The 72,089-nt window shown below is 34.9% G+C and overlaps 2 protein-coding genes across 2 annotated transcripts; both read right to left on the reverse strand.

Moving 5' to 3' along the window:
* Positions 1 to 28,137: 28,137 nt before the first annotated feature.
* LOC145675338 (E3 SUMO-protein ligase ZBED1-like) lies at positions 28,138 to 48,394 on the reverse strand. Its single transcript, XM_081745738.1, has 2 exons — positions 48,162 to 48,394; positions 28,138 to 29,509 (listed from the first exon to the last, which is right to left on the reverse strand). Exons 1-2 carry the CDS (start codon positions 48,392 to 48,394, stop codon positions 28,138 to 28,140), a joined length of 1,605 nt encoding a protein of 534 aa, XP_081601864.1.
* Positions 48,395 to 55,855: 7,461 nt separating this feature from the next.
* On the reverse strand, positions 55,856 to 69,629 carry LOC145674821 (uncharacterized). Its single transcript, XM_081745041.1, has 2 exons — positions 68,488 to 69,629; positions 55,856 to 59,755 (listed from the first exon to the last, which is right to left on the reverse strand). Exon 2 carries the CDS (start codon positions 59,614 to 59,616, stop codon positions 58,291 to 58,293), a length of 1,326 nt encoding a protein of 441 aa, XP_081601167.1. The 5' UTR covers positions 59,617 to 59,755; positions 68,488 to 69,629; the 3' UTR covers positions 55,856 to 58,290.
* Between the last annotated feature and the right edge of the window lie 2,460 nt (positions 69,630 to 72,089).

The following is a 72,089-nucleotide window of genomic DNA, read 5'->3' on the forward strand; positions in this document are numbered from 1 at the left end:
GCTTTGTTATATTCAGATATTTGAATACTCGGATGTTTCAATACTTGAACTACCAAATCTTCAGGAATAGTAATAGTAATAGCAATAAACTAATAATAATTATTATTACCTCGTACAAAATTAAATGCTAGGAGCTATACCATTGTCATACTATTACAAGCAGAAACGTGACATTTGGAAAGAATATTTCGGTTTGGTTTAATGTTGCTCACGAGAAGAGGAGTTTCTCATCTCGTTTCTAAAACAAATAAACCAACATGAGAATTAACATTTTACATTCGAGACGGGTCAAGGCTAACTCAACATTTTCGTCTCTCTTTGGAGATGAGAAACGAGACGAGACGAAAAGTATCGTAAACATTTCCCGTCTTGTCTCGATTCTCAAAATAATGTATGTTCATTCTTTAAGTAACAATTGCTCTGTAGACTGGATCTCATAGTCTATTTCGCTACATTGTATCTCAGAGCTCATTGAATTATGCTCTCTGTAGGTATCTTCTAGCATTGCTTTTATATTTACCTCTGCATATCCTAAAAATTAGTTTATTATATGCCTTACTGTTGCGTGATATTTAGTTATATTTATTACAGTTATTTTCCTTAAAACATAGAGTAGAATACTTTCTACATGAAACTTCAATGGAACGTTCTAGTTTAAAATGTTGGTAGTTGCAGAGTTGTGGTTGAATTACGAAACCCTTTCCCCGAAATCTCTACTTTTAAGTAAGTTTTACCAAATTTCAGGGCAAGCTTAAAACTTTTATTATTATTATTATTATTATTATTATTATTATTATTATTATTATTATTATTATTATTATTTTTATTATTATTATTATTATTATATCAACACCGTGTATAATCTTTAAAAGATATACGGTTTGTATCTAAATAGTAAAAGCTAATTGACTGTCGATCTCGGTCGACGAGAAGTCTTCAGGAGGGAAGGACATCGGTCACGTTCTGGTATTGAGTTTCGAAGGGGCAAGTATTCGGGCTCGAGCCAAAAATGGTTAAGAGTCATAGGCTTCAGCCAAATATGTTCAAAACAGCTGGGACCGGGTTTATGCTTCTCAACGGCTCGAGCGGCGCGGCTTACAGCTCATTCACTATCGAACCGAACCGAGAATCGAGCCGAGCCAACAGCTCAACCAACCCAGCCGATTTGAGCCATCGGCTTAGTTGAGCTGAGTCGAAACGTGCCGACGGACTAGTTTCAACTTAGCTGGCTCGAACCGGTCCACATGAGCCGAGTAGGTGACCCATCCCAACCGAGAAAGCTGAGTCGATGGCTCGTTCCAACAGAGCCGGGTCGTGTCATCGGCTCATCCCAACTGAGCCGACTCGAGTTGTTCGCTCAGTCCATACGCGCCGAGCCGGTTGATATCACTACCCGAGTGGGTCTTCTGCTTGGGCTCAAGAATTCGACCGTGCAGGTCTCAGCCTTGATTTTAAGAACTACAGTATATACTTATATTGGTGATTACGATATTTGAGGCTGTTTCGTAGTAATAAAAAAACTCTTGTCTTCTCGTTATCTTGACGAGACGAGATACACTAAAATTGCCCCTCAAGATATACTAAAATTACGAGACGAGACGCACCTCTGTCGTGACCAACACTAAAAGAATTCAACATTATTGCTTACATTTCTCATGGCTTTCGCTTTCCAGTCTATTCAGGCCATTGTTTCAAAACAAGTTAAAACGAGCCGAACTAGCGAGCGAGCCATTATCAAACTCAGCTCAACTCGAAACTCGACCTCCAAAAGAGCGACTTGGCTCGGAACTCAATTCAAGAAAATTACCTTTGATTCGACTCGAATTGAACTCGAGTCGAGTCGAATTTTGGCTCGACTCGTGCTCATCCCTATTTGTATTTGTATTTTATGTTTCCACTTCAACAATTTCTACTCTTTTTTCTCCGTTTACCTGCTGTTTCTGTATTTCTCTTTCGGTGTCGTCCTTTATTTACACCATGCACTATTCTTATTCCCAGCTTGTGACACGCTTCAATGTCTTATTCAGTTTAGGCTTTTCTCCTTACCTTGTCTACTCATGTGATTCATTTAATTCTCACTTTCCGCTCAGGACCGATGAAAAAATTGTATTATTATTATTATTATTATTATTATTATTATTATTATTATTATTATTATTATTATTATTATTATTATTATTATTATTATTATTATTATTATACTATTGAATTTGCACGGCAAAATTACTGTATAATACGATATCATTTCTGTAATTTTACTCCATTGTATGTTATTTAGTTTATTAATGGGCACTAAATTGTTTCCAGATCAACGAATAAATTAACTACGGCATGCACTTTGGTGGAAATATCATTACGGGAACATTACTGGTTCGTCCCAAACATGTTCATATAATAATACTATATGAACATGTGTATTGTACATATGAAACTGTGTGTATTGTACAGTTCGCGGCATAGAAATTGTTACAAAATTAAAATAACAAATAGTCAAAATTAACAAACTCTTGCCCCGTTTTCTTATGCATCCAAAAATACATGTCTCAATCGATTAGTTGTTTCTAGTATTCAATACAACTCCTCCCCCTCCTCCACGTCTCCTTGTCTAAAGCAGTGAGTGTTACATAGTTCACTCTTTCCTTTTAGCTTGAAAAGAAACAGGAATCAAGTTTACAACATTAAAACTTTAAAACAGTCTTTTCCATTCGTCTGTTCTGAAATATTTCAAAAAGCTTAAATTTATAAAAAGTCACAAAATGTACCCAGAGCTTCATAAAGACCTTTAGTTTCATTCTTTCCCTTCTTTAAAGACTGCAAGCTAGTAAGATGCTCCCTAAGAAATCCATGGAAATTGGCAATATCGCCAGTAGGTTTTGTGCTACCTAAAGTCGGTAATGCAGGCACAGAGCTCTAAAATATCTACTGACAGAAATGAGTGTTATTCAATGATTCATTTCATTTCATTTCAATAATTGCAAGCAATGTTCCAGGGGGGATCATTTGGGCCGGACAGGAGGGTGTAATTCCCTTGAGCTTCATAAATTCGTATTGTTTGATCAAATGTATAGTAATACACCAATATAAAAATGAAAATCTAATATCGGCGGAGAACCCCCCCCCCCCCCCGAATAAAATCTAAAAGACACTGCTTTTGGCAAAAAAAAAACTATAGGATTACGATAGAACATTGCTAGAGAGCAAGTATGGAAACAGAGAGAGAACTGGGGAAAATTATCTTTCAGCATTCGTATTATGACGAAAATTGTGATTTTGTGAAACAGAAGGGGGATAGGTTTCGAACTGTAGGAATCACATTAGGAAATTTTCGAATTAAGGTGAAGAACTCTTTTGAGAGAATCAGATGATTACGAAGGCAATTAAGAATTTAAAAAATCTAGAACTTCCGAGATTGGTTTCGAACCACAAACCTTGTAGTTACCGAACCATGATTTTATCCATTCTGCTACGGAGAACTCTATGTACTCGTTACAGAGGTTTCCTTTAGCTACTTTGAAAGCTAACTTAATGGAATATTCCAAAACTTGACTCGGTGAAGGCGCCGGTCAGATAGGACGTAAAGCTCTTGTAACTCAGTTACAATGTATCGTGTCGGATATAAATCATTGATCAGGTAATAGCGACTGCTTTGAAACAAATGGAGAGTACGAAAATTAAATCAGTCACATCTGTGTTTTTTGGGGGAAAAACAATCTTGTGAACCAAAGGTTTAAGAACAACTCAAGTTATTAATATAAACTTTGTCGAAGAGTACTCACTTATAAAAATCATGATAAAAGGAGTACGAATGATGTTCTGAAACGAAGAAATACAACTGTCTGAGCGGAGACAATGAAACCTCAAGTAACGAGACTAAAGACGAATCATTTACCGCGCAGTGATCGTGGTTCAATGGTCAAGGCGCTGTATCAGTAATCTCGAGGTTAGTGGTTCGAATCCACATCGGACATTTTTTAGTTTAGGATTTTTGATGGCGCTTGATCGATGATGATACACATTTGACTATATTCAAATATTTGAATACTCGGATGTTTCAATACTAGAACTATCAAATCTTCATGAATAATAATAGTAATAATTATAAACTAATAATTATTATTATTATCTCGTAGAAGAGTAAAAGCTAGGAGCTAATTATCGCTTAGTTGATACCATTACAAGCAGAAACGTGACTTGGCATGAATATTCTGGTTTTCTTTAATGTTGCCCACGAGAAGAGGAATTTTTCATCCTTTTGCTATAACAAACAAGAAGATGAGAATTAACATTTTACATTCGAGACGGGACAAGGCTATCTCAAATTATCGTCTCACTTTGGAGATGAGAATTGAGACGAAACTAAAAGTATGGTAAACATTTTTCGTCTTGCCTCGATTCTCGAAATACTGTATGTCCATTCTTTAAGTAACAATTACTCTGTAGACTGAATCTTATAGGTTTTTTTCTTACTTTGCATTTGAGAGCTCAGTGAATTGTGGTCTGATTATATGTTTTTCTAGCAAGTCTTTTATAAGTATCTCTGCATATCCTAAAAATTAGTTTGTTATATGCCGTATTGTAGAGCGATATTCAGTTATTTTTATTACAGTTATTTCAATTAAGACATACAGTACAATACTTTCTACATGAAACTTTAGTGGAAAACTTTTGTTGAAAATGTGGGTAGTTGCAGAAGCGTGTTTTGCAGGTGTGGAACCCCCTCTCCGAAATTTCCATTTTTAAGTAAGTTTTGCCAAATTTTAGGACAAGTTTAAAAGTTTTAATATCACTATTATTATTATTATTATTATTATTATTATTATTATTATTATTACTTAAGTGTTATTAATTTAATGGTTCACTCTGTTCCACCCAGGTCCCGCCTAGTGGGCATTGTGCTAAACTCTGTGTGTAGGTTTTCTCCTGGTTCGGCTTCCTCCCACTTTCTTTATTCCAATATTTCTTTCATTCTCATCATCGACGTCTTCTGTAAATTACTCGGCATAACCACTACTTAAAAACAAAATTTTCTTATGGCTTTTGTACGGTCTGTATCCCTAGTTTCTACATGAAATTTACCTCGAAACTTTCCGTTATAACAATTAGTTAGTTGTAGGGACGTATGGAGAGGGTGTGTCCCGATGGTCCTGACACTTCTCTCCAATCCCGGCTATTTTGTAACTTCCGCCTAACGCTACAGGCGATTTTACGCATTTTAATACAGTGTGTCCTCATACAGTATTTGTCTTCTATATTATTATTATTATTATTATTATTATTATTACTGTATATTTGAGATCTCAATATTACGTCCTATTACAATACAAATTAGCATATTCAAGTTAAGAAAAATAAAAATAAATATTTTGGATCCTCTATAAGGATAAATTGTCTTACAAGAGATACTTTGGAAAGAAAAAAAGGCGAAAAAAGATGTCAGCTACTGGACAATATGAAAATCTAACTTTCGGATGCCTTAACAGAAACTAAGTAGGAGTTGTCTTCATCACGGTACATAGTAACACCCCTTCTTTGCGTAAAATACATTGGATTATGTATGCGTCATATTGATATGTTAACAAAATATAGAAACAAATATAAAAAAGTTTGTTCAATAAATATATGGAACGTGTTGAAAATGGCGAACGAAAATATTATTATTTCTAGTTAGAGTGGAAGAACTTAATCAGAATTCCACAATGACGTTTCACACAAATTTATGACTCATACTAGGCCTGAAGGATGACCCGTTTGTATTCATGTATTGTTTTCGAAACACGTGAAGTTTCAGACAGTAGGATTCGAGATTGTAGACTGTGACTCCATATTTTTAGGTTTAATCCTTTGGAGAAAGTCTTTTCAACTCTAACTTGTAAGAACGAGGGAAATTGACTATTTTTCATGTTATTATACTTCAGAAATATCTACATTTTAAATTATAAAATTTTTCTGAATATTCTAGGTGGGACGCAAAGCGCGGACCCCTAACTCATGAAACGAATGCTCAAACCACCACCCTAAGATCGCTCTTTTAAATAAGAGTCAAGAAACACTCCTCTATTTAGCAAATTGCAAACGTTAACGATTCCAGTATTTTGTTAACGATGAAACACTGATTTCGGTCATGATGAAATACTATAGTCCAGATAATTCAAGTTTATTTTTTTTTTTAGAAAAAGACCGAAAATATCTTCGTAACTTATCTCTATTATATTCGGTTATTCTCGTTTTACATTTATTTCCAGTAACCTTGAACGACAGGGACACGAACACAGACACAGCGACGACATTTAATATTTCAAAGGCTCTCCCACCGGGAATCTAAACTGAGAACCCGCCTACTGAACTATCTGATGGGTGGAGTACCTGGTTCGTTCCCAAGGCAAGTAAGCTTGAGACGGACAACATCGTGTTCGTGGGTTTCCTCGTGACACTTACACTTTCTCATTCCACCATTTCGTCCATCATAATTCCCTATCTTCAATCATAGTCTTTCTGAACTTAACAGGCATAATCGTCGGCACTAAACGTAAAGATTTCATATTCAAGCTGTTAACCCAAACCAATTAGAATCGAAAAACAGTTGTATTTTCTATTGCTCATTAACGTGTTTTCACAAACTATATATATTAAAAACATGTGGAATCGTAATTGCATTCAAAAGTGAAACAGCAGGCTCATAATATTTTAACCTAAAACGAAAACATGAAATTTTTTGGAACTTTCCAAAATATATATAAGGATATTCTGAAATGTTTCAATATAGTGTCTGTTTTCAAAGAAAACTGAACCAAATTAGGGTTCGTTTTCTGAAATAAAACTGCTTTAAGTTTAAACCGAACCCAATCCAGTTAATCCAGAGATGGCGTGGATAAATGAAACCTTGAACTACAACTCAGTGACCCAGCACCCACCGTAACAGTCTGATCCATAACCCACCGTGACCCACTATGGTCTACCTCCCACTATGACCCACTGCGACCCACCATCCACCATGGACCACTGACTCACCAAAGCACATTGTCGTCAACTCTGACACATGATCCACGGTCTTTTTTCCAACTGAAGAGTTTACACTTGTAATACAATCAGGTTGTGAAATTCTAACTAATCCGAGTTTGAATTTCTACCGTCAACCGCTCAACCACCGCTCTTACAATAACGATGGATCTGACCTTTACGATATGAAACGGTAAAGTGTTTGTCATAGGTAAAATTATGAAGAATATCAATTAAAATATCATTGTCTAATTATTTCCTTGTTGAATTATCGATACTTTTAAGTGGGAAAATGGATGAAATTGTTAAGTCCCAATTCAATGTCAGTAAACCAACATAAAGAATCTTATATTAAAAATTTTATGTCTATTTTTCTCACAATGATAATATAATAATAATAATAATAATAATAAAAATAATAATAATAATAATAATAATAATAATAATAATAATAATAATAATAGAGGAGACAAATTCTGTATGAGGACAAATTGTAATAAAATCTGCAAAATCGCTCGTAGCGTTAGGCAGAAGTTACAAAATAGCCGGGATTGGAGAGAAGTGTCAGAACCATCAGAACATACCCTCTGCATACGTTCCTACAACTAGCTAAATGTTATAACGGAAAGTTTCGAGGTAAATTTCATGTAGAAAGTAGGGATACAGAACTCACAAGAGCCATAAGAAAATTTCTTTTTAAGTAATGGTTATGCCGGCTAAGCTACAGAAGACGTCGATGATGAGAATTAAAGAAATACTGGAATAAAGAAAGAGGGAGGAAGTCGAACCCGGAGAAAACCTACACACAGGGTGTTTGTTCAGCACAATGCCAACTACGGGGAGCTGAGTGGAAGATGGTGAACTATTAAATTGACAAGACTTTAGTAATAATAATAATAATAACAATAAATGATGGTATTAAAAGTTTTAAACTTGTCCTAAAATTTGGCAAAACTTACTTAAAAGTAGGAATTTCGGAGAGTTATTTCAGTACCTTCAAGACACAGCTCAGCAACTACCCACATTTTAAACGAAAGCTTTCCACTAGTGTTTCATGTAGAAAGTATTCTACTGTATATAACTGTAATAACTGTAATAACTAAATAACTGTAATAAAAATAACTGAATATCACTCAACAGTAAGGCATATAAGAAACTAATTTTTAGGATATGCAGAGGTAATTATAAAAGCTTTGCTATAATAATACCTACACAGACCATAATTTAATGAGCTCTGAAATGCAAAGTAACAAAAAATCTATAAGATTCAGTTTACAAAGTAATTGTTACATAAAGAATGGTCATGCACTATTTCCAAAATCGAGACAAGACGAGAAGTGTTTACGACACTTTTCGTCTCGTCTCGATTCTCATCTCCAAAGTGAGACGATAATTTGAGTTAGCCTTGTCCCGTCTCTAATATAAATTTTGAATGTTATCTTTTTGTTTGTTATAGAAAAAATGAAAAATTCCTCTTCTCGTGGGCAACATTAAACAAAACCAAAATAATCTTGCCAAATGTCTAGTTTCAGTTTGTAATGGTATGAACTAAGCGATAATTAGCTTCTAGCTTTTAATCATCTAACGTGTGTCATCATCAATCAATCACCATCAAAAATTCTAAAGTGAAAAATGCCCGACGTGTATTCGAACCAAGAACCTCGAAATTACTGATCCAGCGCTTTGACCACAGAACCACGATCACTACGCGGTAAATGATTCGGCTTTAGTCTCGTTACTTTAGGTTTCTTTGCCTTCGCGAGCAAAGTTGTATTTCTTCGTTTCAGAACGTGTTTCATATTCCTTTCATGATGATATAAATGAATAATATTCGGCAAAGTTTATATTAATAACTTGAGTTGTTCTTAATCCTTTGGTTCACAAGTTTATTTGTTCTCCACACGAAACCACAGATATGACTCATTTAATTCTCATACTCTTCCTTTGTTTCAAAGCAGTCGCCTTTACCTGATCAACGATTTATATCCACCATGATTAATTGTAACTAAGTTACAAGAGGTTTAATTTCTATCAAAACGGCGCATCCACCGAGTCAACTTTTGGAATATCTCATTAAGTTAGCTTTCAACGTAGCTAAAGGAAACGTATGTAAACGAGTATATAGTGTTCTCCGTAGCAGAATGGATAAAGTTATGGTTCGGTATCCACAAGGTTCGTGGTTCGAAACCAATCTCGGAAGTTCCGGATTTTTTAAATTTTTAATTCATCAGTTCTCAAGATCTTTCTCTGCCTTCGTAATCATCTGATGCTCTAAAAAGAGTTCTTCATATTAATTCGAAAATTGCCTAATGTGATTCTTACAGTTCGAAACCTTTCCCTCTTCTGTTTCACAAAATCACAATTTTCGTCATAATACGAATGCTGACAGATCATTTTTCCCCAGTTCTAAATCTGTGTATATAAATCATCCCTCTCTGTCTCCATACTTGAATCTCTCTCTCTCTCTCCCTCTCTCTGAATGTCGCCCAGGTACTCATAAGGCTTGAGATCAAACCTTCGACTCTTGAAACCAAATGTAAGCACTCTAGCAATGAGCTTTCGTAACTCTAAAGGCTTTTTGCTAAAAGCAGTGTCTTTTAGATTTTATTTGTGGAGGGGTTTCTCCGCCGACATAAGATTTTCACTTTTTTATTAGTGTATTAGTATACATCTGATCAAATGATACGTATTTATGAAACTCAAGGGAGGGGGATTACACCCTCCTGTCCTGCCGAAATAACCCCCCTGGAACATTTGCTTGCAATTGTTGAAATGAAATTAAATGAATCATTGAATACTACTCATTTCTGTCAGTAGATATTTTAGAACTCTGTGCGTGCATTACCGACTTTAGGTAGCACAAAACCTACTGGCGATATTGCCAATTTCCATAGATTTCTTAGGGAGCATCTTACTAGCTTGCAGTTTTTAAAGAAGGGAAAGAATGAAACTAAAGGTCTATATGAAGCTCTGGATACATTGTGTGATTTTTTAAAATTTAAGCTCTTAAAAATATTTGAGAACAGACGAATGGAAAAGACTGTTTTCAAGTTTTAACGTTGTAAACTCGATTTCTGTTTCTTTTCAAGCTGAATGGAAAGAGTGAACTATGTCACACTCACTGCTTTAGACAAGAAGACGTAGAGAGGAAAGAGTTGTATTGAATGCTAGAAACAACTAATCGATTGAAACATGTATTTCTGGATGCATAAGGAAACGGGGCAAGAGTTTGATATTTATTTGGACTTAGAATTTTGTAACAATTTCTATGCCGCGAGCTGTACATTGACTCTTAACATATTTCCTTTTTGATGCACACTTTGCTGGATATTGACTTGTAACATTCAATTTAAATACTGCTCTTTGTATTTGAATGGGGAACCATTTTCAGCGGCTATTTTGAAACAGGCTTGCCCGAGAACAAATAAGTTTTGTACTAAGCTGTTTGGTTTTCCACCATCTATCAAAGAAGATATCACTCGATCTTTATTCCCATTGGAAATGTTCAAGTTGGTCCCGGGGCCCCGTGCTAGGAGGAATGGGGATACCGCAACAATACCATTCTGAATTGACTATGGCTTTTTCCTTTTTCATTTTTTGTTTCATCTGTTCCTAGTCAGATGTTTCAGATTTATAAGTGCTGGAAATTTTATTTGACACGAGATCATTTTTCGGTTCCATCTTCAAAACGGTGACCCATACCAAAAAATGTTTCCTACAAAAATTGTTCAATTTTCCAAGATCTTTCGAACGAGGTATCACTCGAGCTATGTTCCTATTTGAACATTTCACGTACATTCTTCTCCCACAAAATGGGGGAAGCTCGTGTTTGACTCATTTCTTAAGCCCTTCTGTATTGTACATTGACTCCTAATATTTTTCTGGATGTATAGATCGCGTGCTATTGGGTTGTAACACTTATTTAAATATATAAATAAACTACAAACTATAGTTATTATATATATATATATATATACATACATACATATATATATATATATATATATATATATATATATATATATATATATATATATATATATATATATATATATAGAGTGAATCAAAGGTCTGTACACGATGGAATAACTGGAGAACTTAACTTCGGATCGAAAAACCAAAAAAAAACACGTGTTTAGTATTATTAAAAGAACTATGTGATGAAACCAAACTCGACCCTCTAGACCCACCCCATGAGGGTTGGTGTGGGTTCAACTTTGAAATTTCAAATGGAAACCCGAATTTTTGCTTGCAGATTTGGATTCTACGGCCAAAGCAATGTAAAGTTTCACCAACACTTCTCCGTCGATGCATAACATGGCGCAGTAATCGGGGAAAATAAATGGCCTTTGTATACTCCCATTTCGGTCAGGAGGTTGGTAGTATTTCCCACATCTGTTTTCGTTCAGTGTCACTGGTTCAATTCTCTGTTCCTTCTCGTCACTGGAAAAAAGCACACTACACACTAGACATAAGACACAGAGAAAGGCACATCTTCTTCATTCGGTCATCGTGAAGTATCAGTGTTGCAAACCAGAAAATTCAAAAGCAGCGAGTAGAGGGAAAAAATAAAACAATTAAAAGTAAAAGGAAAATTAAAGAAAAGTATAGCTATTGAAGTATCTGCTTATTGAACTATTGTGTTTTTTGACTTGTGTGTCTGAGATGAAAATATATTGATATAATTGTTTCCTAATCGCTAAAATATGACATTCATTAGGGTCGATTGCACCATTCTCTGATAAAGATAAATTATCGGAATGATCCAACCTTGTCGCGGTAGTAGATCTCATCTTACACAAAATAACACATGACCTTGTGACCAGTGTTACCTTATCTGACGATTAAAAGATATCAGGATAGTGTAGAATTGGCCCTATAATGTGCAAATGTTCGAATGGTGTGAAATTATCAAAAATAGTTTGTAACTGTCAAGCTAATTTATGTTTGAAATAACGGGCGAACCAAAAGTTTGACCACGGTAGAGTAACTGGAGAAATACACTTCTGATCAAATAAACGCAAAAAAAAGTATTCAATATGTTTCAAGAAGCTATCCGATTATATCAAGCGCAACACTCTACCTCCACCTTCTGGAAGGGAGTGGCGGGCATTGATTTTTCAAATGGAAACTCCAATATTTTATTGAAGATTCGGAGACTACATCGCAAATATTGTAAGGTATAATCAAAACTTTTACGTCGATGTGTGATATCGCGCTGTAATCGGCGAAATTAGATACTCCCCTCTTCGTTCATGAGCTTGATATTAGCTCCGACCATCTGTACATGGTGCAGTATTTTGAGAAATACGCGTCTGATCAACAAACTTATTCAATGGTACCAAACACGATACCGCATCCTACCGCTAAGTGTGGTTAGCTGAGACATTTGAAATGGAAGCTTTTATTTTTTATGGCAGAGTCGGATTCTGCGCACAAACCTGTAAAAGATTTAGTCGAAAAATCGTTGTCGCTGTGTGACGTGGCGCCTTAATGGCAAAGTCAGGATAAATTCCTATATGAAATTTAATTAGCTTCAATGCTGTGGACATTGTGAAATAAGTATATATGCGACCAAAAAACAAAAAAAAAATGTGTGAGTATTGGGTTTGAGTAGGGTACATATGTAGGTTCTAGGACACTTTTCCCCACCACCGCCTAACTGCCAAAAATTACAAATCCACCACTATCCATAGTACTTTAACAAAGAAGAATAGCATAAAGTAGATTGGGTAATTGCACTGCACATATGCTTTTATGACATTTAAATCATAAAAACTTACATCTAAAAACTTATAACTAACTTACATCTACTTCTTTTCTATCTTATAATGACCCCAAGTTAATGTATTTACCCCATCTCGTAATATATATCTCTTGTCATCTGAAGAATCTAATGCTAGCTTATGAACTGTTATACTATATATATCGTGTTTATAACTTCTAATGAGGTTTATGTCTTTATACGTTTTAACATTTTTAAATAAACTTTATAATCATCAAACTGCAACTCCTTGGCTACTACACATTTAGTTACTCCTTTAGCCTTTTTCCCTTCTTTATTTTCTACTCTATAAGCATACATCTTTGATCTCAATCCAATAAACTCCGTCATTATCTTACCTTTATTCTCATCTTTCATCTTACCTATTACTTTTTTTGTTTATTAGTGGCAGTCCATATATGTTATTTTCCCCGTATTCACTCGTATCAAACTGGTCAACTATTTCTGCTATATCTTTGTAAAAGTCTTCAGTCTCAATCTCATATATAAAGCTATCGGTATCCATGTAACATAAATCTATATTGTTTCCATATTTCGGCTTCATAGTGTTATAATGAAAATCATACATTAACAGTTTTGATAGTTCTAATACACTCATACCAACATATATTGGTTTATTAAATGTCAATCGCTCTTTTTTCATATGTATGGCACACAAATTCTCTGTAAATATTGTTCTGTAATCAAAATTAGATTTTGCAATTAATTTTTCTACTCTTTCAGGATCACATTCTAATTGTATGGGTTGCCTCTTTTTAATATTTTCCATTGTTTTTCCAAATACCGAGTTATTCATGAGCTTATAAAAATCTTCTTCAAACTTGTTTTTAGCTTGCGCTCTCATATTTGTATTTAAATCGATGTATTTCTTTAACCAGTCTGATTGTTTGAATTCTAATACTCTATGCACTTTCTTTAATTTCATTCCAAGCGACATATACAGTTTTAAGTTCCTATAGTGAATTACATATCTTTCCTTATTATAAAGTGTTGTTAGTAGTTTCGATTGTTTTGATTCTGGTGGACACATGTTTTCTGGAGCTAATGGTAAATCAGAATGTTTGTTGTGTAAATACTTTGTATATTCTAAATCTACTTATAATATGTAGCCAGTTTCTGAGTCATCTGGAATGTTCATGTAAGGTTTAACCCACTTAAAATCTTTATAAGGCATGTATTGACTCATCGCCCATCCATATAAGTTGTTTGCGTCTAGATATGCTAGGTATGTTGAACACTCATCCTTATTATAATCTTGCATATATTTGTTGTTAGCTTTTACATATCTTTTACTACATTGTGAGATTCCTCCTCGTATACCCTTTTCTAACATTAGTATTTTATCATAATCAGTTAACATTTCTAAGTTAATTTTAGTCATCTTTAACATTGCATCCCACAATAGACCTGGTGCTGTATAATACCAAGCAGGATCTAATCCATATGCCTTTAAACACACATCTCTAAAGTTTTCAAATATATCTGTTAATTGGAGGACATCTGTTTTGTTATAATGTTCAGTTAAGTCCTCCAATAACTCTAGATTGAATTCTTTACAAACTCGTACATGAAGCTTATGACGCTCAGGACTCATTTTTTCTCCTGTTAATCTGTTTGTAAATTTGTCTGGAGATAATGGAACAGGTTCTTTCAATTTGTCAAATGAATCAACATAATCAAATGGATAATCACCTTTAGTATTAACTAAATCAAGTTTATCAATCGGGAAAAACTTTAATGTTTCTCGAAATTGTTCTGGCTTTAAATTCTTTGTTAGCTCTGCTAAACTCTTTGGCATAAATCTAAATGAATCAGCAAATCTTAAATTTATTCCATCTTTTTCTGATCCTGCTTTTTTTACATATTTTTCATATGTTATGTACCTTTCCTCATTATTAGCGATCAGTTTAATTTTCTATGTATCATAAGCTAGCTCCTTAATAAACAAATGCGTATCATAACCAGTTAAGTTTTGAAGAAATACAGGAACAAAGTTGGGATTTTTATAGTTTAAATTTCAATAACTGTGAGCTGCACCTCTAAACTTTCCAGTTAAATGATCATGATCTCTTACTTTTGCTTTGTTTTTATTTATCTTATAGAAACATTTTTTTAAGTCATGCTTCCATTCTTCTATTTTTTCACTCATATCATCTTTATCCTTGTAGAACTATATTTTCTTCTTCAGTATATTTATTTTTTTCTCAACAGCTGGTGGTAAGTCATTCAAGTTTTTCTCACATATATGACAAGTATCCGAACTGTTATAAACTTCTATTTCCTCCTCACTATGCGGGATCATATCAACTACCCTTTTATATATTTCTAATATTTCTATTGCTTCCTTTTGTAACATTTCAATAAATACTTTCGCAGCATCTGGACCTATATAACTAACAGGAGCTTTATAGTCCCCATTTGAATATTTGACATAGTAACAAAAACTCATTGGTTCATGCTTTTGATATTTTACTGTTTTACTACAATTATGCTCTATTTTTAACCTACATAAGATACATTCGAAGTCAGCCATTATCGTAAATGGAACTCTTAATGATCGATTATAGTTTTGAAACTCTATTTGATTGTCGTATGGTTTTGGAATTTCTATCCTAACAGCTTCATGTTCTTTACACTATAGCTCATGGTTCTGTAATTGCTTCTCATTTCGAAATTGCCTCGTTAAACATCTGTCGCAGAAGTATAGTTTTTCCTCATGTTTTGTCACTTGACTTCTTATTAATCGTGATAGGTTTTTTATCCAACAAAAATGATTATTATTTTGATCATCTTTTACATATAATAAATTGATATGAGCTTCCTTGCTTATTTTTTGTGATTTGAAGTGGATATACATTATAGTTCTTGTCATAGCTGTAAACATTGATGGAGATATTTCTTCTTCTTTCAAATTTTGGAATATCTTTTAATTGTACAGGAAATTCAATGTTATCACAATACTTCTTTTGCAATTCATTAACAAGCTGTTTAGAATGTCTTTCAGGATGTATTTCAGCAGGTTTTAAGTAACTTGCAATAGAATACAAGAAACATTTATTGTCTTTATTTTTAACATTAATCACTGCTTCCTTATCTTTAATCAGTTTAGGAAGTTCAATATAGGAAGAAGCTCTTAATGGCACATATTTGTTTAATCTGATTTGTAAGTATTTAATTTGGTGTAATGTCCATCCTGATCCTCTTCCTTCAAACTCTTCCATTTCTCTACGAAGTTTTTGTTTGGCATAAGATATATATTCACTTAAGTCAGTTGATTCTAATATTCTCTCGTTTGATGTTTTGAAATTGCGCTCCTGTATTCCTTTATCTTTAATGTAGTCACAAATGAAAACAAGGTTAACTTTAACAGGGTGAAATTTTAATTCCTCTTTGATTTTGTTAATAGCAACTCTTCCACTTGTATCTAAAAATTTTATTGGGTCTTTATATCCTCCTGTGTTTTCAACTTTAATGGTTTGTAAACGCTTCTTGAATGCTGTTTCTTCTAATTCTACTTTGATGGGTATACGTGCTGGTTTCGGTTCTTCAATTACTTCTTGTTTAAATGGGAATATATTTCTAATTTGTCTTCTGCTTTGTTCATCGTCATATTGTTTAAGAAAGTCTATCAGTTCTGCTTTTCTTAATCGGGAATATCTTCTGATTCCCTCTCTTTACATTGTCGTCTTAGCTCTATTACAGTAAATCTATTATAATTACTCATCTTATTTATTATATAGAAAATCTTACTCTGCTCAATTTTTACCTTCGTCGGATTATTTCAGTTCATTTTCATACTATTTTTACTCCCATATATCCTAATACAACACCTAACATTGTACACTCCTGCTATTGTCTACATATTACGCGTTGTATTAGAACACGACTGTCATGGGCATATCCCATCAAAGTCACATATACACATATTAAAATTAAATCATTTTTGTAAACTTACTCATCATCATCGCTTGTTCTATGTAATCTTAAAGTTGTAGCCTTAATTATTATATCATAAAAGTCGTAACCTTAATTATCAGATAATATCTATACAGATTAACAGTACAGATAATTATCTATACTGTTAATCAATTCTTCTTCTGATAGTGATGTCCAAAACTCATTGCCTTTACCTTTACGAATATCTAGTTCTTGCTGCATTAGGTTGAATAGCTTAATAATCTTAGGATCTCGAAACTTTTCGTATATTATTACGTGATTCGGATATTTTTCTTCTGCTTCATTAAGAGGCTTGTATAGACTTCTCTTTTGGCATCTGATAACATAATAAGGGGAAGGATCATTAGGTTTGTTCTTCTTATATATGATTAGACAATTATCTTTTGAAACATCATCTGTATATGGTGCTGCAATTTCTTTTAAGCCCTCGTTTTGAATCTTTAATCTTTCCATTGTTTGTTCTATTTCTTCTACTTTTCTTTGCAACTCTTCATTGTCTTGTTGATACTGTCTAAATTCCTGAGTGAAGTAATTAATAATAATTTCATTACATTTAATATAAAAATCTGGTGAAACCCATCTTGCTATATCAAGTATTAACTCTTTCGGAACATATGTTCCTCGTATAATACCTAATTGTCCACCTTTAACAATCTTAGTCTTCCTTACGAATTTGTTGCGATGACTTTATATAAGAAATTAACTCTTTAGATTGTTTATTTTCTAACCATTTATAAAATTTCTTTCCTCCGTCATAACACAACTTAGTAGCATTAAAGTATCCTGTACTCTTATCTATAATCAATCTAAGATCACCAAACAAACCATACCAATAATTGTCTTTAATCTGTTCATAGCAAATATTGTTTAAATTAAGAGAATTATCCATAGTACTCATATTTATTATATAGAAAATATACAGACCAGACTCGTTGATGAAGATTGTATGTTGTTTTGGATTAACGCGCGTCCCTGTTTCGAGGACCCGTATTTGTTTGTATGTAACTTTGTCTTCTTCATCTACGCGTCTTTCAATGGCGTTTGCGGTCTTCTCATAACCAAGTATGTCAGGGATGTTCAAAACTCACTATCCTTACCTTAACGAATATCCAAATACGAAACTTACTGTTAATTGTCTCTTATACTTAAAAACAAATCAATAACAAACTCATCATCTTCTCCATCCGCATTCCGTAGGTCTACATGAAAACCATGCGAAATAACACAATCATACTTTTCTTTTACTTTATTTAGAAGGTTGATTGAGTTTGGGTCTTTTGTTGTAGATAATACAGTCATATGGGGGTATTTTTCTTGAAGGCATTGTAATCTTGTCTTTATACTACACTCTTGAATTCTTCCAACCCAATACCTGTAACACTCATAGCTGTTTACTTGTTCTCTTTTGTTTGTTTCGTACTATTCTAATATCTTTTGTAGTTGAATAGGGAAAGATTCTTTTTAATAATAACTAGTTTGTGTACTTTCCCTAGATCTACTGTATGTTCAGCTGCTATTTCTTTAAGCTTTGTGTTTTCTATCTTTAATCTTTCCATTGATTGTTCAATCTCTTCTACCTTTCTTTGTAGTTCTTCGTTATTATGTTGGTATTGTCTAAAACCCTGTACAAAGTAGTCCTCAATAATATCATAACACTTATCGTAAAATTCTTTAGACAACCAACGTGCAATAGCAAGAAAAATTTTTTTATATACGTATGTTCCAGAAATAATCGATGTTGTTTTTTTATTTCCTCCTTTTACTAAATATGTAGAGCAACCGTCGGAATTCCGGCGGTTGGCTTTCTCATCATACCTTAATAGTTCTTTGGATTGTTTATTTTCTAACCAGTGAGCAAACCTCTTACCACCATCTTGACACAACTTAGTAGCGTTGAAGTATCCAGTGATCAAACCTCCTAGAGACGCTGTAAACAATCACGCTGATATTGAAGACAGGCACGAGTTGAAGTTCCTAGAATCGTTGGGGAAAATCGACGACCGTTGTGTAGATGTTAAAACAATCTTCATCAACGAGTCTTGCTCATTCTTCAATATTGTTCGCTCATTCTTCTTAAAATTTTATAATGAAAAGATAATCGGTCTAGATATAGACCACTTTAAAGAAGTAACGTATTAAGTAAAACTTGCTGGTAATAAATCACATACAATCTTCATTAATGAATCTGGACGGTACTCTTTAGTTCTACGTTCAAAACTACCCAAAGCCAAAGAGTTTAAGAGATGGATAACAAGTGAGGTACTACCATCAATCAGACGAACAGGCCAATACAAACTAGATCAACCCATCGATATATATCCAAAATCAACTCTTTACATACATATGTTCCTCTTATTTCGTTCCATGTTTCACCTTTACCTCCTCCTACTTGTTTGATAATTTCATCAGCTCGTATTCGAGCGCTGGAAATGTATGTTTGAAAGGGGTCCAGTGCTGGTGGACCTCAGATCCAAATACTAACCTTTTATGGAATAATAGCCATAAAAGACAAACACTTATATTTACACTACAACATTACTCTTATCTATCCAGCTATTATGTGAATCATCAAAACCTAGCCATTTAACATATACTTTATCACCTTTCTTTCTTAACACCTTTTCCACCAAGTATTCATCTTTATGTTTCGTCTTTAATAGTTCTAGTTCGTAAAATCTACCTTGCACATCTTCTTCTTCTAAATCTTTAATTCTATATGTAGGCGGATTAGATGGAATAACTTCGCTAATAACAAATACTTCTGTTGACCAATTAGGTATATACCCTTTCTCAAATAACCCTTTCGATTTACTTATACGAACATGATCGCCAAATTTGTATTTGGGCTTAACACGCTTATATTCTTTTTGATACACTTTCTCCAATATTATTCGCTCATTCTTCTTATTAACTTCTATAGATTTTAAAACAATTGTTCTATGAATTTGATGATTATACTCTTTAACTAGTGTTGGTAAAATCTCTATTCATTTATAATTCCCTTGTGTTGTGAACCTTTTCCACATGTTTTGTTAATGTGTTCGATTAAATCTCTCAACAACAGAAGCTTTCTTGCCACTATAAGTTGAGTAGTGATTAATCTGATTTTCCTCCATTAACTTCTTAAACTCTTTATTGTAAACTTTTTACCTTGATCTGTTTGTAAGTTACTAGGTTTTCTCGTTCTTAATATGGATTCGAATGCTTCTGTAACATTCTTACCACTCTTATCTTTAACAGGAACAGCCAATGCATATTTTGAAAACACATCTATAATCGTTTGCAGATACTTATAGCCTTTGGCTAATTTGGAGACACCTTTCAACACGCCACTATCCATTTCTACAAGATCAGCTTGCCAAAGATCATCGATACCTTTTATAACTACACTTAATCTGTCAAAGTTTTTTCTAGATGGTTTGTAAATTTCTTCTATTAGGTCTTCTCTAACACCTTTACCTTCTTCTAGTCAATCAGGCCTTTTAACGAATTGAGTTTTAGTAACACCACATACAGAACAAATACCTTTCTTTAGATATCTTCCATTCTTTGTTTGTTCAATTCTAATGGTATCTTTCTCCGTATCTGTCAATTTCTTACACTTACCACAATACATCCTGTTTATTATATAGAAAATCAATAACTATCGCTGTTTAATATTATGCTATCAACATTCTCACCATCATCATCACTATCTTTTTCTTCTCTTTCTACATGCATAAGAAGCAATAATAATTTACCATGTTTCAGATCAGAATCTTTAGATGGTCTAACTGCTAATTGATCATTTATATTAAAGTGTAATGGAAAAGTTTCAATTAGAGAACCATTTAAATATATATCTATAAAATACGTATTATAAGATGATTCTATATGCATTATGCTACCTTTATAAAGAAATTTGTATGCGGTAGATAGATTATGTATTAAAAAGAACGGGTTTTCAACATTTTCTGATATCAATCGACTTGGAAGCTCTATAATATAACTCCGTTTGATGAAGTTAAGCTCTTCTTTTAACATAGCAATATCTTTTCCCACAACTGTATTATCTAACTCTGATGTCATTTTAATATTACCAAAGATGTCCATATTTATTATATAGCAAACGTCTTTAGGAAAGCTCTCTTTCTATGTACATTACAACAAACAATAATTGCCCTTCTTCCATAGTAGAATTTTTATTTGGTTTAATTGTAATTATATCGTCCTTCTTAAAGTCAAAAGGTATCTCTTTAATCAAAGTATCATCCAAATATATATCTACAAAGTATTTATCCAAACTTAATTCCATGTGCATTATTTTTCCATTATAGAGACATTTGTAACCATTAGAGACATTAAATATTCTAAAGATTGGCTCCTGAACGTTTTTAGCTCTTAATCGATATAGTAGAGGCATAGTTTCTTTCTGCATAACCAATTTAGTAGTATCCATCCTAATCTTTCCAATATCTTTTTTCTTGACGTATGTGTCTTGTAACGTTTCTAATGCATCTTCAAATCGTTTTCTATTGTTCTCTAATTAGGTTTCTATTGACCTAAGTTGACTTACGCTAACAACATCATTTAAATTCTCCAACAATTTTAATTTTTCTTCACTAATATCAACATTATCTTTTCTATCTTTAACATTACCAAATATATCCATACTCATTTATTATACAGAAAATGCCCATCCTAATTCTTCAAACCATATTTATCTTAAAACAAAACTTTTATGATTATAAGCCATAAAAGCACTTAATCGTTTTTAATCATATACATAACGTCACTAAAAGAATACCCTTGATTTAGAAGATTTAAAACCTTAACACAAAGATGACCACATATAACTGAATTAAAGTCTTGTATTCGTTCATCATTGTAAAATAAGTTTTTGGTGCCAAGATATTGTACTAGTTGTTTAGGAGGAACACCACCATAAGAATCGAACACGTACTTTATGTTGTTATCTTTCCAATAGCATATCCAATGAGTAGCAGTGTTTTCTGATTTATCGAAGTTAACTACACCACACTGATTTACATAGGGCTTATGTGGAAGTTCATCACTCATAAATACACCTCTAAATCGTTTTATCTTTAATTCTTTAGCCAACCTCTCTATATCGAAGTTGGTCAATGGTTTTAGTTTTTTGACTTCTTTGGTTTACCTGCCCCCTGCTTTTCTTCTATAGCCATATTGTGTCTTTTTTGTTCTTCAAGTTCTTGTTTATTCTTCTTAGCATCAAGTACAGTTTTAGTAATCGCTGCTGCACCTCCTGCTAATGAACCGACTGCACCTAAAGCTGCTAGAATGGCTGGAATTGTAAAGATAAAACCACCCATATCCTCTTTCTTAATCTTTTTCATTTGTGCAGTAGTTAAAGTTAAATTCATTCCTTTACCTTCTTTAATTTTCTTAGATTTATCACTAAGTTGTTTCTTTGTTAATATATGATCGATATTTAAATCCTTTAGTTCGTTGTAAGGAACACTAAACATACAACCATTAATAGAACACATCTTCATATTTATTTAACAGAAAATCTTAGTTTGTAAAAGTACAGTTGTTGTTGCTCCACCAAAATCAATTAAGGAATCATTCTCATCTGTTATCCTTATCTCAAAATTATCAACCTTGTCTTTGGATATAGGAAAAAATAATGGATAAGTAGGCTCGTAAATAATACTATGTTTGAACTCAGCATCTGTTTTGAATGATGCTATGATCCCTGTTTCTCTATATGTGTATTCTGTATCTTTAACAAACATGCCATCTGCTATATTACAGTGAACATTTATAGTATCAAACGGATGAAACTTTGGCAAATTACTTCCAATTTGTGTTTTGTTCTTTTCTAAAACTTCAAAATACCTAAATCCAAGAACAGTATCTAAATTTACCATTTTGATATCAATATCACCTGTTTCTATTTTTACTCTATTTGTTACATGATCCTCTTTTAACGTTATGTTTATGGAGCGAGATTTTAAATAATCATTAAGACTGTTTAAGCTGTATTGTCCATTTGGTATAATAACAAGTTCATTTCCATAATAAAACGACGCATTATGTGTAAGGTTTGGAGATAGATATGTACTGTAAAACCCAACTAGTCCTATACTTAAATAGTTGCTCCTGTTATCTAATTCGTAATGGAGTTTCTTCTTTAAAACTGAAGTATCACTCGTTAGCTTAAATACCTTAGCCATTTATTATATAATAAATGAATGAGTTTGATTTACCTAGAGATATTCCAAGAGAGAAAATAATCAAGTTAATTGAAGATGTCATTCGAAAGTTAGAATACAGTTTAAAGAAGAAAAAGAGAAAACTACGAATTGTTAAATATGCATACTACACTTTGATCACGTTGTCGGTTATACTTTCTGCAACAACTGGGTTTATTAATATTTATACCTGTAACAATTTACTCAATATTAACACGTCTCTTGCAACTGGAAGTGCTATAATAACAGGTTTGTCTTCTAAGTTGAACAGAAGCAAAAGAAAGGATGAATATAAAGCCATTGTCACTTGTATTAACTCATTTAAAGAACAGTTAGAGATGATAATAACATTAAATGGTGAAATGGATAACGAATATATAAAAGGTACGTTGCTTAAAATCAGAGAACAGCTTAAAGATATAAGATCATAAAGAGTAGATTTGAAGACCTGGAAACCAAGGGCTGTCCAGAATACGTACACCCTTCCAAACGAACAACCTCACACAACCTTCATCAACGAACCGGGTCTGTACTAGTACTATGAGCAGAAAATTTATCATCGGAATTCCGAGGGTTTTAAACAAGCATCATATGAGGTCAAATTAGCAGGTAATCAATAACACCATATCAGGAAACTTAATTATATTCGCTTTGCAGATGCTATGGCAAATAAAGTAGTGATGGTACCGAGACCAAGACTTTTATATACCGAGACGAGACAGAGACCGAGATAGACCTCTATAAATCGAGACGAGACTTAGGTCAGTCTCGAAAAATCGGTCTCGTCTCGAATATTGATAGCTATTAAAATTGCTTTTACTCAAAATTTGTTTCGTTGCTGCTACATAATATGGGAACAGTTGACTCATGTACAGAAGCGTATTTAGGAGTGGTTATCGGACACAACCCCCTCCCGAAATAAATTTGTGATAATTTCTTCGCATTACACTTACAACACAAATATTTTTACCCGTTCCTGAAGCCTCTCTCGAAACAAAATCCACTGCTGATGTAAATAGCATTTTCTCTCTCTCTCTCTCTCTCTCTCTCTATATATATATATATATATATATATATATACCTCAATGCCGTGACCACCGCCTTTACTTGTTTCCGCACATTCTTTCCTAATGCATTGTTTGTCATCAACATTTCTACTGGAATGATATGTTTCATTTTGGCAAGTACATCGCTTTTTCTTGGAAATTTGTTGCCGAGGACTGACGCATGGTTGAGTGCTGGGAGAGGGATGAATTCTTGCCTTTCGCTGTTGTTCTATCAACACTACGAGGAGATTTCACTCACAGAGCTTATGAATAAATGGAGGGAGAGGAGGGAAGGTCACCTATGAGATGTTCACTAATACTAGAGTTTTGGGACTGTGTTTGTTGTTCGTCTGGTAAGTCGGCAGCTGTACATTCAGAAAAGTTTGCTTTTTCCTAAGGAGACCCCTATTTCTTGAATTCTGCCCCAGGCGACACATTTGCGCTTTTTCGTTGCACACCACCATCTGGACGGCTGAGCTGAGGGGGGGAAGTGGTTGTTTCGTTATTTCCCAGTTCTTCCAAAGTGATCTTTTATCATTAACATATAGATAATTGAAATTAAGTTAGCAAGTTTTCCACCCTTATGTTCTTCTTGCATGTAGTGGCGGGTCGCGGACAAACTTCACCGAACATAAGTTCACCTATATTAATGCGAAAGCGGACAAAAGTTAACCGGACATAAGCTCACTGTAAATATTCCGGTACATCATCTCTATATTGATTTTAGAAAGGCTTACGACCCGGTTAGAAGAGAAGCATTGTACGACATTCTTACATAATTTGAAATACCGAAGAAGATAATTAGATTAATTAAGATATGTTTAAATGAATAACAAAGTAAAGTCCGGGTAGGAAAATTTATATCCAAGAGCTTTCACGTCGAGAATGGCCTGAAACAAGGAGATGCGTTGTCGCCATTATTATTCAACTTTGCAAGATAGCAACCAGGGCCTAGAGTTAAATGGGATTCACCAGGTTATTGCGTATGATGATGTAAATTTAAAAGGGGATGATAGGAAAACAGTAGAAGGAAATGCAGAAGTCTTATTAAACGCTTACAGGGTCATAGGTTTAGAAGTAAATGCAGAGAAAACTAAATACATGAAATTTCGTCAGGATCGTTATACTGCAACTTATGGATGCGTAAAAATATGGAATAATACTTTTGATAAAGTGAATACTTTCAAATGTCTGGGATCAATATTAACAGACGAAAACCATATTCACAAATGAACTAAATGTCGATTAAAAGCAGGGAATTCATGTTATTATTCAGATCAAAATCTCTTGTCGTCGCGAATTCTGATATATTACTTTGAGTAATGGGCAAATAGAGGCGCAAAAATTGAATTTGTGGTAAACATTATCGTCAACGGGAAAAGTATGCAAATATGCAAAAATTTACTTGTTTATTTTTTTTAAAAAAACACGATGTTTGAATTTTTATTATATTTTTCAATAGTATTTAGTAAGACCTTTAGAAGGAGCCTATACTCGCCTTGTGGAAATATACCATTAGCAAACTACGGGTAATCAAATTTGGACCAAGTTGATGTTTCAAATATAAAAGCCTAATAAGAGGCTGCTTATCACATAAAACAGATGATCGAGTGGTAAACGCAGTTGTACTGCATGCCAAAGGTCTTGGGATCGAACTCTATTCCACCCTTACGAATTGCTTGTCAAGATAAATGAACCCAATCGTTTAGAGTTTCTAGTAAAAGCTGAAAACTTGACTAGATAATCACGACAGCTCGTCAAACTGAACGAAACGCAGTCTTTAGAATTTGTACTGTTAAGTCCAAAAGATGTGAAGCGCTTAGATGGGAATTACAAGCTACTACTAGCAAAGTCCTACTACGTTGAACATCAGTTCAATGGAAAATACGTATTCTTCATTGCTCAAGAAACCAACGATGCAAATTATGGTGATTATAACCAGAAAATAAAACAGATGTAGGTTTATTTGCAAACAAAACTTAAAATATTGTATTGTGCAAGTTCCGTCAACAATCCAGTTAAACCTCACCAATAAATAAATAAATAAATAAATAAAATAAAATAAAAAATACGGTGAGTTTCGCTAAATGTGAGGTAAACTTTTAAGGTTACACACATGTAATTTGAACCTCTCATTTAAAATAAACAAATACGCATTTCAGCGTTCTTTGATTTTAGCTACGTAGAAGGGATTAAAAAAGTCAGAATGGTTCGCTAAGATATCCTCCATACGTGGTGTCGTGGAGCCATTTGCTAGTACCTTCATATTTCTGTATGCGTTTAAATTTGCTGCTCATATTGTCTCTTAACCTACATGCTCTTAAACAAGTAGAAAGAAGGTACGAAATAAATTACAAAACTATTTAGAAGCTTCAAAACCGGTTTTATTTGTCTGCAAATTGTGGAGTTTTGTGTTGAAAGATACAAGAGTTGTATTATTTTGTTTTTAAATGTTTATATATACTGTTGGTACACTTTAGAAGTTTATTAGGAAGATACATACGTAATAGATATATACTTCAATTCAAACTTTCTACATCTAGAATCAAAGCAAGATAGAACACGCGTTGACATAGTCAAAATTTGTGAACTCCAAATACATCAAGTTTCTAGAACTCGAAATACATCAAGTTTCTTCGTTACAAAGAAATGAAGTTGTTATTTCATTTTATGAAAAAGTTTCTTTCTAAATATTAATGCTGTGCTATGTAATTAGTTATTTTATTTTCACAAATACTTCACACAGACTAAAATACACTACAAGAAATTGATAATTATACACAGGTAGTGTCCAGCAACCAATTTCTTAATAAATTTTACAGTCACTCACGAAGATACAATATGAAGCTCTGGATGTCATTTTTAGACAACTGAGCTTTTGTCCTAAAAATGCACTCATAATGAAAACAAGAACTGCTTCTTTATATATACACAAATGTTTTTGTTTGCATGCAAATTTATGATCACAAGCCTGGGAATGTCATTATTTAAAATAATGTATAAATTACATAAACTTGCCAAAATTCACCAAAAGAGAAAACTGAAATACATCTCACAGATTCATGGATATATCATTCCTTTATTCTTCTTAACGACATTAGATCAAAAATAGCAAAAGCGCCTCTCCTCTGTTACAAGTTTCAATAACAATGTAACATTACTAATATTACTCTTATCTTACTTCATCATCCACTAACGTACCGTATATGCGGCGAAATAACAAAGCCCTATGCAAATATTTCACATGCATCACATACATCAATAGAACCAAGGACTACACTTCTGTTTACTTACGCAGCGAAAAAAAAGTGCTGCAGTTCTCACCCTGAACTTAAACCAAAGTTTGAGATATAAGCTCCCTAAACTTATATTAATATCTGCAGGTGAAACATTTGCCATCCACCAATACTAGTCAAACAAAAAGAAATACAAACTGCATGTATATGCATTGATTCATTGATATTGAAAGCGTTAGCAACAGTTAATTGAAATAAGAATACGTTATGGATGGATATTATTATTATGGGTTTAATTTGTACTTTATGAAAATTACCGTATTCATTCTGTATTTTATACATATTTTGTCCCATGTAAACTTAAAATTCAATGCAGAAATCGACGAAATTTCTCGGTCTGCGACACTGCTTAAGTAGCATCAATCAAACTACATGCTTCAAATTTCCATATTTTGCGAAAGTTATAAGTTAACGGACAGTTGTAGTTTTTTTAATGAAGCAAGTTCAAAAAGTTGAGTAACATTCAATTGGAAAATAATAGAATGTTATCTAAAACTAAAGAAAGATATCAAATAATTATATTCATTCACCTAAAATTGAATACTTTACTTACGCCAGTAACTAAACCTACATAAAATAAACCCTAAGGACAACGACTTTTATTAGATAAACACTAGTGAATTCTATCAATTCAAAACAAGAAAAGAAACGTAAGAAAATATGCCGAAAGGAAACTTAAAATGGTATTGATTGATATAGCTTAAGAAAAACTATCAAACTTTCACTAAACATAAATTTTACGAGTTGAGTTAGATTGTGAAATCGTATTTGCATATTGCATTTTAAGCGTTTATAGAGTTTTTTAAATTTAAATTTAATTCACCAGTGCAACTTGTGCCAACCTATTGCAGTTTGCAAGCGAAATTTTTTAGATTTCTGTTCAAAAATATTAACATATCTGCATTTTCAGGGAGAAGTCTAGATCTACTGGCAGTAACGATATTACCAGCAAGTGAAAATACTCGTTCAGATTCGACTGAAGTTGCTGGAATCACCATGAATTTCTTAGCAAGACATGCTAATTTTTTAAGAAGATGTTCGTTAAGTTTCCACCATTCAAGGCTGTTGCCACTTTGCGAAAGACACTGATCTGATTTATAAAGAGTAAGCTCATCTGTTACATTAGGACTTTTTGAACACGATGGAAATATTCCAAGCAAATAGTCTAATGCTGATGACCCACCGGACGATTGCTGTGATAAATCGTCTTCTGATCCTTCAGATTCTACGAGCATATCATGAACCAATCTATGGATATTTGTTTGTATTTTAAAATTCAGAAATGGTAATAATTTGTACTTTGGGTCCAGGAATGTTGCTAATAGGTAACATTTCAGAACACTATTTGACAAAAAATCTGATGATTCAGAATCGCATAATGCATAGAGCTGAAGACGCTTTCCTAAGTCGACTGATATTGAAGATTTCAAGTTCTTAACAATTTCAGAATCTGAAGGACATTCCTTCAGGTGGTTAGAAATAAGACCATAGCCTAATAGTAAAGCAAAAGAAATGGAACACTTTTGATCACACATAACTGTTGTAGCCATTTGCAGTGGCTTCAGTACTGGAACGATATCTTCCATGATTTGCCAGTTGTCTTCAGTTAATTGTAAATTTCTTGCATCCATTGGTTTAGTGACATTTCTATCAGAGAACACTGCAATTATTGCTTCTCTTTGTTCCAGCAACCGTTCGATCATCGAATATACACTGTTCCAGCGAGTCTTTGTATGTTGAATAAGGCGATGCTGTGGTAACTTCAGAATTTCTTGTTTCTTTTCAAGCGCGACTGAAGCAGAAGTGCTATGTTTGAAGTGCCCTACCACTTTGCTACAGATTGAAATTATATTTGTTACCTCGCTTTTCTCTAAACTGGTCAGTATGGATCGCGGCAATGTATGTGCCAAACATGATACATTGTAAACCGGCAACAAACGTCCAGCATTAATCATATTCGATGCATTGTCGTGAACTAATGCAACTACTTTGTCTTTGATGCACCATTCCTCCATACACAGTTTAATAGCATTAGCTACATTTTCAGCTGTATGTCGTTCTTCTAGTTCAGTTGTCTTGAGAACAAAATCTTCTGTACAGAGGTTTCTATACAGAGCATGGCATGTCACTGTAATGTAAGAATCTGTTGCTCGAGACGTCCATATATCTGTCGTTAAAGCAACTACTTCTGCTTTAGCCTCTGTTGTACTTGCTCTTTCAGTTCAGAATAAAAAAGCTGCAAGCGTCTCCATAGTGTCCGCCTAGACGGTACGCTATAATTTGGTTCAAGAAAGGACATTAACTCCCGAAACCCTTTCCCTTCAATAAATGAAATTGGGAGTAGATCTGTTACTATCATGTTGCAATCCTTTTCGCAATCTGTTCTTCATGTTCTGGTGTCCAAGGCCGGCTATTTTTAAGATACTTTACTATTGATCTTTGTTCATATGTTCGCTTTTTATTGTGTGTTTGAGGAACTCTAATTACATCATCACGCGTTTCGTCATTGGTGACAGTTTCACAGGAAACTTTCACAGTAGTATATTCTGATATATTTGTGGCCTCAACACAGTCTTATGGTCCAGGAGAATCTTCAGAACTATCCGAATAGGAAGCTTCCACAAAGGTACTGTTAGAAAAGAAAATGACACAATATTATGTTTAAGATAAATCACAATGTAATTCTATGAACAAATTAAATATAAACTTATTTTAAAGACAAAATCAAAGTAATTATGAATATAAGCATTGAAACTTGTTTTAGTGTATTACTATTTGACTCATCAAGCCACTAAGTGGGTATGCATGCAACAGTTGTTTTGACAAATTTGCCTCAGGGAATTAGTTCGTACTTCCACTGTCTTGAAATTAGGGTGGTGGGAAAATGGATGGCGTTTTGGTCACCAGCATCCTTGTGGTAAGTTATCAGAGAAGGAAAAATATCTTCCATAAAAAAGGAGATTCCATTCCATCTCGCCTAACGATTTATCAGTCACTGATATCTCCAAGAGAAGAATGTAAGCTATTATAGGTGAGATGGGAATTCACATTTTGCCTAATCCCTTCTCGCCTAAAATGGCGGTAAGATACAAGAAGCGAATTTCTGCACTAAAGAGAGAATTCCTCTACTAGCATTTTAACCAGATATTTTAATCAATATTTCAATTTCTGTCAACTACAATATAAATATTTAATAAGTACTATAAAACAAGAAAGCATAGGGGAGGGGGACGATGAAGTAGATGTAGTTCACTTTTAGTTTGTTTTGGGAAAACTGGAAGGTGCTTAGCAGACAGGAGCTAATCAGAAACAGGATAGAAATATACAGTGTTTTAAAACAACACTGACAACGTTTGGGAGCAGATTCCTGACCAAGATAAGACAAAAAGTATAGACCAACCTGGGTGTACAAATACTTCCTTTCGGTACTATGACCAGCCAAAAATATGTCGGAAGATCCAAAAAAAAAAAAAAACATAACTCGAGAACAAAATATCGGATCGAAGTTGGGGGAAAGGGAATGTTTATTATTTTTAGCCGTAGTTTCCATTAATACACAACTCGATGTGGTACAGGGCGGGAGCAAGGGTCACCCCAAAGAAATTGAAGAAATCCTGGGATATTTTATTAAACGTTGAGTATAATGACATACGATTAAACTAATTAAACTAAAGACGATGTTTCAACTAACAAAAGTCTTAGAACGTGGTACAAGTTACAAGAACCTTGTTAGAATTCGAAAAAGGAAAGATAAGTATATTTGACTGATCTACTTTGTCTCAGTACAGAATTGACTATCGAGGAAGAACTGAAATTATATGAAATCCAAAACGTTTAAATATTATGCCTTCTAGGCTAATGAAGACAGAGAAATCACTCACGGCTATGTGGGTAGCATACGGGACTTTGGCATAGGAGACCTGGCTCCGATTCCCGGCAGGAACGCAAGCGGTTTGAATCTCACGTTAATTCGTAGCTCCATGACTCATATAACTTTGCTACCGAAGGAATGCTAAACACAAATCCGATCCAATAATACAGACAGGTAATAGATGGAAGCTAATTGTTGGAAAATAATTCGTGAAATGAGAATGTAAGTGAAAACAGATAATCCCGAGAAGACTCACTGGTACGATGGTATCCACCACGAACTTTTATAACCTGGGATCGAACGAGGTCCATCTCGCACCAGAAGTAAGCGCTCTATCACTAAGCCATCGTGACCCTACTTTGGAGAAAACACTATGATTCTGACCGAAGTATCGGTCTAGAAAATATTGTGTGTGATAAACCAATATAACTTATTAGAAATACAAACAGTCAGAATGTGGAACTTCTTTCGTTCGGGTCGAATGATTTTCGATAAGTACCTCGCATATGATAAATAATACAAAATAGCAGCAACGTGAGAACAGCAGCCAACAGTTCTGTTCACGAAAACCGAAATTGTTCCAATGTTGGACGGAAACAGTGATGAGGATTAATTTCTTTCTATTCATTCTTTACCCGGGAACACATAGGGAAATTTTACACACGTGCTTACATAGTGGGGTGCTCTAGCACCCCATAAGTATATGTGGATCTCTTGTAGATTTTTTTTTTAATTTTTGAAAGAAACACATTTTCACCTTTCTTAAGAAGCATTTAATGAATAATTTCTTGAAGTACACCTCAGTTTTGATTACACACAGTTGCCACAAACAAACTTCTTGTGTTCAGCGCAAATTGGCTTGCTGCACGTTTTTTTCAGTATCTTGATCACCTACCTCCTCTTCTTCAAGCCACTTTCGAATCTGTGCGTCGTCTGGAACCTTCGAGGATGAAGCCTTGCAAGTCCACATGATTGTAAAGCCAACCTACACTCAATGTCTTATCTCTAATGAAAGTGACGTATCAAAAAATACGTGAACACACAGGCGGGGTGCCACAACACCCCAAACATCAAAATAACACACTTTTTCCGACTTCTGACTAAACTTTGTCTGTGCAATGGAACGGCGCACCCCTCTCTGCTGCAGTCAGATGATAAACTAGGAATACACAAGAGGGTAGCACCGTCAGTGGCATATTCCTTATTTCCACACTGTTTAAACACCGAGTGGGGTGCGTGAGCACCCCCCTATGTGTTCCCGGGCTTATTTGATCATATTAAACACACATATACAGTAATACCATCGAAACAAACTAAACACATGAATAGCTATTAACAACAGGCATATTATTAAAAAACTGTTACAAAAAAAGAACAATTACTAAAGAAAGATCTATATGTATCACAGAACATTGATTATGTGCACAATTAACACAAAATGCGGGAATGTATAATTTCAGTTGATGTACAGCAGTGGTGTAGCCAAAGGAGGTGTGAACATGGTCGAGAATCCCCTTCATCCTCAGAGACCAATTACCGTTAAAACAAAAAATACTTTTTATCATAAGATTCCAATGTTATAACAACTTCATCTCCTCCCCCATTCAAAGGTATTGGTTATCCTAGTGGTGTACAGTGTGTATCATACGTATACCACATAGATGCTGACCTATGTACATTTGCCTTTTTTTCACTATGAGGTACACTTGCGAACAAAATGAAAACAATATATGTTGTTAGGGACCCTCTCAAGAAAAAGCTGGCAAAAAATTGTGGGTGTCCCAGTTAGTCTTCTAATAATTTTTTTTTGAAAATTTAAACAAAATACCAATTTTCAACCTCAAAATATTAAAAAAAATATTTTCCGACTTTCCTCTTGGTGAGAACACCTAACATCTTTTTTTCATGCAAATCGGTTGAGCCGTTAAAAAAAAATCAATTTTCCTTCCCCCCTCCTAACACCCCTCCAAAAGCGCTTGGGGGGCTGAAACTTTTGGAAACCGAGTTTCTCATAAATGTTAATCGATACTGTAAATTTGGTGCAGATATGCTTGGGGGAGCTTTCACATCCTTATTCCGCTAAGCCCTTTTTTCCAAAGTAACTGTAACGGTAACGCGTTACAAATTTCTAAGGAATATATCTATACTAAACGCAATGTTAACTTGAGAGCCGCATCACAATCGCATTAATACATATCGGCGCGCGAACCTTTTCACAGGGAAGCCTTTGTATATATATATGTGTGTGTTTTGGTTTGGCTCTCAGTCGCCAGGGTTTCAACTGGCGCTGTTCTGAGTTTCAGCTGTTATGCGCGGAGCGATGATTTCTCGTCCTTTTCCTGCCGCTTACAAAAAATATGTTTCTTGGTCTATTTGTTTTAATAATTCATGAAGATACGACAATAGTAATAAATGTATTATAAATTCGCACGCCATGTATTTGCAATCCTCACAATTAAAACCCGAGAGCATGAAAACTATTTTGCTTATTCATTTCAATTGATTAAGGTAAGAAAGGATAAGAAATGAAGTTATTCTCATATATCTACCTGGAGAAGGTCAATCATAAACAGAAACATACGAGCAGCCACCCTCCCACACAATAAATTAAAAATACGATTTTTTTTTCTAAAAGCACAGCAACTCTACATTGACACTGAATAAACCACAGCGAACCGGCAACAATCATATTATGTGTAATAATAATAATAATATAATAATAATAATAATAATAATAATAATAATAATAATAATAATAGTAGTAGTAGTAGTAGGAAAAATTTAATGAAAAGAATGATTTTTGTATATGATTATATTCAAAGTTCCGGACATAAATGTAACGCGTTACTTGTCTTGCTTTCGAAGTAGGGTAACAGTTACTTTTCTAGGGGAAGTAACGTTCCCTTACTGTTAACGATATGCAGTAAGGGAAAGTAAAGTAACTTATAGCGCGTTACATTTTTACAAGTAATTTACCCAACACTACCTCAAAGCCTCAACAAGTCTTCGATGGGTACCTGAAACAAGCTTTCGGAAAACTGATTCCATGCTATTTTCCAAAAGTAGATGGGACAAATGCATTCACATGAGAGTGTTTCATGCATAGTGTAAATAAAATTTTGTGAGAATAGCGTTCTATAATAAAATGAGTCTTGTAACTATTTGAATGACCCTCGTCTTTGTTCCTCTCACAACTGATGATATATGCCCAAACACACACACACATACACATTGACGATTTCAGAAGAGTCTCCCCGGAGAAACTGAATAAGCAACGAGTGTAAGTAGTACAGTACTACTAAAATACTGGTTTCCCAGAGGTTAAGCCCAATCAGAGAAATGCCCACGGAAATTTCGTCGTTCTGGTGCAGTATCTTCAGGCCACACCATGAAATCACTGGTCACACAATATTAAACACCAGTAGTTTAAGCAATAACGCCCGCGGGTTTTTTCCAGGGAGGGAGGCTGACAAACAAGCAAAATTGCAAATACAAGCCCCTTGAAACACACAATATAAGTTCTACTGCATGTAAAACAATTACTTACGCTAATGACGTAAGTTTACTACAGTAATGTGTGTAAATAAGCAAATATGTTTTGATATGTATTTTGAGGGATCGAACCAATTTTGATAATCCAGGGGGCAATGTCCTGCTTGACTCCCGTTGCAGGTGGGCATGAAAGTAAGGATATAATTCTTTGGTAAGGTATACGCGCAACTGTTTTCAAACATATAATGTTACCCATCATCCCCTTATATGCTTCTTCTTTCATAAATTAAAATGGGTATGTATTATGGTTACCAACTCTGAAAAAAAATTAACGGCACCGGCTCAAAATTTTTTGTGATATAGGTCTAAGTGAAATGTCTCTCTCTTCGAACCCATCCATGGGAAGGAAATGTACTATCTTGTACAAAATGCATTAGGATTTAGATTTCTGGGCTATCGGCATTGAAGGCCATTTAGCCCTTCACGTTTTGAGGGATGACGTCCCTCGGCGAGCACACAATCCGGGAAAAGGGAAGGAAGAAAGGATTGGGAAAGGAAGGAAGTGGCCTGGGACTTAAAGTTAGGTACCACCCTGGCATTTGCCTGGTGTGAATGAGGAAAACCCAGGAAAACCTCATTCAGGATGGCTGGCATGAAAAAGCGTTTTCACTTTTTCGACCGAGTGCCCCCACCAGGAATCGAACCCGGGACCGCTCACACCAAAGGCGAAAGCGTTAGCGACCACCAAAATGCATTAGGACTAGAGATGCAAGGGCTCGAAAAAAAAACGTCTTTTTTGAAAAAAAAGTCGGTTTTTTCTGCTTAGCTTTTTTGCTTGGGAAATTTTGGGCTTTTTTGAAAATTCTGCTTTAAATTGATAAACCAGATTTTGTTTCGCTTCTCTGCAACACAAAAAGTCATTTAATTAGTAGTTGGTGCCAATAATAATATAAAACCTCGAAAATAAACCATGAATTTCGAAAAGATATTTCAAACAGTTTTACTTCTCAACATATTTACATTATGAATTCCAAAGGATTAACCAATGTGTATAATAAGATTTTTTTAACCTCCTACACACAAAAGTAAGCAGGGTTTTTGAAAATGCCAAAAACCCGTTTTTTGGGGGGAGTTTAAACTAGTTTTTTTTTGGTTTAAACCAGGTTTTTTTTGGGTTTAGATATTTTGCTTTATGTATTTATATTACATGTTGACAGAAATAAGTTTGTTTCGCCTTGGTGTTATTATACAACAACGGGGTTATGCTGGAAGAGGTCACATAAGCTTAAAGAAGTCCGGTTAGTAAATTTCTTAAATTGAGAAACTCCCGCCCTAGCCATCGGGAAAATCCCGTCATTACTCTAAATGTGAAACAATAACGGAAAAATCCTGTTATTGCTTTGCATGTAAAATTTAAAGGTCAACGTATCATAATCAGTACGCTAAAACTGAGGTATTAAATTACAAATTTAGTACGTACATATCATTGATAGAACAATCCAAGCTAATGTTGGAAGCAACGTAGGCAATCGATAAATTTTGTCAATTTATATCAGTATATTTAAGCAACATTGGCTTCTTTATAAAACAACAGGCATTCAGGCATGCAGAAATATACAATTTAGTTTCGTTTCGTATGTTCAGGCTTAACATCCTTACGTAATACCAAAGTTATCAAGGAGAAGACTTTCGCTTAAAGTTACATCCGAACCGCTACTTTGTTTACGCATGAAAGAAGGGTTGTGGTTCGACCGAGAATTGAACATGAGACACCTTGATTAAAAGGTAAAAAGGAAATAAAACTAATGCAGATTGGTTTGATGTATGGAAACGTCACCATGAAGTTCACACGATTCGCATTTTTCGTTCTTTTTGTTTTTTTTTCGGTTTAAACCAGTTGTTTATTGTTTTTAAAAAAGAGAGAAACAGCTGGTGTAAACCAGCCAAACCCTAAAAGTAAATACTTCTTTTAAAAAAACACTCAAATAAGTAGCAAAATTCTATGTAGTATCATTACTTCAAAATATTCCATACCCTCTGTTTGGAACAAAATAAAATTAAAATAAAACATAAGAAAAATACTTAGATTTATATGATACACACAAAGGCTGCACACTTAGAGCTTTTGGTTATGTATATTCTTGAAATTCTACAGTTTTATATAAGCACCATCACGGTTTATTCAGTCCTCAAGTTTTCTGTATTTTTAACAAGAGGGATTGAACATGAAGGGTGTGAGATAAGAACATGGTAACCCATAATTTTACTATTTTAAGAAATTAGAAATTTTCTGCTGCACAATCCATTTTGAAAGTCGGGAAGCTGATTTTTCACATAAGTCTATACATGAGGGATTAAACGAAGCGGTATGCGTTGCTGTCTATCTGGTGCTGCATAACTCAGCAATTGAAAATTTGTTAGTTATCATGTTCTTGGCTCACACCCTTCATATCATTATGGAACCCCCCCACCAATACCCCCCCAAAAAAAAGAGAACTACGGAATATATTTAAGTTAAGATAAATACAACTGCACAACAAACATGACTGAGTGGAGCTTTTGCACTTCTATCGGGAAGTCCGAGATTCAACTCAGCATTTGACCATTCTGACAAAACTTATCTTCATTCCATCTATGAAGTAGAAATAGTGCGTGTACTGTGAGTTGGTTGACTTCCTTTCTTATTGTTTTTAAATCGTTATTATTACTAATTACCAGTAGTGACGGTTTTGCGAAGGTTAAGGGGGCGGTCTTTCGGACTGAAGCTTGTTCCCCAAAATTACGGAATGTGTAAAATAAACGAAATACCTATTAGTTATACCTTTACTCATAAACTTTAAGCTGCCGTCAAATAAAAATTACGAATGTTTAGAAAAACTAAACATTAGTAAGAAAAAACCTCCCAAAATATTTTTCTAAATCCGCCACTGATTCTCAATATAAAATGATCTTCAAGGTTGTATCCGGAAGATTATCGCTAAATACATAAACGAAACGAAATACAGTATTAGTTATGCCTGTACTCAGAAACTTCAAGCTCCTCCCAAATAAAATTAGGACATTTTAGAAAATGAAACAATCAGAGAAACACGTCCCAAAGTACGTTTCTAAATCCGCTACTGATTATTTGTATAAATTAGTATTCAAGGTTGTATCCGGAAAATTATTGCAAAATCGTTGCACAGCTATAGTATAACAGAAATGTGGAAGTACGGTTAGACGGATTTATTGAAAAACGTACGCTTTGACGGATATATAGAAAAACGTAAGTTTAACTTTTGCGCTAGAAGCTAGAGTACTAAGGGCCGTATGCATAGTTATTCTGCGGGTTACTTAGGGGCTACGTACGGGACACGTGATAATTTGCGTTGCAGAGTTCTCCCGCAGGGTCAAACAAGCCCGCAACCGTCCCGTAAGTCAAGGGGATGGCTAGGGGTGCTTCAACGCTCCCTTTGCTAGCCCGTAGCAGTTTCTGTTGTTGTATAAAATGCATATGCTCCGTGCTGACAAAATATTTGAGTATGTTAATGAGTTTACCGAATTCGTTGAGCTGATTAAGCGTTAATAAATGACATATTGATGGCAACCAATTTAAAAATATAGGGGAGAGGGGGGTACATTTGAACATCTGTTTTCGAATATTCGTTTTTGCTTCCAAACACTCAGTAAATTTCCTTATAGAACTGTAACAAAAGCTAAATATAATATACATTATGTTTGCCATTAAAATAGAGTACTTTGTTTGATCTTGTCATTCTATCCAAGGGCGCAGGGGGTGTCGTTCAAATGTACCCCCTTGGGGGGTAGATTGAAACAAGCATGGGGTAGATTTGAACATACGTGAGGAAGTTTTGAACAAAACATTATTTTACTACAATAATCGTGATTTTCAGGATGAATTCGTTTACGAACAACAAGGCTAATGTAACCAAGCAGCATTAACGGTTTAAGGCACAAGAATTAACCAATCGCGTATGGCAAGGAAATAATAATAGTAATAATTGCTGAAACACATATGCAGACCCGTATTTGTATTTTGTGCGCCTCTGTGTTCTAAATAATTTGCCTCCCCCGTGGGAAGCACATCTGAATTGAGTTGAATTCATAATCTTTTGGGTCGCTGATATGAATAGTGACAGTTTTAATCCAATTCAGCTTCAAGGTCATACTCAAGTCCCGAGTGAGGCGGGCGAGAGTTTAAAAGTAATCGAAAACGACAGATGTTAATGTTGAATTCATTGTTTTCGAGGTCGCTGAGTTTAACGATATCAGTTTTCATGATGTTCAAGTTCATCCTCACCTCTTGGGGTGGGAGTAGGAGAGGATGAATTTTTAAAAAATAATCAAATAAGCTAGCCAATTAGTAACTACTGTAATTAGAGCGAATTAAACATTTTCTCGCTTTTGCGCGGGACTCTTGAGTGTGGCAGTGTTAAATATAACTTTATTGTGAATCTTTTTTTTAAAAAAAATCCAAAATTGTGACGTCCTGTGCTCGAGCACAGAATAGCAGTTACCTAAATACGGGCCTGCATATATGCTGTACGTTGTACGTTACACACACACACAAAAAAAAAAGGATATGTGGACAACATATCTATAGGCGTAGGTGTAATCTGAAGAAAATTTTAAAAAAAAATATGATCATCGAAGCATATCTGTGAAAATATGATTATGATTCACTTTTTAATTTAGCTCGTCATACTTGATAGGCTTAATGGAAAACCTATTACTACTAGCAATCTAAGAGATCTAAATTACACTTTTTCACTACTAACCGGGTACTGGACATAAAATTTATTCTACCCTAAAATTCTGCAAATCAACAAGAAATGTCAGAATTTTTGCAGTACGCTTTGTCTCTCCAGAAGTTGTGGGATTAGAAAGTCTACACACAATATCAGCAGTTGGCACTGAACATTTGTCTTCCTTGTCTGAGAACACAAGCATGTTGCTGGTACTTATAAGTTTCAGAAAAGTATAGGTAGAACAATGTTCAAATGTGCCCCCTAATTTTTGTTCAAAACTGCCCCAACCGGTATGACCAAGCGGAATTTGGTAATACCCAGATAGTACACACTATTGTGAAATACAAAGGGCAACATTAGATAAGTAAATTAATGTACTTGCTTCTGCAATGAATGGCAGATAATATCAAAATACAGGCTTCTGGCAAAAATCTTACAAAACTTCAGAAAAATTTCAACTTTCCACCCCACAAATGTAACAAAGTACTGCTGTTCATCAACAGTTACACTAAAATTGCAGATAACAGTTGACCGTCAAGCAACACAGTTTTGCCAAACTAAAAATTTTGAAACCACCAAATATGCTATTATTTCTAGCCTGTTATCTTAAATGTTCAAAGGTACCCCCTGTTCAAATATACCCCCCTCTCCCCTATAGCAATTCCTGAAAGAAGATTGCAGGATATTTTGCTTTCGCTCGTACAAATATTGAATACAAGGTCAAAGAATGGACTGACAACTTCTACCTGAAATAAAATAAGCGAGAGATACTTGTTGTTACAGTATTGGTACTGAAGTAGATTTTAGATTAGATTGTAGAATAGCTTCAGAATTGATTCTAGGGGTCCAGTGGTGATTTCAAGGATCGACCGTGGGGGGGGGGCAAATTCCTCCCCGAGAACCATGACATTCCCTCAGGACCACATAGCCTATCGTGCTCAATGTGAATTCTCAGTATTTTCGTTACTAATACATTTCATCCGCAGTATATTGAAATCGCCACAAAAAAAAAAAAAAAAAAAAAGGAATCATCACTGATGGGAAAAATTGACTCAATAGTTACACATATTTCATCGTGAAAATGTTATTCTAATGTGTTTTACATCCTTCTCCCTGTTTCCTTTTACTACATTTCTCTGCATAGGTAAAGTTGAGGAGCGCTAACATCCCTTTTTTTCACTAATGATCTAACGTCTTCTGCATTCTTGGTTTCTTACCTGACCACCAGCTGCGTACACATTTATAATATGCTTGCAAACTTATATATTATAAATAAATAAGTGCGAAAAACCATGCCCAACACAGGATAAGTTTGCATTTATTCAGATTCCAAGCTGGGCACAATTTGAGGGATCACGCATGATTTTGTCCGCGGAAGCAGGCACATTAGTGTTGGTGATAAGCGTATAAGGAAAGACAAGTGGAAATCATCGAACTACCGTTTATCGACGCGCTGTAATTGCTCAAAGTATGCATCGGTTCACGTGATTATGGAAACAGTGTTAAGAAGTATGGCTCATAATTATGCAATTATAATGGAAAACTAGGTTCTAGAGACCACCTACTACAGATAGATGCATATTTTTTATACTAATTTGATCATTATTCGATTAAACGGTTCTATCAAATTTTGACACATTTCTTACATTTTCAAGTTAGGTTAGAGCTTTGTATTTCTTTTAGCAAAGTATGTCTATATGAAGAGCTCCATTACTACTTGCAGATTAACTTCAGGAGGGCTCAGTATAAATAAACTGTGGGCGTATAACATAAAAACTACAGTACATAAGATACGAATCAATTTGTGCTATGTGGTTAAAAGCACGAATGCTACCTAACTGAGTTATGGTAGGAGCGCATCAGGCGACTCCGAGTGATAGTGAGCGGGTGCGTCCATAGATAGCAGGCGCGTCAGCGATGGGGGTATACGTATATACGAGGATAGTGGAAGAGCACACTTACACATACAATACTTTCATTATCACTTAAATCATTTAAATATGCTGCCATTGGTGGTAATTACTTATATTTACTCTTTCATTCCTTCACGAAAAATGTAGGGCTTTACATCGTATTTTACCTATAAATTTTCTATTTCGTAAAAGTGTCTGCTCGAGTGAACCCCTAATTCGTTTACACACCATCGCAAACTCGCCCGTTCCCTACGGACGGACCTCGATTGTAGCCCTCCAGCTTCACCTTGGCATTAAACCGTAGTAGATGCAAAAATTACTTGTAATAAGCAGCTTGCAAAGTTTGGTGCGTGGTTTTGAGACGTCTGCCTTTCACTATATGTATGTATGTCTTATACAATTGTAGGCAATTAGATGATAACACTCGAGGAATAAGTAGATAAGAAGTTTTACGCTATTTGCATGGAATATCCCCCCAAAAATACTGTATTTATAGACATAACTTTTATGCCCTCCTAAGGTTAACTTTTACTGGCAAATTGTTTAGAAAATACGTTCACAAAAATACTATGCGCTGATTTTGTGCAAAAAAATTACAGTGTATATGTAATTTATTTCTAGTGGGATCTCTATTGTAAAACTACAGCCTCACACGTTTTCTAGCTACATACCCATATTTCTTTTTGCGAGTTAACAGACTTTACCTGAAAATTAAAAAAGAAATGTATTGCTAATCTACACCGATATTTTTCCGCTTTTCTATATCACTTTATAACTATTTTCAAGTTAACAGATTTTATCTGAAAATTAAAAAAAAAAAAGAAGAACTGTATTCCTAATCTACACTGATTTTTCCGCCTTGACAAGAACAAAGTTCAGAACATTTATTTCATTTTTTTGATATAGCATACGTTGTATCCATGCAGTTGCTGCTTCGATGTTAATGCTTTATCATAGTAGATTTGAGTTTCGGAGTTCTACCTTCAACTTTTTTTTGACAAAATTTTAGCCTCGCTCGAGGTGTACTAGACCAATCAGCTCTCAGTGTTAACCGTACCTGAGGGATCACTTTGGAAGCTTTATGCATTGCACAGTCAAGGGGAAGGTTGAGGAAGCCCACAGGTACGGTTCGTCTAGAGGACCCCTACATGGTCGACTATGCATATGGCCCTAAGCTCTTAGAAATGAAACACAGACGACAAACTGAAATGATCACGAAAAGAAAAAATGTCGATAAATCAAAAGTTAAACTAAAGTTAAATAGGCTCTAAAATTGCCCTCAAATACTACATTCTTCATGTTAGCTTTAATTCGTAAAACATGTGCTCCATCCATCTTGATGGTGAATTTAAGGGCCATATGCATAGTCGACCACGTAGGGGTCCCCTAGACGAACCGTACCTGTGGGCTTCCTCAACCTTCCCCTTGACTGTGCAATGCATGAAGCTTCCAAAGTGATCCCTCAGGTACGGTTAACACTGAGAGCTGATTGGTCTAGTACACCTCGAGCGAGGCTAAAATTTTGTCAAAAAAAAGTTGAAGGTAGAACTCCGAAACTCAATTCTACTATGATAAAGAATTAACATCGAAGCAGCAACTGCATGGATACAACGTATGCTATATAAAAAAAATGAAATAAATGTTCTGAACCTTGTTCTTGCCAAGGTGGAAAAATAATGGTGTAGATTAGGAATACAGTGCTTTTGTTTTTAATTTTCAGATAAAGTCTGTTAACTTGAAAATTGTTATAAAGTGATATAGAAAAACGGAAAAATATCGGTGTAGATTAGCAATACATTTCTTTTTTAATTTTCAGGTAAAGTCTGTTAACTCGCAAAAAGAAATATGGATATGTAGCTAGAAAACGTGTGAGGCTGTAGCTTTACAATAGAGATCCCACTAGAAATAAATTACATATACACTGTAATTTTTTTGCACAAAATCAGCGCATAGTATCTTTGTGAATGTATTTTCTAAACAATTTGCCAGTAAAAGTTAACCTTAGGAGGGCATAAAAGTTATGTCTATAAATACAGTATTTTTTGGGGGGATATTCCATGCAAATAGCGTAAAACTTCTTATTTACTTATTCGTAGAGTGTTATCATCTAATTGCGTACAATTGTATAAGACATACATACATACAGTGAAAGCCAGACGTCTCAAAACCACGCACCAAACTTTGCAAGCTGCTTATTACAAGCAATTTTTGCATCTACTACGGTTTAATGCCAAGGTGAAGCTGGAGGGCTACAGTCGAGGTCCGTCTGTAGGGAACGGGCGAGTTTGCGATGGTGTGTAAACGAATTAGGGGGTTCACTCGAGCAGACACTTTTACGAAATAGAAAGTTTATAGGTAAAATACGATGTAAAGCCCTACATTTTTCGTGAAGGAATGAAGAGTAAATATAAGTAATTACCATCAATGGCAGCATATTGGAATGATTTAAGTGATAATGAAAGTATTGTATGTGTAAGTGTGCTCTTCCACTATCCTCGTATATACGTATACCCCCATCGCTGACGTGCATGTTCCCTATGGATGCACCCGCTCACTATCACTCTGAGCCGCCTGATGTGCTCCTACCATAACTCAGTTAGGTAACATTCGTGCTTTTAGCCATATAGCACAAATTGATTCGTATCTTATGTACTGTAGTTTTTATGTTATACGCCCACAATATATTTATACTGAGCCCTCCTGAAGTTAATCTGCAAGTAGTAATGGAGCTCTTCATATAGACATACTTTGCTAAAAGAAATACAAAGCTCTAACCTAACCTGAAAATGTAAGAAATGTGTCAAAATTTGATAGAACTGTTTAATCGAATAATGATCAAATCAGTATAAAAAATATGCATCTATCTGTAGTAGGTGGTCACTAGAACTTAGTTTTCCATTATAATTGCATAATTATGAGCCATACTTCTTAACACTGTTTCCATAATCACGTGAACCGATGCATACTTTGAGCAATTACAGCGCGTCGATAAACAGGAGTTCGATGATTTCCACTTGTCTTTCCTTATACGCATATCACCAACACTAATGTGCCTGCTTCCGCGGACAAAATCATGCGTGATCCCTCAAATTGTGCCCAGCTTGGAATAGGAATAAATGGAAACTTATCCTGTGTTGGGCATGGTTTTTCGCACTTATTTATTTATAATATGTAAGTTTGCAAGCATATTATAAATGTGTACGCAGCTGGTGGTCAGGTAAGAAACCAAGAATGCAGAAGACGTTAGATCATTAGTGAAAAAAAAGGATGTTAGCGTTCCTCAACTTTACCTATGCAGAGAAATGTAGTAAAAGGAAACAGGGAGAAGGATGTAAAACACATTAGAATAACATTTTCACGATGAAATATGTGTAACTATTGAGTCAATTTTTCCCATCAGTGATGATTCCTGTTTTTTGGCGATTTCAATATGTTGCGGATGAAATGTATTAGTAACGAAAATACTGAGAATTCACATTGAGCACGATAGGCTATGTGGTCCTGAGGGAATGTCATGGTTCTCGGGGACCCCCCCCCCCCCGGCCGATCCTTGAAATCACCACTGGACCCCTAGAATCAATTCTGAAGCTATTCCACAATCTAATCTAAAATCTACTTCAGTTCCAATATTCTAACAACAAGTATCTCTCGCTTATTTTATTTAAGGTAAAAGTTGTTAGTCCATTCTTTAACCTTGTATTCAATATTTGTACGAGCGGAAGCAAAATATCCTGCAATCTTCTTTCAGGAATTGGTATATATTTTTAAATTGGTTGCCATCAATATGTCATTTATTATCGCTTAATCAGCTCAACGAATTCGGTAAACTCATTAACATACTCAAATCTTTTGTCAGCACGGAGCATATGCATTTTATACAACAACAGAAACTGCTACGGGCTAGCAAAGGGTGCGTTGAAGCACCCCTAGCCATCCTCTTGACTTACGGGAAGGTTACGGGCTTGTTTGACCCTGCGGGAGAACTCTGCAACGCAAATTATCACGTGTCCCGTACGTAGCCCCTAAGTAACCCGCAGAATAACTATGCATACGGCCCTTAGAGCGAAATATGGCATTTAGGTCATGGAATTCTTATCTAACTATAGAATACACTATAAGAAAGCTACTTAGATAGAAAAATCATAAAATTGAAAAAAAGGCAAACTTTCCAAAATTCTCGTTTTTTTTCCAAAAGACCCGGCTTTTTATGTGAAAAAAACCATCGATTCAAAAAAGCCGGCTTTTTTGCATATCTAATTAGGACCCGTATTCTGCATATCCTTAATACATGCACTTATAAGCGTAATATATACATTGTGTTCTGAAGTCGTATCGATCATTTTCTTCTATTTACCAGTAACTGCTACTTCTTTAAAATTATCGAGAGATGAAAAAATATTATCTTAATCTGTACGTGTCAATTTTGGACAAATCCTCACGCTATGTTTATGCCGCACAATTATGACAAATTAAACACTTCTGTATCCAGGGGCGGATTCAGGGAAGGGGCGATCGCCCCCCCAGAAATTTCTTATTTTATATATATAAATAAATAAAACCCATCCCCAAGTTTGGAGCCTTTAAAAGTAGCAATATGACAACCCACCGCCCCCGAGAAGTCGCTTCTGGATTCGTCCCTGTCTGTATCTATTGTCGAAAACAATGTTTCACAATAACATTTAATTATCAAATTTCTTGTTAAATAAATGAAAAGAACACTCCTAAGCATCATGAAAAGAACTGCCCTAGGTTTTTTAAAAAATCACCGAATGTATAATACAATGGAAATTTGTATTTGCAAATAAGACACTGTTCAAGAATTAGGATGTTTAATGTTTTATTCTAGATTATAAATTTCAAAATAGTGGTCATAAAGAGGCTGGTAAGAAGTTTATAGTGTGTACCGGTCACCGACCTTAATAAAAATAACCGCAATATATAATAACGGGCTGTTGGCAACCCTAGTTAGTATGCACAGGGCTATAACAATATAAGAAGCCTCAAACTTTTATGTACAGTAAGGAACACTTCTGAATGGTACACCCATATGGAAATTTACGGCAAAAGTGTACCATCCAGAAGTGTCCCTCCCTGGGCACACCGGGGCTCAGCGCCGGTACTTTTGTGGTTGCCGGGGCTCAGCCCCGGATCGTTTCTCGTTGCTTTTCTAAAAAAATTCTCCGCATCTGAAATAATGTTGATAAAAGCCGTACTTTAACTTTCCTTTGTCACTGTATCGGTAGCTCGGTGGCTCATATTAATGTAAAATTCAAGTGCATTATTGAGGCAACCGGGGAGTGAGATAATAGCAGAAACCAGGTTCTTTTCTCTCCGGTCGCTGCTGGTAATTTTCTTTTTTCTATTTGTTTTTCAACAGGGGCTATAGCTGAGGTATTTAATCCTTCGGGGAGGAGGGGGGCGGATAGTGACAGAAATTATGAAGTTCTTTCTTCTACTGTCTTGTGTGAGCTTTCTAGCTTTTCAGAGTCCTTGCAAGTTAAAGACTATAGCCCTACCGAAGGCAAACAAGCTCATATACAGAACAATCGAGGTGTTTAAGGCCCATAAAGAGAGAGGATGCATATACTGGAGAGAAGTACAGAGTGCCATAAAAGAGAAATATTTTAAAGAAGTTCCCTTGAAAATGAGTGGAAGAAAAAACAACGCTTCGGAAATTAACAAAGAACATTTCTATGAACAGAAGGTGCTTGACTGAGAAGGACACTGTGTACTCCGAAATGATGAAAATTATTTACCCTGAGTACCGTCCGGAAAATATTAATGTTGATTATAGCGAACAAGACTTGAAAGAATTGTGTGAATTGTTTTCTTTGTGTTTTCGAGAAACTATTCAAACTTATCACGACTTTAAGAATAGTGGAGGCAGGCAGGTCTTGGGGAGAATGAAGGTACTAATGCAGTGTGTGCAAACGATACCAGTCACCAATGCTGAGTGTGAGAGGGGTTTCAGTGTAATGAATAATGTTGTCACGCCAACTAGAAACGCGCTATAGGTTGGAAGTGTGTCATCTTTAATGACAATAAATAATAATGGTCCGCCATTGTCCGCAACCCCTCCCGTACGTTAAGCGCTGGATATCACAAGGAAGAAATAACGCCCTCTCAAGTTGATAGGAAAGAAATCGAGGCAGAAGAAACCAAATCGAAGGAGGCTTTGTGGAAACTACTGTGACTTAACTGCATCCATTGTCTTATAAGAGGTAAATTCAGCTATTTTGATATTATTATTCACATAAAAATTATGTGAAAATACTATGTTGTCATGAGATTTGTTTGATTTGTGTTTGCATAAGTTTTCCCAACTCTATTTAATATGGAAATGCCTGGAAGTTTACAAGATTTGACTAAACCGCACACACACACACGTTGTATATATATATATATATATATATATATATATATATATATATATACGTATATAAGGTAGCCAGGAAGGGCCCCAGTACTTTTTTTAGCACGAATTTAAACACTGCCCTTACTGTAATCCCATTATCCCTTAAAGCCACTTTTAAGGTAAAATAAAATAAATAAAAAGTTTTGGTTTGTTTCAGTTTACCTCCCCACGGTTATGCCATGATGACTAAAGGAGACTTGAACTTACTGATTACAATGGAATCTGAACCACTTTTTCCGTTCAACTGTATCCCACCGGGAACCGAATTCACGCATGCCGTAGGCAAGCTTGTTAGCCACTAGACCAAACGGATGTCCAAAATAACGAAAGTTAAATATTAAATGAAATATTACATGATAAAACACACGACGGTATATATCCCTTGAATCAAATAACATAAGAAAGAAAAGTGTTTAAATCTTCTTACCTTAACGTGATGTGTTTTGTAGAACCAGAGATTCCAGGATCGTCATCATCTTCTGATTCAGTGTTCCGTGCAATCACATTATTAATACAAGACACGTGTTTAGTTCTCAAGTGCGATAATAAAACACTTGTCGATCCTCCTTTGCATCTAAGTACTTTTTTACACAAGAAGCATTTAGCTTCTTCTCTATTCTCGGCACGTTCAAAATATTTCCACACTTCACTCCGTGACATATTGTGTTTTGCTTCACCTTAATTGCTTAACACTTAATTGCTACTTTCACCCTTATCTTGCAGGTCACTGAAATGAATATTAAATGCTTGTTCAGTGCGTTTGAGCAATTGACCTTGACAATCGTTGCACCATATGCACCTGCAAATGTTTACTATCAAAAGCTCGACACATTATAGGCTTAAGACTTTTAGGTTCCAAAACGTTCAAATTAGAATAAAGTACATTTAAGGACGTTATACGTTATAAAAAACGTTGTTTAGGATTTTGTTTTATATATTACAGAAAATGACATTTTCGTACATTTGATTACCAGTATATTTTAACAATGTTAGCTATTGTGCACTTCGAAACATCTTTTAATACAACAATATTTTAGTTTTAAGCTAACAGTTTTAAGCTAATATCTTTTAAACAAAATAAAATATTAATAGAACTTTCCTTACCTGGAGTTGTTATTCAAATCTGGTACAAGTAACATTCCCGAAGGGGGCCAAGGAGGCGGGCGCTACCCGTAGGCTATACCTGCACCCCAGACTGGTAGTATATATTAATATTGCGCAAATAATGTGAAATTAACCTTTTCAGTATAACTCCCTTAAATAAAATGTATCCACCCTTCGATTGTGTCCCCAAGAAATTAAATCTGATATTGTAACTGGTGGTATAGCATATCATAGCCAGTTTAGAACTACAATGAACCTAATATTTTTATTTTACTTATTTATTATTTTTAATTTTCCTTTTTTTTAAATCAAATGCACTTCACTTTCCTAGAATAACACTAAGGGAGAAAATAATACCTATATGAGGAAGAACATACCGCGTAGAGGGAGCCTTGTTATTCCATTGTTCAAAACTGTTTGACTATGAGAGGTTAAATCAATATTTCGTGCGTTGATATATTTATATATAAACGGCAACTTAGAGTATAGATTCTGAACGCGGGGAGACTCCGTCCCGACTTCGAAAAAAAAATATGCAGGCGTCGCCCAGTTCCTAAAAAAAATACAATGGAGAAAGATAGGAAGGGGGAACAAGCGTGAAGTCATGCTGCTACCTACCGTCCTCCTACCGTTTCAGATCCACTTTTACCCCTTTTTATGACCCCCAAATTAGAACATTTTAGATGGTTTAAAATTCTTGTATTTTTGTTCATAGCAATTTGACCTGTAAAGAAGACACAAAATTTCTTCATTAACTGTACAGGAACGAAATAGGATCATCCTTAAGAATCTGAAGTTTCGACATAACACTCCATTTGTGATGTGTGTCACTGCATTATATCACTGCGTGGTAGCGATTTGTGTTCATGCAAACCAAAATGTGCGTACACCAACACAATACAAAACTGAAAAAAGCTATTTATTAATGCTTATTTTCATTACCGCAAACTAAACGCAAATATTATGTTGTGTCGAGCTCGAGAACCGTTAGTGAATGAGGGCTCAGAGCGCTTAAAAAAATTGATTTACACAATAATTTTATACTCTGAGTCCAGGAAATGAACACCAATAGGCTTACATACATTTCAGTTTCTTACTGGTAAATAGTTATCCGGACATTCGGTATCCAGTTCTCAAACAAGCCAAAAAATTCTCTATAGTAGATTAATTCAACGACGGTACTAAGAAAGAGCTGTTTCAAAGAAACAATACAGAGTAATTTTTGAAAAGGCGGTAGATGAGCCTCCGTAGGAATGCCTCCGTCTGTCTTTATTCGTGAAGACAATAAATCAAGCAATTTTTGTACTAGTATTACCATTTCTTCTATCTACTACATAATATTACGCAACTCTATCATACAGGGCACAGTGTTTCATTTCAGTATTCTCCCCATTAAATTGATCACTTGTGACTATAAATATCTATATATTAAAGTTATAGGTTTATATGTTTGTGTGCAAAGAACAGTTTATATGTTTGTCTCCAATCCTTTTGACAATGAGATCTCGAAAACCACAAGTGCTAGAATCGTGCCATTTTTGCTGGTCGATTCCAAATTTTGTGTAGATTGGCCCAGTTCCAATTGAATATTTAAAAACAGGGCCATTATTTCTTTGATACTTTTTTACGGTACACTGGAAGTGTTGACATTTTAAAAAATAACACATTCTTCAAGTTATACACTCAAACACAACATGTGTGTATACAGTGGTTGTATATTTCTCAGGCGTTTGTTTCATGACCAATTGATAATGAAAATCGAAGAAAACTATTTCTCGAGTGATGGAGATTCTTTAATATTTAGAATGTTTTGCTAATGAACACCATATATCAATGGCATTGTTATAAATTGTGTATGTAATGTATTTGCTTATTACATACTGCATGCAAGAAGAAAGAACGCACTGATCATACATGAATTAGAAATTCCAACCAGAAGTAGGCTCAATCTTGCAATCGGTGCGAGATATTGAAAAAATAATTTTAAAAGTCTCTCCTTTGTGGTACCCCTTGCCGATTTTTATCAAGACGTCTTTCATTTGTGTCTATAAGGGAACATGTACAGATGTTGGGAGGAATGAAAAGGAAATTCATGCTCATATGTGAATGATGCGCTGTGTAGAGAGTGCAGGTTAAGCGAGTCTAATTAAAATAAATCCAGGTTCTGAAAATCTATTGATAATAAGGAAGGTAATTGTATTCGAAACAACTAGAGATTTAGAGAAGAGTGAATATTGAATCGAAGGAAAAACATGTTTTTAAGCGTAACTATTAATAATAATAATAATATTAATAATAAAGTACCGTTATAACAAAAATCCCAACTGGGTTTTGATGAAAGTTCAAACTGGATTTAAGTAGAAGCTTGATGAAAACGGAAGCCAATTTTGATTGAAAACTAAACCGATTTGAAGATCTAAAACATGTAGATTCTCAAGGAACCAATACCGGATTCGGTAAACATCGCAATGGGTTTAGTAAAAAACTAAAACTCAAAACTGTTCTGGAAAACACATAAAATTATCTGTGGAAAGGAAATGGGTTCCGGAGAACAACGAAAAATATTCTGGTCAGAAATAGAACCAGTTTTGGAAAAACTGATACAGGTTTTGATGAAAAACTGAACCGGCTTTGAAGAAAACCGAAATCGGTTTCAGTAGAAAAACCGTACCGGTTTTTGAAGAATACAAGAACCAGTTTTGGAGAAAACCGAAACCGGTTACGATCTAAACCGAGCCGGAAATGAAGAAAACTGAAACCGGGTCCTGAAGAAAACCGATACCGGTCTTTTGGAGAAAACCAGTTTCGGTGAAAACCGGTCTTTTGAAAATTTTGAAAAACCGGTCTTGGTGTTTCTAAAAACCAGAAACCGAAAAACCGGTTTCTGTTCCTACCACTAGTATATAGTGTATGTGCGTGTCGTCTTTTTAAGCGTATGAGTAATTGTATGTTTATCTGTTTATTTATATATTTATTTATGTGTATTTATATATATTTATAATATTATTTCATTATTTATGCCAATTATTTGTTACTTTCGATTAGTTGTGCTAAGATCGTCTTTTTGATGTGTGTGTGTAATTTACAACAGATAGTGGATTGGATGCTGGATGATTGGCTGCTGCCAGGAGCCAATCAGAAGCAAGATATCTCAGCTCTTTTGTGTATATAAGACTGCACGTTTCTCATGTATCTTATAGTGTCTGATGAAGCAAAAATGTTAGTTGGCGAAACTATAACACGTATGTAATATTTTTTATGTGAATATATTGTTTTGCTCAGCAAATATTTTGTTTGTGTTTAAGTATATACAAAGCAAAGCTTCTACTTATGGAAAATATTACATGTGTAAGGATAAAATAGTATTGTAACGCCGCTAGTGGCGCATCGAGCCGGAAGCTTCATATCGTGTGGAATGAGTTGATAGCCGGTAAATTTGCGATTAAGTTTGGGAGTGAGATGCGTTTTACTAATAAGTAATGTGTCAAATTGTTCCTCGTGTAATAGTTGTTAAAATATGAGTTTATGAGGTAAGTACAAGAGAATGTTGAGAAATAGAAATAAAAGTCATAGTCAAATAACTAGATACATGATCACTATGAAGTTAAATAGTTGTTTCGGGTGGAGATACATGAAAGTGCACGTACGAACCACTGTAAGTGGCATGAAAATCGAGGTGAAGAATTTTGCGAGCTGAGTGCTGAACGTGTTTTAATATTAATGGTTGTGCAAAAGACGAACGTTTTGAAGTGTGTGGGTGACAAATGCTAATAGTTTATGCATATAAAGAAATTGATTAGTCTTACGAAATCTCACCTTTTCGATTTTGAACATAATGAGTCAATTGTGGTACTACAAGTTTCGGCCTGAATTCTTCTGGAGCAAGCCGAGACTTGCACTTGTAGCTGTATGTCGGAGGCGGGAATTGATACCAAGTGTTGCAGATTCGGACAGTTTACATAGGACAAGTTGGCAACATGGTGGCGTCTGCCGTAGCTGGAGCACGAGAAGTTCCTAAAAACTGTAAAAGTTTGGCTGAAGTAGGTATATTTAGAAATGATAACGTGCCTGGTTGTGAATTGAAGTGCAGTTCTTTAAATAGAAATATTAAACTTTCGGATATTTGCAACAAAGACAACGATATTGAACAATCAAAAATTAGATATTGTATAGCAGCAACTAGTAACCAGAAAACAAATGAGGATCAATCGTGCTTGGGTGAATCATCTGAAAATAAACTAATAAGTGAGCTGATTGAAGAAATACATTCTCTACGCAAGATTATTTCATTGCTGGCAAACGATAAATGTGCAGGTGTGTCGAACCAACATTATCAAAAAAAATCTGAAGATGTACTCCTTCGTACAAGGGAGTGCAGTCCGCTATGGAGTGAAGTGGTAGCAGACTCAAGAAAGCAAAGTAGTTGCAAAACAAATACTCAGCAGTCTACAAATGTCCAGCTGTTACAAATGCAAGTGCCCAGCAGTTACCGGTACAAAACGAGTAACAACAAACAAACATGTATAAAGAACCAAGAAGTATCAAAAAATATCCTCCCTAAACACAAGGAAATTAACTCTCACAAAAAATGCATCAGTAATTTCAGACTGCACAGTGTTTCACGAGAAGTACCGACGCAAAACAGATTCGCAGCTCTGGAAGATGTATCAGGAGAAAAAAGTTATGTAACCACACCATCTCGGAGTGCTTATCAAGTGAATAGCAACAAATCAAACTGTTGTTCGACTGACAGCAAAAGCAGTGCAAGTGTAAATTTAACCGTTAGATCTATTGGTTTAAGATCAAAAAGTGTATGTAACATACCTGTAAGTAGTGAAAGGGAAGAAAGAAACGAAGTAAATGAAGTGCTTATTGCTAACAGTGTAAGAAGAAGTGCAAGGAAGGAAACATTTAAAAATGCTACAGTTGAAATGCCAAATGAGAGTAAAGAGAGCAATAGTTTAGTTGTGAAAAATGTACGTGCTGAAACGAGTACTGGTAGTGCGTGTAGTGATATGAGAAAGTCAAATGAAAATATAATGAGTGAAATGAAAATGGGCTCTGACAATAAAGGGGGTAATTCAATTGTAAAATTAAAGTGTAGTGGTATCACACCGAACTTTTCTTCCAAGTCGCTTGATCCTGCTGCAAGTTCTGTAGAAGGATCCGATTTAAGGTATGTTAAAAGTCCTATTACAATTTTAGCTGATAGTCATGGTCGAAACATTGCTCAAATGTTAAGCAATACGCTGAATGACAGTTACACAATTTTCAGTTTAGTAAAACCTGGAGCTCCAATGAAGGAAGTACTAAAGGATCCTTCAATTAATAGTCTCTACTCAAAAACAACGGGAACATTAATTATAATGGGGGGAGCTAATGATGTATATTCAAATAGAAGTGAAAATTCTGTCTCAGTTTTAATCAGTGCTCTGTCATTACTCAAAGATAAAGTTTGTAATATAGTTGTAATAGGCATTCCAATTAGATATGATCTAATCGAAAGCTCGTGCGTAAATGAGTTAATTAAATCAACGAATAGAAAATTCGAAAAAATATGTAAAGGTCAGCCTAATGTAACCTTTGTTGACCTCTCAAATCTAGGAAGAAACTGTTTCACCAAGCATGGAATGCACTTAAATAAGATAGGTAAGAAACAGGTAAGCCAGCTACTGGCAAAGTATATCCACAACAAGAAGAAGATATGCCATGCTATTCCAGCAACATGGAAAGTTCCAACAAATAACAACAGTCTTTGGTTAGCGAGTAATAGTGTAGAAGATGAACCAAAAGCTAGCAATATTGTAAGTACAAACAGGAAAACAAGCATTAGCACACCTTCTAGGTCATGTAACAGTAAGTTTTCGCAAAAGTCAATCGACGAAACGATCTGTTCTGGAGTAGTAAATGGAAGACAAAATTATACCATACTATCTAATGAAGAAGATATCAGTGTATAATCGAATATTGCAAATAGGGGTGCTTCAAATGACATTGTTTCTCCTCAAGAGATTATATCACATCAGGACAATATACATAGGAAATCAAAAAGACAAAGAAAGCCTCCAACACATCGTCCGGATTATTTTTTATGGTAGGATCATCAACCCAAAACAAAGACATCCGTAAAGAAAATTCCAGTTTTGATAAACGTCTAATTGACAATAAATTAAATCTACGGTCTAGTAAGAGTGATACTGTTGGAGTGCCGACATGTTATCAAAGTATACAGTCTGACAACTTAGGTACAAATACAATAGCAATAATATAGTCATTTTTCATCAAAATGTACAAGGGTTTACGTTTCATAAAAAGAGCATGTTAGAAGAACTACTTTTCGACAGACTGTTAGGAGTACATTTAATTTGTATAACTTAGCACTGGTTACAATCAGGGTGCTTAGAATACTTAGGCATTCCTCAATTTGAGCTAAGAGCACAATACTGCAGACATAGTAGAGATAGAGGAGGGGCTTGTATATATGCAAAAAGGGACCTAAAAACGAGAGAATGTACTAGGTTTAAATATTTAAATGTAGAAAAACACTTTGAAAGTTGTGCATTAGAAATTGTAGATCATAACTTTGTAATTGTATGTGTATATAGAACTCCTGACAGTGATATAGAAATCTTTATAAATAAGATGGACACCATACTAAATAATTTTATAAAAATCAAGAAGACTGTCGTAATTGTCGGGGATATCAACATAGATTTTTTACAGCCGATAAAACACGAGGTAGAACTTCTTCTAGATTCATTTAATATGGAGGCAGTTGTTAAAGTTCCCACACGAATCACAAAATGCTCCAAAAGTGCAATTGACCAGTTCATAGTGAGCAAACACCTTAACTACAACACATACGTCTTCAACAGTGGTTTTTCAGACCACCTTGCCCAAGTACTCGATATACATGTAACTCCCAATAAAAGTTTTTGTAATACAAGAACAAGTAATGTAACGTACAAAAGAAAATTTATTGATGAAAATATACAATATTTTAATCACCTCCTCAGGGAAGAAAATTGGAACGAGCTTTACTTGTATAACCAGGTCAATGAAGCTTTCAGTTACTTCATTGACACCATAACATTCTATTTCAATCTAGCATTCCCTGTTGTAAAATGTGTAACTTCAGGAAAACAGTCAAAACCCTGGGTAACACAAGGGATCAGAATAGCAAGTAAAAAAATGAGACTTCTTAAGAAGGCTAAAACACAAGGAAATCTATCAACATATACAGAGACATATTACAAAAGATATAAGAACATATATAAAGGAGTTCTGAAAGAAGCAAAACAGTTACACAATGACAAAATCATTAAAAAATTCGATAATAAGTCGAAGGCGTTGTGGAAACTAGCGCAAAGCGAGTTAAGTGTAAACACTCGTAATGATAACGGTAATTTAGAGGTAATTAAAAATGGCAACGTAATTAAAGATCCTCGTACAATAGCTGACCTATTTAATAATTATTACAGCAACTTATCAAAAACGTACAATAGTGAGCTAGCAATGCCCACGAAAATATTCTCAAAAACTTGCAACAATACAATGTATCTGCATCCAGTTACAAATGCAGAAATAATAAAAGTGGTGAATAAGATGAAAAGTAAATAGTCAGCTGGCGTAGACGGTATACCGCGAAGTATTGTAAAGAAAAGCATTAAATATATTGCTGACTCCCTGTGTTTCCTCATAAATATGACGTTCTTAAGTGGAGAATTCCCTAGTATATTAAAAATTGCAAAAGTAAAACCAATTTATAAAAAAGGCGACAAATCAGAGCTTGAAAATTATAGGCCTATTTCACTTCTCTCAACTTTTTCCAAAATTTTAGAAACCATAATGAGTATCCGGCTATCATCCTTTTTACTTAAACATGATCTAATTACACACGAGCAACATGGCTTCCTAAAAGAGAAATCAACGGAAACAGCAATATATAATTTTGTAGAAATTGTACATAAAAGTTTAGATAGTAAGGAGAAATGAATAGGTGTTTTCCTTGATCTTTCCAAAGCATTCGACTTAGTTTCACATAGAAATATTCTTTCAAAGCTCCAAGATTATGGAATAAGAGGCATTGCGTCCAAATGGTTTAAATCGTATCTGGAAAATCGGCAGCAAGTAGTAGAAATTACATACAGTAACAAAGATACAAACCAAACTACATATTACACATCAGGAAAACAAGAAATATCATGTGGAGTGCCACAGGGATCCGTATTAGGTCCATTATTATTTTTGATATACATTAACGATCTACCATGTAATATTGCTCCAGCAGAACTATCCCTTTATGCAGACGATGCAATATCATAGTAAAAGGGAACACAAATGAGGATGTTGAAGGTAATGCAAATGAAATCCTTCATAAACTATCTCAGTGGATTAAAGAAAATAAGCTTAAATTAAACATTGAAAAGACACAAGCAATCCATTTTCATCATATCCGCGACAAACATACGCAGCCTGTTAATATTTCAATTGAAAATAACGGAATAGACTATGTGAACTCCACTAAGTTCTTAGGAATCTGGATAGATAAAAATCTCTCCTGGGATGTACAAATAACTAAACTTGGTAAAAAATTAAATCAAATTTATTTCGCAATTAAAGTACTCAAAAATGTTTTAAAAGAGTCTACTTTAAAAACGATTTACTTTGGATTATTCCAGTCAAATTTAACATATGGCATTATATTTTGGGGAAATACACACAAAGCCAAGGTAATTTTTACAATACAGAAACGAAGAATAAGAATGATTGTCACGAATTATTTTGCGAAGTTAGCCGACTGTGATTTAATGATGAATTCATTTTTTGGTTTCTACCATTTGCGAAATATCTTTGCGTTGCCGATACTGGAGAAGTTAGAGAAGTAAAACCTTCGAACTAAAGTACTTTGGATTGTAGTTTTGCTGTAGCAAGCTGTAGACAGGCTGCAAAGCAGGATAAGCTGGTTGGAGTCAGAGTCGGATCTCGAGATGCTATTTGCATTTGCATGCTTCTTAAATGGTGCTGAACTCGTTGATGATGCTTGGTGGTTGCCACTGATTGGAGAACGAGAACTCTGGGAACTTGGTTCAGTGTATGCTCTGTCTCTTCGATTTCTCCCCATCTCGTTTATCTCCAAACGAATAAACGAAATGAAATTTTGAGTTTTACGTCCCACGGATATTCCGGCTAGACTAAGAGAGGCAGTGATGATGAGCAATGAATGAAATTGTGGAATGAAGAAAAGGGGAGGAAACTGGAGAATTCCGAGGAATTGGGTAAATACCTGGGTATTTACTTAAGGTTTATACACAAATTTTTTTTTAAACCGGTATCTCATCACTACTTAAACGTAGTCTAAATCCTTTACCGCACGCTTGGCACACATAAGTTTCTTTTGTGTGGACTAGCATGTGTGCACCTGAACTTCAACGTTTATTAAACGCCTGATGTCACTTTTGGAAAATGTGAGGTTTTTCTCCTGTGTGGATTAACATGTGTGTAACCAAATATGAACGACGAGTAAATGCCTTATGACAATCACTGCACATGTGAGGCTTTTCTCCTGTGTGGATTAACATGTGTGTAGCCAAAGTTGAACGACGAGTAAATGCCTTACCACACTCTCGGCACATATGAGGTTTTTCTGCTATGTGGATTAAAACGTGTGAAGCCAAATGTGAACGATCAGTAAACGCCTTACCACACTTTTGGCACGTGTGAGGTTTTTCTCCCGTGTGAATTAGCATGTGTCTGTCCATATTTGAACGTCGGTTAAATGCCTTACCACACTGTTGGCATGTGTGAACTTTTTCTCCTGTATGGTTAAACATGTGTTTAAGCAAACTTGAACGATGAGAAAATGCCTCACCACACCGTTCGCATGTGTAAACTCTTTTTCCTGTGTGGATTAACATGCGTGTAGCCAAAGTCGAACGATGATTAAATCCCTTACCACACTCTTGGCACGTGTGAGGTTTTACTCCTGTGTGGATTAATATGTGATTAGCCAAATATGAACGACGAGTAAATGCCTTACCACACTCATGGCATAAGTGAGGATTTTCTCCTGTGTGGATTAACATGTGTGTAGCCAAATTTGAACGTTGATTAAATGCCTTACCACACTCTCGGCACATGTGAGGCTTTTCTCCTGTGTGGATTAACATGTGTTTAGCCCAACGTGAACGATCAGTAAATGCCTTACCACACTGTTGGCACGTGTGAGGTTTTTCTCCTGTGTGGATTAAAATGTGTATAGCCAAATGTGAACGTTGAGTAAATGCCTTACCACACTCATGGCACATGTGAGGCTTTTCTCTTGTGTGGACTAACATGTGTCTATCCATATGTGAACGTTGAGTAAATGCCTTACCACACTCTCGGCACATGTGAGGCTTTTCTCCTGTGTGTATTAACATGTGTCTATCCATATTTGAACGATGAGTAAATGCCTTACCACACTCTTGGCACGTGTGATGTTTTTCTCCTGTATGGATTAACATGTGAATAGCCAAATGTGAACGTTGAGTAAATGCCTTACCACACTGTTGGCACGTGTGACGTTTTTCTTCTTTGTGGATTAACATGTGTATAGCCAAAGTCGAACGACGATTAAATGCCTTCCCACACTCTTGGCACGTGTAAGGTTTTTCTCCTGTGTGGATTAACATGTGTCCTGAATGCACAAACTCACCACTAGACATAGTTGAACTTTGACAAGAGCGTTTCTCACTTTTTTGGTACGTATGACGCTTTTCACATTCCTGTGTCACCATATTTGTTGTCAAACGTGATCGATGAAATCCTTTGCCAAACTGCTTCGAAGTATCAGATTCCTCATAAGAATGAGAAATGGCTTTATTTAATGTAGTAAACGTGTTCCCTTCTCCGTGGAAAGCAAAGATGTTATCGCGCCTGTAAAAAATTCAACAAACAATGAAATATAAATGAGATAATGATTACATATATGAGATAATGAGCAAGAAAACATATATATAATCATTCGCTATATTACATTACAAAGTTACGCTATATTATATGTGTTATTACATTAAATATTGTAGAGATATGAAATGGAGTACTATATCACTACTGTCTCAAAATAAGTTGCTGTAGTTTGTTTCACTATATCAAATTAAACTATCATTTATGTCGTGGTGGACATAAGTCTATGACCAGGTATTGTCGGCTGCCTTGACACAAATGCACAGTATGAGAATTAAATGTCTTATCTGTAGTTTCGTGTGGAGAAAAAAAGAACTTGCGATCCAAAGGTTTAAGAATAATTCAACGTATTAATAGAAACTGTACAGAAGATCATTCACTTATATCATCATAAGAGGAACACGCAACGCGTTTTGAAACGAACTTAAAAATTATATACAACTTTCCAAGCTGAGGCAGAGGAATTAAAGTAACAAGAAAAAGACGAATCATTTACAGGGTAGTTATCGTGGTTCAGTGGTCTAGGGGCTTGACCAGTAATCTCGAGGTTCTTCAATCGAATACACGTCAAGCACTTTTTTCCTTTTTTTTTACTTTAGGAATTTTGATGGAAGTAGATCGGCGATAACACACGGTTCATTACATTCAAATATTTGAATACTCGTTTGTTTCAGCACTTGAGCTATCAAATTTTCAGGAATAATACTAATAATAATAAAAATTATCTCGAAGAATATTTAAAAATTAAAAAAATATTATCGCTCAGGTCGTACCATTAGAAGCAGAAACGTGTTATTAGGCAAAAAAAAATATTTCGGTTTTGTGTAATATTGTTAATGAAAAGACGAATTTCTCATCTCGATTCTAAAACAAACCAAACAAAATCGGGATGAAACATTTTAATTCGAGACGGGACAAGGTTAACTCACACTATATTCATGCTTTGGAGATGAGAATCGAGACGAGACCAAAACTATCGTAAACATTTCTCATCTTATCTCGATTCTAGAATTAGTGTACGCCACTCTCTAAGCAACAATTGCTCTGTAGACTGAATCTTATACGTCATTTTGTTAGTTTGTATTTCAGAGCTCACTGAATTCTGGTCTGTGTATATATTTTTGTAGCATAGCTTTTATAATTACATCTCCAAACTTCACAAGTTAGTTTATTACAAGCTTTAGGTTTCAATCATATTCACTTCTTTTTTTTCAGTTATTTTCCTGAAAACGTACAGTAGAATATATTCTACACGAAATATTAGCGGAAATCTTTCGTTTAAATTTGATTAGCTGTAGAGGTGTTTCATGATGGTACGGAACCTTTTTCCCGAAACCCGTTCGACATCTTCTGTAGCTTATCCAGCATAACCATTACTTAAAAACAACTGTAATTACGGCTCTTGTGGTTCAGAATCCCTACTTTCTACACGAAAATTACCTCGAAACTTTCCGTTATAACATTTAACTTTCCTTTATAACATTTAGCTAGTTGTAGGGAAACTTTCCGTTATAACATGTTGCTATTTGTAGAAACGTATCGAGAGGGTATGTGCTGTTGGTCCAGACACTTCTCTCCAATCCCGACTATTTTGTAACTTATGGCTCACGCTAAGGGTTATTTTACAGGCTTTAATACAATGTGTCCTGATACGGATTTGTTACCTATACTATTATTATTACTGAATATTTGAGACCTCAATATTACGTCCCACTGCCGCCGCAAAGCTGGGATAAATGCAATAAACAAGTGACAAATCTTGGGAAAAAGACAAAAATCACTGTGAAGGTTACGATTATATTTACAAGAATTTAACAACTACCAAAAAACACGATTTCAACCACAAGGCGACCGTTTTCCGGATTAAATTATAGCAATCTTCCTACAACTGGTTTTACAATACCATTGGTTATACTGATAACGTGTTGAGTTTTGAAGCTGATTAGCCTAGTTTCGACAGTCAATTTCCATCAGATCCTCGGCGAACACAATTATTTAAAAATAAAGCAGACGGGTAGATAAAAACAAGAAGTAATTGATGTAGATTTTTCATGTAAGTTAAGTAAATATATTTTGACCTTGAGAGCAACAGAGAGATTAATGTAGCTCATAAAAATTTTTCTTGTTGATTTTTAATTCTATGTAGATGTGAGTGGATAGCAAAAAGCTGATTGAGTATACACACATACATACATGTCTTACACTATGCACCTTCATGTGTATTTATGAATAAGAGTAAATGTTTTAATACTAATACACAATAACACACTGAGCAAGGTTATGCGATAAAATTGTAAAAAAAAAAACAGTATCACGTAACAGTTTCAACACAATAATTGAACAAACAAACAGAGAACATATAGAGAATGTTTCGGAAAGCAGGAATTATTACGTGCAGGAAAAAAAGAAGCATAATAATAGAACTAGTCAGAAGAAAAAAGAGAAAAGCAGTAGTGAACAAAGATCAAGGGGGAGTAATATATAGAGTAGGATGCGAGGAGTGTAACAAAATTTACTTAGCAGAAACAAAAAATGCAAAAAAAGAATTAAACAGCACCAGGATGATGTAAGATTGAAAATGGACAACAATGCGATATCCAAGCATCAGAAAGAAACAAACCACAGGATAGGGTGGGAAGGAGCAGAGGTCATAGAAGTAGAGAACAAAACCTTGGTGAGAAAATGGAAGGAAGCCAGAGAGATTATGAAAGCAGGAGGCAAGGTGATGAACTGGAATGCAGGACTCTCGATAAATAAGGAGTGAGTAAAGATTTTGCTTAAAGAAGAAGGAATAAAAAGGAAGAAAGAAAGAGAAACAAAATAACAAGGAAAATAAGGATAAATAGAGGACAGGACGCATCCAGCGGAAAAAACTAAACCTTTAATTGGATACGTGTGCAGCTAAAAAGTGAAAGTGAAAGCCAGACAATTGTTACTTTTTAAAGAAGGGGAGGAACATAATTAAAATTGATCTCCGGACAGTATATACAAGTGATGACCAACTCCCAGCAGCCAGAAGGAGTGGAAGTCTGGTGAAGACACAGTGATTGTGTAGAAACTGTCACGTAATACTGTTTTTCAAATATTATCACATGGCCTTGCTGTGTGTGTTGTGTATTAGTACAAAATGGAATCAAGGCCTGACAGAATAGTTATAGAAAATATTTTATATATGGTACTAGATTATATCTGTGTTAATTTTATATTGAAGCACATCGCAAAGTGAAACCTGAGTTTTGAAAAGAAGGATTGGTTGTTAATGGTCGTAATATCAAAATTCTTAGTCTTTCATGTTTTAAGTGTATGTTTATTATTTTCGTATTAAACTCAGACATTTATATTTTTGTACTTTGAACTAGTTGCTCGTAATTCATATCAATATGGAGGCTAGTGTTTTAGAACAATTTCAAGCAATCTTGACAGAGGAATTAGAGAAACAATTAGAAACCATTGCTCAAAAATGGTAATGAATATTGGATGTCTAGGACAAAAAATACATGAATCAGTAGGTGTACCTCAACAGCCTGTAACAGAAACGATTTGGGAGAGTAGGAAAGAGCGAATCGAATGCCAAAGCAGACAGCTTACGTAATAATATTAAAGTAGCCAATAACTCCTTAACTGAAGTACGCTCTGAATTAGTTAACGCGGCCAATCATGTTGATTCAGTAACTGCTGAGTTTAAAAATAGTGTAGTGGAATGAAAGAAAGGTCTCACTGTGTTCTATGAATAAATGCGAACGGCACAGTTTGAGTGTAGGCAAACCAACAAAATAAAAGAGTGCAAGGCGGAAAAGAAACCGTAAATACTCTTAAATTCGAGCCGGCCCACGTTGTGAAAGATATGTGCCAAATAAATCAGAAAGTCAATTACAGTCAGGAAAAGGAAATATGCAGTGTAGAGATAGCGAAAAAGAAGAATCGTTACGCGTACCTGTAGACAATTGTTTCTAATGTAATTGTTTTGCCGGCAAGGGATACCGATGTTTCACACGTGATACGCGGTAGCATTCAGGTTGCGCGTATCCGCCCTCTCGAAAAAGCCAGGGAAGGCTTGAGAGTTCAATTGATGATTTTGTGTGATAACGAAGTTACAGTGTTGTCGGTTTTGTGTCGCAGGCAAATGGTTTTGCGCGACTTAACAAATTCAAACTTGTCTTTGTAACAGTGTATGTCTAAAGGTAAGTTGCATTTTAGTGCTGCAAATCCATTCCGACTTTATCAGCTTTGAATATTGTAGAAGGAAACGACTTCAAATTCACAATAGACCCGCCAAGCGAATTGTTTTACGTAGTGAAGGCCTCGTACATAATTTATCGGTCGGAAATGTTTACCGTAAACAAGCGTAAAAGTAACACTTCCAATAAAGCACACGCAGTCGAAAGTATATCTCCGTTACAGAACCGAAATGCAACACTAAGATTAAGAAGAAAAAGAAGATGGCCAATGATACCAAGTTGAGTTTTCGTAATACATTATTAACGTAAACTCGATTTCAAGGAGCATAATCAGTAGAGTTAAAATGACCAGACGTGATCATATCAGTACATCAGATGCGACATTTACTAACTTTCAGTTGCCGAAATGTTTGAATTTTCAAGCTAGTACTTCACTATTGCGAAATTGTAAAGAGCGAAAATTTAAGTATAGTGCTACTCAAAATGTAGACAAGTTGATTGATCATGATGAAAACAATGTTCGTCCACCTCCACGTACAGCGTATTCTCAGCACGCACAACCACACATTAGGCGTGCAGTAGGAAATAAGTTGAGAATAAAAGGAAAGTGCTTTGGTATGCGTAATTCGCAACGCAATAAACTCGGTCAAAGACGAACTCCATGCAAATTAAAGTCGAGCTGTAGGCGAGGTTGTTTCGAGTAAAACATGCGGAAGAAGTATACATTGACTCCAAAGAGCACTAAAAAGCTAAAGCGAAAACAAGTACCAGCATTGTATAGTAAACTAAAAGGAAAAATATAGTAATAGTAAGCGCAAACCTAAAAAGAAATTTATGACAGGTATCGCAATGCAGCGTAAATCCAAACGTCGTAAAGGAAGGCGTGTCATTACGTGGAAGTTTAGTAAATACGCTGTAAAAAGGAGAAACGTTCCGAAATTAAACAAACTAACTGGAAAAGTACACTTAAAAGTGCTATATTACAGCTTAAAAGCGCAACCGGCACAGATGGAAAATTAAAATCTCAGCACAAAAAAAGCGTGAACTTCACCCGAACTCGGGCTAAACCCCGGAAGAGATGAGAAATCAGAAATACCGAATTTGAACTTTTAAACTTTTAGATTATGAAAAAAGGATTATTGTTTATTTATTTGATAATTTCCCAGAATTTCGAAGGTTACTTTTCAGAATCAAAGTGTGTGCCCACCGCCGCTGACGCACCAGTCGAAGAAACCATTAATATCGCTCTACAATCAGGAACGTTCACTTAGATGTCATGTTTTATAGTTTTCTTACAGCTTTTGGAGATGAAAGATGAATGTGGAAAGGAGAGGAAAGACAGCATTGGAAATTTTAAACAGGTAATTGATTTAGAACGCGATTTCGGACTTTGAAATTGTAATAGTACCGCACCACTTTTGAAAAGTATGGCTATCCCGTTTTGGATGCGGACTTTCAGTATCGAATTCTTATTAGGATGTTTAAGTTTTGTGTTTTTTTTTCAGGTCATTCCAGTTTTGGGAACCAAACTTCATAACAAAATTTTATTATCAAATCTTGTTTTGAGTTTTAAATCATTCCTCTTTATGTTTATATTAACATTTAGTTGTCCCCATACAATCAAGCATTTAGACATGTTACACAATTAGATATAATTACGAACATAATTAGAGAAGTACTAGTAATAACTACAATTAATCATAAAGTTTAAATTTTGGGTAATTAAAAAAATGTGCTCTTGAGATAGTGAATTTTTTCGTCTGATGTTAGGTTTGTATAATGGGAAAATATACGAAATTTTTAATGTAAGATTAAGTCGCTGTCAAAATACTGTAAGTTAAACACAATTTAGTATAATATTGAAAGTAGTTGACAATAACCTTGAATTTGATAAAGTTGTTCGTTGATTTGTTCGTCGTTCGATATATATATGCCGTCTACTATGAAAAGTCAATGTGCATTCAATGTGACTAATGATACCTGAAGTTAATAGACTTCAGAGAAAGCGATATTATAAGTTAAGAAGATTTGAAAGTTAAAATATAGTTCATCCCCTAGGGACATCCGTACTTTCGTTATAAAATTAAAGTAATGAAACCAGTGGGACGCCTGGTTGGGTCCCAGCTAATGTGCAGATTTGGCAATTGACTATAATTTCAAAATTTTGTTCTAACTTTTAATAATTGGCATAATTAGAAAAAAGTGTAATAGTAATAAAATTGATGTTCGGATTTTAGATTTTGATATAATAATTAGTTTTGATTTGGATTTATAGAAAATAATTAGAGTTTTGATTTGCATTTAGAGAAAGTAAATTAATTGTTATACTTTCTGATGTTTGAAAATAACTGTTGTATTCTTGTGCCCGGAATCATAAACCGGCCTCGAGAAAAAGAAGAAGGGAAGCCCGTTTACGATTCCACGGTACCCTGTACTACGATAAACACCGGATAATATGATGTATCGATAGTACGGAGTGCCTATGTCAGTTACGCAGTATATGGTAAAATTGAGGTTTATGTTATCAGAACATATTAAGATTGCTACGTACGAGTAGGCCCTGAACAACAATAATGTTTAATGAACAAGTTAATATTACTGTTATCTTGTGTTTCACTACTGTGACAAATGCTCTCGGATGTGATATTCTCAATAAAGAAAGTGCAATTGCTTGTAAGCCACACAAAAGTATTAGCTAGCGCTCTTTAAAAGGTTGCATTTGTAAACCTACCAATTTTGTAGGTACGAGCGGGCCTGAAGTAATACTAATGATTAAAAAATTGATGAAATGAAATGTTGGGCTGTAGCATTAAATCTCCTCCCAGGGTGGATTTATTTTCTTAAAATGCCTCCTCAAGGCCTGAATGTTGACAGCCCAATTGGGGTTCGGAAATTAACCCTGATTTGTCATGACTTGAATGCCGAAGGCATGCAACTAGGGTGGTATGTAAGGTCGTACGGTAGAAGCGATTCATTCGAATCGTCAGGGACCCTGCAAGATTGAACTGTAAGAGATCGTAAACACCATTGGTTTTAGGATCCAATTCATTATACTTGTATTTTTCATGAACGACTTACAAACTGTGTTGTTATCTAATTACGCACAGAATGGCGCTCCGTAGGACCTAATCGCCGTTTAACTAATTTATTTGTATTAAAAGGTTCAAACGGTTATTAGTTACGTTGTATAATGCAAGTAACTAAACATAATATAACAAAACTGACTTAACATTCAAGGAAATTCTTTTAAAATTTGGCGGTCTTTCCAGCTTTCCATACCACTACAACAACAAACCCTCCCTGTAATTAAAACTGATGCTGACCCCCAACATTAACACGAAAATAAAGTTACATGTTCTATCGTAGAGGGTAGTTGAAACTTCGTGTATACAGTTCATTGTTTTACCGACGGAGGACTGTGAAACTCTCTTCATATTTTGTGCGAAGTAATGCCCGATGTGCAAAGTAATCCCTTGTCAAGGTAGCTACTAACCAGTGTAAGCGAAATGAAGTATCAAAATTTAGTGTGGCAAATCATAACACGGAACTATGAAAATGTTTCGGAATGAAGGGATCCATATAATTAAGAAGTTACGTACGTAATGTATAGTGTTACTTTGGAACACAATTATACAAGCAAAGAAAGCATTTCAGGATGTTACCTATAAAATACTTAGGAATGTACAAGAACACATTGTACACGTAAGACATGTAAGTCATCCTGAATACAGAATTTTGCGTTATCTTTGTTTACCCACATTCTGCGTAATGCTCTAATCTGCATAGCAATCTTATTTTTACCGGCCATTTAGCAAATGCTGGTTAGCATTGTTTTTACAATAATTCATATATTAAGTACGTTCACCAAGCCCCTAAAGTGATCCCATATTGAGAGATGCAGATCCATACACTAAAAAAGATTCCTGGGAATGTAAAAAATCGACTTCCTTGAAAAAATGAGTGCAGCTATGAAATGGACTGATGTATGGACCTCTACAAATAATGAACATCCATTGTTGGTTAAAATATTCTTTATCTTGTATTTTAAATATGTCTTTCGAAGCCCACCGAAAAAATCAAGCTAGACCCATTTGAGCTAAATCTTAAATAAAATCACTTTTTTACATTTGTAAAATTTTACGATAATTACCATTCTCATTATTTGTTATTTTACATAAGTCTCTATATAAATAAAACAATATCGTCGAGCACCCATATTTAAAATATGTGAAACAAATAGTGAGAAATGTGTAACCAATAATAAAGAAATAATTATTTTATCAAGATATGAACTACATAAGAATTGTATGGATGGTATCAATCTTGTTATTATTTTTATTTGGTATACAGCTTGTCTATGTGTGCCATGTCATTTCCAAATTGTAGGCTACCTACTTACGTTCATGATATCTCCCATACCTAAATATTTCTCGTGAAGTATTGCTTTTAACCAACAAAATTTCCGGAGCCATATAACCGTATTATCAATCTGAGCCAATTAGTTAATGAAAAATTGAACATTACCTTTCTGGCCGAACTGAATTTAAACTTTTTGTTGTTAATTGTTGGGAGTCATTAGAATGCGACGCGCAAGTCTCCTGAACCACATTTTTTTTTTTTTTAGCGTTTCTATATTACTTTCAAATGCAGGATCTTCTTCTAGTGCTGATTCTGGTTTTACCCTATCAACGTTTAGTTTCACATCCAAGGAGCACATAGCTGTATCCTTGTACACTGATACCTCTCCTTCCGTTGTAGATAATATTAACTCTTTGTTGTCAGTCATTAGTTCGTATGTCCACCCTCTCCTTTCGAGCGGATCATCATGAGGTAAGTCATAAGCAATGTCTTCTTTGCACATCAATTCCAACTTAACACACGCCTTACCAGCCATTGTGAATTAAAAAATTATAAGAATTTAACACTGTTCTTATACTCCCATTATATTTTACGTTGCCAGTGTTAATGAAATGATTAACAAGTCCGTTCACAAAAGGAACTTTATATTTCCAATTTTCTTCTTCTTCCTCTTATTCTTCTTCATCAGTGACAATTGTTCACTCGGCAATTGATTGTTTGTTTGTAGATCGTCCTTACTTTAGCAACAAGCCGCTTGGGAGAGGGTCTCCTAGACGCAGAGTGCCAGTACCATCTAAATTATTTGAATGTGCAATGAAGTGGACACTTTCAGAAATGATTTGCGTCAAGACAACGCTAATCCTAACAATAATCTGCTACGCCGTTGAATGTCGCTACCATCCACATATAACGCGACTCAGCCAGACTTACACAGTCCCAGTTCTAGTTTACCTACTTCTCATGAGATGTCGCCATGGTCTCTATTCCATAATTTTTGCCTTCAGTGTTGCTACTTCAGTGTTTGAAACACATTCAGTTATTTAGTTCATCAGCATACGCGTATGTGCAATTGAACTAGATAGATATGTGAGGTGATTTTTTTCCAAAGGTCGACCGGAACTCCTTCTACACGAATATATAATTATTTAATTATTAGTAAACTATAATAATATGTCAAGTAAATGCTTATGCGAAATTCTTGTTTGTACACAAATAGTTTCGATGCCAGTGCCAACAGAAAATTGCTTTCTTCTAAATCGTAGCAACCACCATCATATTCGATTAAACCATAAGTTGCTCCATCGTTTGTTTAATTTATTCTGTATACAAGGTGACCAGACGTCCCGTTTTAGCCGGGACAGTCCCTTTTTTCCAACAGTTGTCCCGTTTTTTTTTCTGATTATCGAACGGGACGCCTAAATGTCCCGTTTTTAAATAAAAATGGTCTAGGTGTCCCGTAATTATTATTCAAAATATAAATCGTCAATGCAAATTCTACTCTCTTCCGTACCAACTCTCGTCGCCAAGGTTCAGCCGTGTCTAGTCTAGAACTTCTGAATTTTCAAATGGGAGTTGTGTGTTCGTGGCTCAAGTGGGAATTCTGAGTGTTCAACTAATTAAAAGAATTGTTGGGCAGAATTTGCAATCGGGAACTATTATTTGTTGTGTGGTATACGTAAAGTTAGAAACGGTGTGTTATCACTGTTACTTGTGTATTTTGTAAATTGAGAACACTGCTGAGTCCCAAAATACAATCTGGAAGTCAGATATCCCCCCCGTAGCCGATTCGTATGCGTCCCGTTTTCGCAAGTGAAAATTCTGGTCACCTTGTCTGTATATAAATAATAATTTCATTTGTAATTTGGAAATGTTTCAATGGTTTGCACAGACTTCGATTAAAAAATAAATAAATAAATAAAAAGTTAGTTGTAAAATATGCTCGATTGGTTTCCTTTTTCCCTCTACTTTTGTAAAGCTTAATAATTTATAGTATTGACACGGAATAGATAGTCATAATGTTCATTTTAGAAAAGCGTCTGATTTCAAATAATCAGAAAACTTATTTTAATATATTAATAATTCTGTAAATGAAAATGAAATGAAATCTTTAAGTTTTACTATTACTATATTATGGTTTCAAAGTTCGTTTTTTTTTAAATCACAGTAGCTATATTATTACAGTTGTCTCCAGGCCCGTATTCAGGGGGTCTAGCCCCCCCCCCTGAATTCTGGCTGCCTAAATTTTGCGATATTCTATTCCGATGTTGTTGTTTTATGGTTTCATACGTTAAATTACGTTACCAACATTAAATTTAGAGAGCATTGCCGAGCAAGCGTTAGCGAGTGATGGCGGATTATAGCCCCGCAGGGCACGTTGTTTTCTATCTTCGTTACCAACAATTCACCTTCTTTTCTCACATAAATCACTTCGACTTACCTTTACGGTTTGTACAAATCCCCTACTGCCCTAAAAAGAAAAAAAAATGTGTTCGATACTTTCTTGACTACTTGAACACTACTTTCAACTCATTTCTTCAGTAAATCATCCTACTTTCGGCTATTTTTGCCCCCCCCCCCAATACTAAACAATTACTTTACTTTTTAGTGCAAATGGAAATTGAACTTAAGAAATCATATTATTACTTATATAAAGTACTGTCAAAGAATTTTAAATTTTTTAACCTTCAAATTCTTTAAAACCTAGAAGTAAATCATAAAATATTAAAATAATGTAATTAGTCGTACGGTTCTTATAATTTGGAAGATGAAGTAAAGAAATGGAAATATATTCCTTTCCGGGAATTTATAGGCCAGGGGAAAACCCGGGAATATTCCCATTTTTTAAATTCCTTTCCACCGGGAATATTCCCACTGCCCATCACTAAATAAGCTCACATGGCGCAATCTGTGATCGAACCATTTACTCCTTGCACCAGAGATAAACGCTCTACCACTGACCTTGTTTTTAAAGGACTTAAAATATGGAGTAGGTTCATTAAAATGAGGGATGAAAATGTACACATAGGGTGAATTTTGTTATTCCATACTGCAAAATATCTCGAAAAAAAAAAGCATCAGACGAAAAAATGTACGAAATAAAATTTATATTTTGCAGGCAGAAATTTCTCTATGCTAAAATTCCCTTCCGCCTTAGAGGTGTACGGCGAAACTGAAAAACTGTTTACAAACCCCGTCATTTTAATTGATGATTCGATACGTAAATTTTATTGGAAACATTTTTCGAATGCTGATAGGCTGGTGTAATCGGTTAAATCTAAGTTCACTAAGGTATCTTCAAGTAGGTAGATTAGATAGGCCTTTCTCATCACCGAAGCTGTATAAAATACAGAGAGACCATTTAACTTGGAATTCGAACCACTGTAGTGGGTTCAAATGTCAATATTTTCCACCGGGAATCGAATATTTCGTATGTAGACGTTACTTTATTTGTTAGTTACAAATTTTACTTTAAATAAGTTATATATATATATATATATATATATATATATATATATATATATAGGCCTATATATGGGGTCCAACTAAAATTTAAATCCCATAAGGTACCGTACGTCGAATGGTATTGTCGCTGTGCCTCCCAGGGTCGCTCTTCATTGGGGCTCAGGGCCCAGACTATATGAGACGTGGATCTACTGATTAACGTGGAATCCGAACCACAGCAGCCTCCGCCGACATCGAACCCAGTTCTCCCACGCCAAATGCGCGTACGTTAACTGCTTATAAAGAAAATTTGTGTTAATTGTCAT

This window comes from Thermobia domestica, chromosome 18, assembly GCF_964235325.1.
Source record: "Thermobia domestica chromosome 18, izTheDome1.hap1.1, whole genome shotgun sequence".
NCBI classification, from domain to species: domain Eukaryota; kingdom Metazoa; phylum Arthropoda; class Insecta; order Zygentoma; family Lepismatidae; genus Thermobia; species Thermobia domestica.

Excerpts from the sequence above, each read along its gene's own strand:
- LOC145675338 (XM_081745738.1), bottom strand. The coding sequence starts at position 48,394 with ATGTCACGGAGTGAAGTGTGGAAATATTTTGAACGTGCCGAGAATAGA. Across the intron at positions 29,510-48,161 it reads ACAAAACACATCACGTTAAG|AGCAAGTACAACAGAGGCTA; the intron begins GTAAGAAGATTT and ends CTGAACTGAAAG.
- LOC145674821 (XM_081745041.1), bottom strand. The coding sequence starts at position 59,616 with ATGGTGACACAGGAATGTGAAAAGCGTCATACGTACCAAAAAAGTGAG.